The sequence below is a fragment of the Capricornis sumatraensis genome, chromosome 14 (assembly GCF_032405125.1).
Source record: "Capricornis sumatraensis isolate serow.1 chromosome 14, serow.2, whole genome shotgun sequence".
In the NCBI taxonomy this organism is placed as follows: domain Eukaryota; kingdom Metazoa; phylum Chordata; class Mammalia; order Artiodactyla; family Bovidae; genus Capricornis; species Capricornis sumatraensis.
The window spans coordinates 13327266-13393478 of record NC_091082.1 but is presented as its reverse complement, the minus strand read 5'-3'; the positions used below and the strand labels follow the sequence as shown (position 1 = coordinate 13393478).

Here is a 66213-nt window from a genome sequence, read left to right as displayed (position 1 = left end):
CCCTCGATGCTCCTGCTAAATTCCAGCCCCAGGAGGCGCCTGCCTCCTGCAGCCCTCACAGAGAGCTTATGAGAAATGCTCTTCCCACCCTCTCTGTAACAGAGGGGGGATAATAAAACCAGCTATCATGGAGAGCAAGTGAATTTACCCAAGGACCCAGCACAGTTCCTGACCCAGCTCATATGACATATTCTCTCCACCTGCCAGTCACCAGACCGAATTTTTTCCATCTGCTTCATCCCTTCTGGCCAAGCCTTGGCCCCAGAGGACAGGAAGCCACAGAGCTCCCCGCCTCCCAGGGCACTGTAGCTCCCCAGGGGTTCTCCGGGGAGCCGCAGCCCCAGGCCTGTCCAGCAGCCCCATCGATCCGAAAGGAGAAGTTAACGTGTAGGCGGGCAAAGAAAGAGAGGGAGAGAGGGGGAGGACAGGAACCTTCTCCCACTTGGTAGTTCAGCCAGGGATCAGCCTTCCCCAGGGCCCCAGCCCCCAAGACCCTGGGGCAGCATCTCAGGGTGCAGACTGGACGGCCAGGTCTGCGAGCTTTGATCTCTCAGGTTCCAAACACTCACCTCCTCCCTAGCTGTCCTCAGATCCCTAAGACTTGCTCTTAACAACCCAGTGTGACGTTGTTTGGGCCACACATGAGGTGACACTCTTATCTCACACATCCCCACGCTGCCCGGCAGGCCCAGCCACAGGCCAGCTGACCTGTCATCTTCATGGACACCCACACTCACATGCAGGGCACACTCACACTCACAGCCAGGCACCCATGCACTCACACACTCATGACCACACACCCACAACCACACGCTACTCACTTTCACACTCACAACCACACACACACACCACACACAGGCCATATACTACACACTCACACTCACGACCACACACTCACAACCACACACCACACACAATCACAAACCACTCACAACCACACACTCACAACCATACACTACTCACTTTCACACTCACAACCACACACACACACACCACACACAACCACGCACTCACACACTCACGACCACACACTCACAACCACATGCTACTCACTTTCACACTCACAACCACACACACACACAAACCACACACAGCCATATACTACACACTCACACTCACAACCATACAGTCACAACCACACACCACACACAATCACATACCACACACAACCACACACTCACACACTCACAGCCACAATCACACACCACACACGATCACAAACCACACACAACCACACACTCACACACACACACCACACACAGCCATATACTGCACACACACACAACCACACACTCACCACACACTACTCACTTTCACACTCACAACCACACACACACACAGCCATATACTACACACTCACACTCACAGCCAGGCATGCACACACTCACACATGACCACACACTCACAACCACACACTACTCACTTTCACACTCACAACTACACATACATACACACCACACACAGCCATATACTGCACACTCACACTCACAACCACACACTCACAACCACACACCACACACAATCACAAACCACTCACAACCATACACTACTCACTTTCACACTCACAACCACACACACATACCACACACAACCACGCACTCACACACTCACTACCACACACTCACAACCAGACACTACTCACTTTCACACTCACAACCACACATACACACACCACACACAGCCATATACTACACACTCACACTCACAACCACACACTCACAACCACACACCACACACAATCACAAACCACTCACAACCACACACTCACAACCATACACTACTCACTTTCACACTCACAACCACACACACACACTCACACCACACACAGCCATATACTACACACTCACACTCACAACCACACACAATCACATACCACACACAACCATGCACTCACACACTCACAACCATACACTCACAACCACACGCTACTCACTTTCACACTCACAACCACACACACACTCACACCACACACAGCCATATACTACACACTCACACTCACAACCATACACTCACAACCACACACCACACACAATCACATACCACACACAACCACACACTCACACACTCACAGCCACAATCACACACCACACATGATCACAAACCACACACAACCACACACACACACACACACCACACACAGCCATATACTGCACACTCACACTCAGACCACACACTCACCACACACTACTCACTTTCACACTCACAACCACACACACACACAGCCATATACTACACACTCACACTCACAGCCAGGCACGCACACACTCACACACTCATGACCACACACTCACAACCACACACTACTCACTTTCACACTCACAACCACACATACACACACACACCACACACAGACATATACTGCACACTCACACTCACAACCATGCACTCACAACCACACACCACACACAATCACATACCACACACAACCACACACTCACAGCCACAACCACACACCACACACAATCACAAACCACACACAACCACACACATTCACAACCACAAACTCACAACCACATGCTACTCACTTTCACACTCACAACCACACACACACACAGCCATATACTACACACTCACACAGCCAGGCATGCACACACTCACACACTCATGACCATACACTCACAACCACACACTACTCACTTTCACACTCACAACCACACATACACACACACACCACACACAGCCATATACTGCACACTCACACTCACAACCATGCACTCACAACCACACACCACACACAATCACATACCACACACAACCACACACTCACAGCCACAACCACACACCACACACAATCACAAACCACACAAAACCACACACATTCACAACCACAAACTCACAACCACATGCTACTCACTTTCACACTCACAACCACACACACACACCACACAAAGCCATATACTACACACTCACAGTCACAACCATACACTCACAACCACACATGCATACACACATACCGCACACAACTATATACTACACAGTCACACTCACAACCATACACCACACACAACCACATACCATACACAACCACACACTCACACATTCACAGTCACATACTCACAACCATATAGCATACACAATCACATACCACACACAACCACACACTCACACATTCACAACCCCACACTGCTCACTTTCACACTCACAACCACACATACACACAACCACACACACACAGCCACAACCACACACCACAAACAATCACAAACCACACACAACCACATACCACACATGCAAACACTCAGAGCCACTCACTCACAACCACACATCACACACAATCACATACCACACACAACCACACACACACATTCACAACCACAAACTTACAACCACACACTACTCACTTTCACACTCACAACCACACATACATACACACATATCACACACAACCATATACTACACAGTCACACTCACAACCATACACCAAACATAATCACATACCACACACAACTACATACCACATACAACCACACACAACTACATACCACACACTCACACAACCGTACACCACACATAATTGCATATCCCACACAACCACATACCACCCACTCACACATTCACAACCACACACCACACATAATCACATACCACATACAACATACACACTCACAACTACACACCACACATTCACAACCACACATCACACACACAGATACACACACTAACATCACACATAAATCACTCCAGTATCACTCTTTGCTATCACCCAGGCACATATCCCAGTCTCACACCACTCATGCTCATACATCACACCCCTCAGGGTCACACCCATAGTCTCTCACACACACATTTCATTCATTCACTTATTCTCTCTCCCTCCAAGCTATCCCAGGCCTCGAGCCCAGCACATGTCGGAGCCCAGCTGTGCGGCAGCCATGTGATTGGGAGGAGGCCTCCAAGGAGGGAGGCTGACGGGACAGCCTGGACAATCTCCCACTCTAACCCGAGCCTCGCGGCTGCCCTCCACAGTTTGGTCAAGGGTGATTGGAGGAAATCACACGAGCAGCTGCCCGGGGATGCGGGGCCACAGAACCCTGCCGCCCACACTTCCTTTGCACCTGTTGCGAGTCTCACACTCCACTTCCACTGCGGACGTTGTTGTTTGTGTTCTGATGAGCCTGTGACAGACCTGAGGTGTGGGGGCCGGGGGGGTCTGGAGGAACCTCCCAGAAAGGCTTGGGGACAATCTGAGTCCCCTGGGGGCCCAGGAGGTCGCCACACCTGGAGGTGGGGACCGTGGGAACTGAGCTACAGACAGCCTCCAGGGATGAAGCCAAGGAACCCTCTGACCAGAGCCCTTCCAGGTCTCTCATGAGGGGCTCTAAAGACACCCGCACGGCCATGGCTTCTGCAGGGCCTCAGGGACTCCGTGGAAGAGGGGAAGGTGGGCACCACCCCCACTTCATCCACAAGAGGACCGGGGCCCAGGCTAGGAAGCCCCAAGCCAGGACCTTCTGACTGGAGCTTCTGACAGCCCAGGCTTCTGACTGGAGCCCGAAGTTCCTCCCAGAATGCCTCGCAGCTGACAGCCTGAGCACCTGGACCCCTGGGCGCAACCTTGGTGCATCCAGGTCCTGAGGGACTGCTCTGCCAGGCGGCTCTGACACTAGGCGGGCTCGCTATGTGACCTGTCTGCAGGAGAGCAAGCCAGGGATCATCCAGCCCCACCTTCATTTTCTAGATAAAGAAATGGAGGCTCAAAGGAAGGCAGTGAGTTGCTCAAAATCCACATTTAATATTCCTCTATAGTAGGTCTCCCAAAAGAAAGAAAGAAAAGTGTAAGAAAGTGAAGTTGCTCGTTCGTGTCTGACTCTTTGTGACCCTGTGGACTGTAGCCTACCAGGCTCCTCCATCCATGGATTTTTCCAAGCAAGAGTACTGGAGTGGGTTGTCATTTCCTTCTCCAGGGGATCTTCCCGACCCAGGGATCGAACCCAGGCCTCCCACATTGCAGGCTTTACCTTCTGAGCCTACCAGGCTCCTCAGTCCAAGGAATTTTCCAGGCAAGAATACTGGAGTGGGTTGCCATTTCCTTCTCCAGGGGATCTTCCCAACCCAGGGATCGAACCCAGGTCTCCTGCACTGCAGGGAGACGCTTTACCGTCTGAGCCATCGGGGGGACAGGTCTCCCAAAGCATTTATCAAATGTGTTCAAGGGCTACAACCAGCACCTTCTGACTTCAGACCCAAGCTTCTGTCCCTACAGCTGTCCTCAGAGGGAGAAAATTGGCAAGAAGTCCCTTTCATGCTGAAGACAGGCATAAAGCAAATAACTCTGGCTCACATAAACCCCACAAAGCATAGGAGGACCCTCCAAGGCATAGAAATATGAGGCCTGTTAGTTTCTAGCAGTCTTTATTAATAGAAGCTGCCTCGAGGCACTTTGAACCCTGGGGACCCATTCTCACCCAACATAGCATGTTTTCTCAGTTCCTGACTTCCTCTGCGGTTTGCTGGTATCTTCTTTTTCCGTCTAAAACTGGTAAGCAAACAAGATAGGTTGTCATTTCCTCATTTCCAAGCCCCACTCCTCGTGGGGGCCCAGAAATCTCTTTTGAGCATCAGACGGCACAGGGCGGCGCCTGGGTGAGCAGCGGGCCTCTGTCCCCCTCTTCGGGGGCCCTTGGATGGGACCTTGCTCTGGAAGGAGCCATGGATCTGTGGCTTTGGGCGCTTTACTTCCTTCCAGGTAAGTGCTCTGGAGAAACACCTTGGACGCCGTTCGAGGACTGAATTGGTCACATGTAGGGGAGTAGCTGGGTATCTCTGGCTCGGAAGCGTCTAGATGAATTTAGTTGTAAACCAGTACCTGGGGCAGAACAAGGGTGGGTTAATGGGGAGAGGTGGGTAAAAAGCTATTTTGGCATTTTGCAGCTTGCCTCCTTGTCCGCTAAGGTGTTGACTCACAAGGCTGAAGGTGTCCCCTCTCCCAGGTGTCAGCCTGTTAATCTGGCTGTTAAAAGCCTCCAGCATTCTCTCTTCTTACCTCTACATTCTTTCTTTGGTTCTCTTATCTCCTGAATTTTCAAAGTTCCAATCGAAGACTCCCTGGTCCATCTGGTAGGCCTGCTTCCCCAGGTAGCTCAAACGGTAAAGAGTCTGCCTGCAATACGGGAGATCTAAGTTCAATCCCTGGGTCAGGAAGATCCCCTGGAGAAGGAAATGGCAGCTCACTCCAGTATTCTTGCCTGGAGAATCCCGTGGACAGAGAACCCTGATGGGCTGCAGTCCATGGGGTCACAAAGAGTCGGACACGACTGAGTGGCTAACACTTTCAATTCATTTCCAGAGTTTCATATCTTGATTTACAGCCATCTCTCGGGCACCCCCACTTCCACACCTCATCAAGATCAAAAATACAACCGGCCTGACACCAAACCTCGTGTTTCTCACTGGTCATCACCTAAACCAGCTCCTCTGTCTTCACTATCTGTGATATCAGCTGCAAAATGCCAAAATAGCTTTTTACGCACCTCTCCCCATTAACCCCCAACCAGACTTTGACCCAACTGATGGCCAATTCATGTAGTTTCTAGATTCACACTTACCAGGATAGGAAGAAATGGCAGCCTCTGCTAGAGACAGAACAGAGGAGTGAAAAGAAAAGGAACACAGGAGCAGCTTTTAACTACCTCCCTACTCTCTGCAAGCTGACAGCCTGTGGCTCCACATCCACCTCACTTCTTCTTGCCTCTGAGCTTAACATCATCCTTCCCAAAGACCTTCCATGCCTCCTACTACCAACTGAACCAAACTCCTGAAATACCAACTCCTTCCTTGGCCTCCGCTTTTACACGCTGAGCTTATCATTCTCCGCAGGACTTTCCTAACCTCCAGCCAGCACACGTGTGCAGGACTTCCCTGCCGCCACGGCCTTGGTCCTGCTGTTCCTTCTGCCAGGAGCACCCTTCCCCTCACCTCCACCGCTGATGCAGCCCTTCACGCCCGTCTCAACCTCCACCTCCTTCTCTACACTTTCCTTTGGAACCTCAATATTTTATTGATTCGGTGGTAATTTTCTTGGGGGTCAGAGTAGTTGTTTATTCATACTTGCTTTCTTTGTGATGGCTGGAGTTTTGAAGAAAGGCAAATGTTTGAGTCAAATGATGGAAGTCCCTGAAAGCCCAAAGGAATGAAGTTTTAATGAAATAGACTCGGTGACAGGAAGTAGGACATGGGTGAGCACAGTGGACGGTCAACCAAACTTAGGCCTGAGAGGGAAGAGGGATTGGGTGGACGTGGGAGACGTCTAGAAGTGAAGGGCACCCGAATTGCAGTGCAGCAGTCTGTCCAGAGCAATATGACTCTCCTAGCCAGAAGGGTCCTTACTCTGGGCTTTGTCCTTCTCCACTGGTGCCAGTCCCCATGGGGTGAGGAGTTCAAGACCCGAAAGGACATGCTTACCCCAAGCCCACATCCACGCCGCCTCTGCTAGACCTCAAATTCCCTGTCCAAATGACTCTCAATCCACCGCTGACGACTCTGCAACACTACCCCGGGTCTTCTATCCTAGACTTATGTCTTGGCCCTTAAAATGGCTACAGGTGGATGTTTGGGAAGGAGATGGGGTTTATACATGCAAGCTGGGTCATTCACCAAGTATATTCTGGGACTGTTGTGGAGTGGCAGGAGCTAGGGATGAGAACTGAAGGGAGAGGGGCCAGAAGCTGGAGGCAGAAAACTTGAGGCCATTTTCCCCTGCACAACATGTGTGAGAATGGACATCCAAGGAGGGCATAAATTTGTCAAGATGTTGGAGAGTCCCAGGGACAGAGGAGCCTGGCGGGCAACAGTCCATGGGGTTGCAAACAGTCAGACAAGATTGAACAACTTAACAACAACAACAGTTTACTAGCTTGGTGATTACCTCTAAACTATTCAGACTATGATATTTAGGCCTTATTTGTATTCCTGCCCCAGGTCCTGCAAATTTAGGGGTGGCCCTAGTCCCAGAACCCATCGCATGAGGCACAAACTACAGGCCACATCACTTGGGGCCCCAGGTGGAGGTCCACAGGAAAGCAACACAGTAGGATAGGATGTAGGCTTTCAAGCTGTTTTTACCTTGACCTGTAATAGTCAGAATGCACACACTTGATGCTGTGATATAGTACACAAACACACACCTAAAACTTACCTTAATTCTTTAATATGAGAATGACTCTGGGGCTTCAGCACTTGGATGGATGTTGATGATTTTTTCGGAGATAGGAAGAGCTTGTACCGGAACAGGTTTTGGAGGAGGAATCAAGAGGGTGGTTTTTTCTTCCCCCTTTTACCATTGTAAGTGTGAAATATATCTTAGACGTTTGAGTGAAGTCCAAGTGGAGGGATCCAAAAGGCAAGTCTGGAGCTCAGAGGTACAGACAAGGCTGGAGATCCACTCAGTGATGAGATCTAGACAGAGTTGGCACTAAAAGGCATGGGAGCCCATGGGCTCTTGCAGGGAGACCCAGGGGGACAGAGAAGAGGAAAGGCCCAGTGCCAGGCCCTGGGGTGGCCCAAAACTGGTAGAGAAGGAGCCGTACATAAGGAAGGAGGCAAAGAAGTAAGAGAGGAGGAGAAGGAAGTGAACAGATAAGGAGAAGTAAGGAGATGGCAAAGAACAGCCATTGAGAGAGTGACGTCAGGGAAGCCAGGAAAGCATTTCCAGGCAGGAAGGCTCTATCCCACCAAATGCTGCCAAGAGGATGAGAAAAAAAAAAAGAAGGCAAACAAGTGACCAATGTGGCAACAAGGAAAGTTTTGGTGACCTTGATTGGAGCAGTATCAATGGAATATTGGAGACAAAATTCTGACAGACGTAGGTGGAAAAGGAATTAGGAGACGTGGGACTGGATTCAGTGGTTTTGAGAAGGAGAACAGGAGAGGGGCAGCTGCAGCTGGAGGGGAGGGGAGATGTCGACGAGGGGTCTTCCACTGTGCGCATCATCAGGGCATGTGTGTGAGCCGTGTTAATGCTGGAAGAGAGGAACCACCGAGGCAGGCAGAGAAAGGGGGTGATTGCAGGAGAGAGGCTCTGTAGGAGGTGATGGGATGGACTCAGGATCCAGGGCAAAGGACTGGCTTTCGAGAGAAGACAGATACTCCATTCACAGCGACAGGACCAAGGCAGACAGCAGGCCTGGACACACACAAGTCAGAGTGTGCAGAAGTGGGAAGCCACTTGGGATGTTTCTCATCTTTTTTATTTTTTTAAGAGCCCTGCTCCATCTGATAAACATAAAGCTCTCAGGTCAGCTTCCTTCTTCCAGAGATCCTGCTGTGACTGGAGTCGATAGGGTCCTCATCACCTCTCCTGCCTAGAAAATCACCACCCTGCAGAATCCAGGCTATTCCCAGAGCACAGCCACAGCCAAGGCTTTGGGGCCTAAACCTTATTTTGTATTAAAAAACAAGTTTTTTTCCATATTCCAAACATATGCTGTGCTGTACTTAGTCGCTCAGACATGTCTGACTCTTTGCGACCCCATGGACTGTAGCCTGCCAGGCTCCTCTGTCCGTGGGGATTCTCCAGGCAAGAATACTGGAGTGGGCTGAGTGGGTTGCCATGCCCTCCTCCAGGGGATTTTCCCAAACCAGGGATGGAACTCAGGTCTTCCCCATTGCAGGGGGATTCATTACCAGGTGAGCCACCAGGGAAGCCCAAGAATACTGGAGTGGATAGCCTATCGCTTCTCCAGCGGATCTTCCCAACCCAGGAATTGAACCAGCGTCTCCTGCATTGCAGTTGGATTCTTTGCCAGCTGAGCTACCCGGGAAGCCCATTTCAAACGTATATTTATATCCAATTACATGTTGAGGGGGACTTTTTATGCCACATAAATCCCTCTCCCCTACCATCACCACTGAAAATCAAATCACCGAATCAGAGACGAATGACACATGACAGCTTCTCTAAAACATCAGTATTAAACAGGATGATTCCTTTATATCTACTCCTACTCCCCCTTTCTTCCCTGGAATCATTTGGAAATGTAATCATAAGGCTCAAAACTGCAAAAATTCAAGGGCACCGGGGTTGCTTACCTAAAAGTGCAGATTCATCAGCAGATATACTCACCCGTTCAAAGCAGATATAATCACCTGGCTGAAGGGCAGGACCAGGTCATCTGCATCCTAGCAAGTTCCCCCACAGGAGTCTTATATACACTGTGCCTAAGTTCTAAACCTGGAGGTTGTATCTATCTTTTTTTTCTATTTTGGAAGTTTGCTTGTGGTTAGAAGCTATTATGAACTCCAAGGAGAGTAGAATCTGGTCATTTTCACCTTGCACATTAATGCTTCCCTGGGACCAGAGCTCAGTGTACCCAGCAGCTTTCCTTGTGCTTCATCCATCCAAAGTTTGCACACTAAGGATGTCCCAGTCAGTGCTGGTTGCTGTTACAAAGTGTCATAGATCGCGTGGCTTCCATAATAGACATTTATTTCTCACAGTTCAGGAAACTAGAAGTCCTACATCAGGGTGCTGGTTTCTGCAAGGGCCCTCTTCCTGGTTTGCAGAAGGCTACTATCTCCCTCTGTGTTCGTGTGGTCTCCTGTGTAAATAGAGAGAATACGGACACTGATCTCATTTTGAGGGCTGCAGCCTCATAACCTCATCTAACCCTACCTACCTCCAAAGGCCCCACTCTATAATACGGGAGCTTCAACGCACGAGTTTTGGGCAGTACTAATGTACAGTCCATAACGTAGGCTCTGCGCAAGCCAGAGGGTGACCAGCAGTACCCCACTGAATAGAGAGAAGCCACTGGAGGTGTCTGCACGTGTCATGACCCCTCTCTGCTCTATCTTGCCTCTGCCCATTGTACAGCGCCTCACCCTTGAGAAAGCAGCCAGCATGCCCTTTCCTGGCTGAGCTGATCTGAAAACATTTGCATGCTCACTCTCAGGTGCCAGGCTTTGCAAACAGGTGTGTGTGGTCCCTCTGGACCTACGGGGCATTCCGCCAGCCCCTTGGTTGGGTCTTTGCCTTTTGAACAGGTCGCCCTTCCGTTGGCATGTTCCAGTCACAGGGCTGCCTCCCTCGTCTCAGTTTCCATGGTGTTTAAAGCAGAGGTGGGTGATTCGCATGAGGGCTTTCACATCTGCTCACACGTGTCTGGCAGTGCCCTCTGCTTCTCCGTGCTGTGCTAACCAGCTGCACATCCAGGCACTAACGAACCCCTGCGAGCGCTCCCCTCCTAGCCCTTCTCTAGCCTCCTCCACCCTGTCCCAGGCTCTCACGGCTGTTTCCTCCTCTCTCCGGGTATCCCCATCCTTCTCTCCCCCCAGAATGTCCTCCTCAGGGCATCTAAAAGCCTGCAGCCCCACTTCTTCCCCTGACTCCTCGGAGCGATTCTAAATGTGTGCTCTGCAGATGAATTTGGGGAAACTTGTGAACACCCTTCCCCTCCTCATGAACATGCTGGGTCCTCTCTCCTCTCTTAGGCTTTATGGGGCCAATTCTCACTGTCTAGAAAGGTTTCTCCTCCACCCTAGTCCCCCCAGCCTCACCCCAACACACACACTCCATCCTCTGCATCATCTTCCCAGAAATATACGGACCCTTGTTGGACCCACTTAGTTGAAAATCATACCCTCTTCTCCAGCTTAGCCCCGCCTTCTCTCCACCTTGCATAAGCTTATTGATGCCAGCGACTCAGGAGCGACACCTTTCACTGCTCCCTGCTCCACACCAGCCCCAAGGCACAAACAAGATGTGCACACACTCAAACACACTCCTGTTTCCCTCTGTATTCCCTCCTGCGGTGAGGATGACCGGCATTCTCTGAGCCCTCCATACCCAATCCTTGAGGCCACAGCTTACATAGCCCTTCTCCCAGAAAGCCTTTCTCAAATTCCCCTCCGTGGCAGCCTGGATCAGGCCCTCCGCTTGCTGCTTCCAAGGAGCCCTGTGTATCCACACCATGGGATTTATGACACTTTGCTGTAGTGGCCATCGATTTGTATCACTAAATAAGTGACTCATTCTGTGAGGGAGGAATGGCAGCTAGCTTGTCACATGAACGTGATTCAATAGATACCTGTTAATGATTGAATTTAAAAAAAAAAACTGGAGGTGAAAGAGTTCTTTTGGTGGGATGGATCCAAGTGAAACAAAACTAGACAGGAAAACCTGGTGCAGTAAATTTCACCACGCCTCCCGGCAGCACACTGAAATCACTAAGGGGCCACATGCTGGTTGTGGGAGGCGGTTCACCGTGGCATCCCCCCTGGAGCGGGGTGGACATTTTGACTAGATTCTCAGGAGGTTGGTGTCTGGGTCCATAGGGGTTCAGGTGTGACGATAAGGCGGAGGGCTACATGAAGGCTTGGGCTAGGGAGAGACTGAGCCTTGGGACGGACACAGAGCTGGACCAGGGAGGTTAACAGGGTTGAGGATGGAAAGAGGCTGTGGGTGCAGCTAGGGCTAGACATGAGGGAGGCACAGGGCTGCTCATGGGGATGGAGCTGGATGCAGAGATGAGTATGAGGCTGCGCTGGGGCCCAGGTTGGAAACAGGGCTATGTTGGGGACATGGCTGGTGATGGGGCTTCCTCTCACTAACTCTCTCTCCCTGCAGTAGTCGGAGCCCCAAAAGTCCTTCCAGAAGTAAAGATGGAGGGAATGCTGGGAGGATCCATTACCATTGAGTGCCCACTTCCTGAAACGCATGTGAGGATATATCTGTGCCGGACCATTGACGAGTCTGGAAGATGCACCACCGTGGTGTCCAGCAGCAAATTTGTCAGGGAGGAGTTCAAGCACCGAGTCACACTGGAGCAGTATCCGGACAGGAATCTGTTCCTGGTGGAGATGACAGAGCTGACCAAGAGTGACAGTGGGGTCTATGCCTGTGGGGTGGGTCTGAACACAGACCGAGGCAAGACCCAGCAGATTACCCTGACTGTTCACAGCGGTAGGTGCCCCACTCGATGGAGGCTCAGGACACCCAGGAAACGTTGCCCCTTGGGAAGGCGGGGACAAGCATGGGGCCGCAGCGGCCCCCACACCCTAACACTGCTGCCATACCAGCTAGTCCAGTGGAAACTGGGATCCATGGGGCTGTAACCTCATAGAGTCATCGAACTTCATGATCCACCAAATTTTCTACCCAAGCCATGAGAAAGGAACAGGATCGGTGCGCCCCCGGGTGGTACCGTGCCCACTTTTCCCGGGTCACAAGCCAACTGGGGGGTGGGCATGAAACTGAGGAGAGGCTCTGAGACTGGAGGAAACTGGAAGCAAAAGGACATAAACAGCCCCATAACTGTCCTGTCAGAAATATCAGGGATAAATATAAAGGAAAGACAATCATTTTTCAAGCCACAGTTGATGGCCAAATTTGTTGCTTTATACAATCCTTTCCTTATTGCTCCAGATTCCCTCCTTTCTCCCTTCTTTCTCCACTGACTTCCTCAGACATACGCAGTACTCATTCCCAATGGACTCTGATTTTGCAGAGAATGCCCACTGCGTTAGGGAGAAAGAGGATTTTTTCCCAGGGAAGACCACAGCCCAGTTACTTTCCTGCTCCTCTCGTGGGCACCATGTCCTCATCCCTTTATTGCCATCTACCCTGGCTGAGTCAGCCTCAACTCACACCAGCAGTCCGTCCCCGGGCCTCAGGCTGTTGCTGGAGACCACCAATGGACTTCTCTTGCCTTTGGTAGTTTACGAGCCATCCTGGGAAGAAGAGCCGATGCCTGAGCCTCCAGCATGGTTTAATAGATTTCTACAAATGCACGTGCCTCCTTGGTTCCAGATGCCTCCACATGCCAGTTCTTTAGAATTCATGTCCAAAGGTCAGTTCCCCGAAGCTAGGGCCGGGGAAGTGGGGGAAATTCTATGTTGTTGTGAAAGTGGATGAGGGGATATGTGTTCAGTTCATGCAGTGGTTGGCAGAGCAGAGCTGAATCTCACGTGTGTATTTCCCTGTCTTGGAAGAGGGAACCTCCTTGAGCATTCCAAGGCTTTCAAGCCCATCCCTCAGCCACTTGGCACTAGTTGCAGTACTTACACATCACCACCAGGTGGGGCCGCGCACAATGAAGTTTATGCTCCATTCACAAAATCTAGCTCTTCTATGAATGACTAGGAAACCAAGACTGGGCAGACAGTTCCCAGCCAGAAGTCCTCTTGCCTTCTGCTCCCCAAGTGGCTATCTTCCATTTGATGGCATACAGTAATTTAACAGCTCTATTTTGTGACAATAAGATTAATAATAATTATACTAATGATAGTTTTACACTTCTATCACTTTTCTGTCTTGAATGCATTTTGACAATGTTTCCATCATATCCTCCCATGTTCCCTGAGAGGTAGACACATTAATTGAATATTGTTACACTAGCGGACTCTGCTGGCCCTTGAGAGGGGGAGAATGTCACTGAGCTCATTATATACCCAAGGTTGTGACTGACAGGTGTGGAATGGGGGAGAATAGACAAACACATAGATATAATACAAGGCAGGGCGGAAACTGAACTACAGTCGAGGTTTTCTCCATGGTTAAGAGGAGGGAAAGCTCTTCTGCCTGGGAAGTCAGGGAAGACTTTCTGTTGGAAATGGAGTTTGAAGCAAATATAGACAGAAGGGACTAGGTGTAGATGGCCTGTTCAGAAGGCATTTCAGACAATGTGGATTGCAAGAACACAGGCAGTCTACCTAAAAGGAAGGAATGTATTCAGGAAAGAAATGGTTGACCCAAGGCTACCAGAGACTAAAGTGTGGATATGGAAGGTCACTTTGTCCTGCTCTGTCCTGCAGTAACAACACCAGCTCAAAGGACCGAGTCTCCTCAAGCACACCAGGCTTCCCCCAACCCCTCAGTCACCCACCGCCCCCGAGTTTCCAGGGCATCTTCGGTAGCAACTGCTGAGCCCACCGTCTTCCTGCCATCCATCACAACCTCAAAAACCTCAGCTCAGAAGGGGCCTCTCAGGCTCCAGACGGCCAGCTATAACCAGCAAACCAGGCTTCACAGACAGAGGTAAGATGCCTCCACCATCCAGGATGGGCTAAAGCTGGTCAAAGGAGATTAGAGTTAGGAGATCCACCGAAATCTCCCTAAAATGTCTACCAACAGAGACACTTCTTGGCTTTGTCTCTAGAAGTCACTGTGAAATATGGTATAGATATATTTATTATAGCTATACTAATGTTATAGCTGTAACATTAACTCATCAGTCCTATTAACAAGTACGCACATCAGTGCTCCAGGAGGAGATCTTGTAGAGATGAGACAAAGATCTTTCAGTCATTCAACATTTATGCAAATCTGTTTTGACGCTGCTGCTGCTGCTAAGTCACTTCAGTCGTGTCCGACTCTGTGTAACCCCATAGACGGCAGCCCACCAGGCTCCCCCGTCCCTGGAATTCTCCAGGCAAGAACACTGGAGTGGGTTGCCATTTCCTTCTCCAACGCATGAAAGTGAAAAGTGAAAGTGAAGTCGCTCAGTCGTGTCCGACTCTTCGCGACCCCATGGACCACAGCCTACCAGGCTCCTCCGTCCATGGGATTTTCCAGGCAAGAGCACTGGAGTGGGGTGCCATTGCCTTCCAGAGTTACATTATTACACTCATTGATCACAGATCAAACTATACATTTGATCCACTGCTTCAAGTCTAGTCACCATTTCCGTTGAAGGCTCAGTCATATACTTGGTAATACAACAAATAATAATCTTGTGAAACAAGCAAAATACAAATGGTACAGTGAATAACATAGTGGAATTAAAAGTAAATATTTTATCCATGAGCCTCCCACACCAGTTTCGTTTTTTTTAAGATTGTCAAGACTAAGGAATGGGTCACTGAGAGCAGAAATCTGATTTTTCATGTGGTTCAAATGTGCTACATTAAAGGATTTATCAGGTTCAAAAATACAGCATTCAGTTTGAATTAGAGTACAGAGGTCTCCCTGAGATGCTGTAAGGTGTCGAGGGTCTTGCAGTTGTGTGGCACTGCCTTTCTCGTCATAGAGGTCTCAGAATTCAGCAGGTTACTATCATTTAAAGCTTATGAAAGTTGTCAAGGCTTAGATATGGTCAATTACACCCTCCAACCCCACTGAAGGCACACACACACACACACACACACACACACACACACACACACACTGCTAAATGGTCATACCAATAGAATACAGATCTTTGACCCATTGGGATCATACCAATGGTAGATTGGTTGGGGTTACTTGTAATTTGTTAACATGTATGACCTTAAATTCATGGGAATCCCAGGCTACACCTTCGTATCATCCCTGTAGATGTCAAGGCCATAAATTAGTGCCACAAATCTACTGAGTTCCATACCAATCACTCTCTCTAAGGGTTATAACAGGCATAGTTCATAAAGCACCCAGCCTTGTCTCACAGTTACCAGGTTGATCATTTTTGGTATGATTTAACCATTCCCAACATAGAGGAGACTTTAAACTTAAACGACCATCAGTCAGTTCAGTTCAGTCACTCAGTCGTGTCCAACTCTTTGCGACCCCATGAATTGCAGCACGCCAGGCCTCCCTGTCCATCACCAGCTCCCGGAGTTCACTCAGACTCACGTCCATCAAGTCCGTGATGCCATCCAGCCATCTCATCCTCTGTCGTCCCCTTCTCCTCCTGCCCCCAATCCCTCCCAGCATCAAAGTCTTTTCCAGTGAGTCAGCTCTTCCCATGAGGTGGCCAAAGTACTGGAGTTTCAGCTTTAGCATCATTCCTTCCAAAGAAATCCCAGGGCTGATCTCCTTCAGAATGGACTGGTTGGATCTCCTTGCAGTCCAAGGGACTCTCAAGAGTCTTCTCCAACACCACAATTCAAACGCATCAATTCTTAGGCGCTCAGCCTTCTTCACAGTCCAGCTCTCACATCCATACATGACCACTGGAAAAACCATAGCCTTGACTAGATGGACCTTAGTCGGCAAAGTAATGTCTCTGCTTTTGAATATGCTATCTAGGTTGGTCATAACTTTCCTTCCAAGGAGTAAGCGTCTTTTAATTTCATGGCTGCAGTCACCATCTGCAGTGATTTTGGAGCCCTAAAAAATAAAGTCTGACACTGTTTCTACTGTTTCCCCATCTATTTCCCATGAAGTGATGGGACCAGATACCATGATCTTCGTTTTCTGAATGTTGAGCTTTAAGCCAACTTTTTCACTCTCCTCTTTCACTTTCATCAAGAGGCTTTTGAGTTCCTCTTCACTTTCTGCCATAAGGGTGGTGTCATCTGCATATCTGAGGTTATTGATATTTCTCCCGGCAATCTTGATTCCAGCTTGTGTTTCTTCCAGTCCAGCGTTTCTCATGATGTACTCTGCATATAAGTTAGTGTGGTGTTAACCATGTAGAACCTCCCCATAATTGTAGGAGTTTTTCTTTTAATAGATGAGAAGTTAATTTTTTTATTGAGACTTAGCTCATCACTCAGATTGAGTTTAAATGACCCTAAGAGAAAACTTAAATCTATGGCCAGCCTCAGAGCAGGTATTTTTAATTGGCCAGGTGAGAGGATCCCATGTAGAATTACTATGAATAGACAGAACAGGACTGAACACTCATCTAAGACAAATCTCCTAAGGGGTATCCAACAAAAGCCCTAAAGAACAGAAATCCACCAAGGTAACCCAGAAGTAATAGGCACAGGTAATTGGCCACAACCCAACAATTGGATTGTTTTAAACTAGCATAGAATCATGCTATCATAGATGGCTCTGAGAGACTGCTCCTGTTTTGACAGGGAAGAACTAAATGAATATAAAATCAGCTACTAAACCATCAATAATTTAAAAATTACTTTTGCGTGTTTCCTTTTACTTTTTCAACGTGGCTACTAGGAAAGTGCTGCTATCGACCACTAGGAGGCAGCATTAGAACAGATTCCAAAGGAAACCAGTAATACCTGCGAATTATTTTTTGCCAAAGCAAATAGAAGGGGCTTCCCAGGTGGTTCAGTGGTAAAGAATTGGCCAGCCAATGTAGGAGACAGGAGATGCAGGTTCTATTCCTGAGTCAGGAAGATCCCCTGGAGGAGAAAACGGGAACCTGCTCCAGTATTCTTGCCTGGAAAATCCCATGGACAGAGGTGCCTGGTAGGCTACAGTCCGTAGGGCTGCAAAGAGTCAGACTCAACTGAGCAGTTAGGCACACACACAAGCAAAGGCAAACGTGAGCGAAGAAAGGCATTTCTGACACCATTTGGGTCTTACAATTAGGAAATTGAGCCCACGAGAGCAAAGTGGTTACAAACAGAACCAGGACTTCTGATTCCTAGTCTATTAAACCATAACAGCCTACTAGTGGAGAAGAATTCAATTAACTCAACCAACATGTTTTTAAATCCCCACTACATGCCAGGCATTGTGCTATGTCCTGAAGATGTAGAAAAGTTTAAAAACGTGTGATATCTAGGTGTTATTTTACTAATACTAATCTTGACTGTGAGAAGTGTTGTAACTGGTGTGAACTGAGGAAGTGCTGACAGAAAAAGTTGATTCTAGTTCACCACGACTGGCGAAGAAAATGAGGACTTACGTAATGGATAAGGAAAGTAAGATTTCAACATGTAGAGAAAATGGAGGGAAGACCTTCTAGGCAAAGGGAGCACCATCTTCTCTTCCATAGTTATCAGAAACTAACTCATCTAAAATCTGCAATCATCTTGTGAAGAAACTGAGGTGGAGAGAGCTGAAAGTGGAACTGACCTTTGCTGATTGCTGCTTGGGTCAGCTACATTAAGGTCTTTATAGCCCCTCTTTTATTTCATCCTTAAACTGTTCCGTGAAACAGGTTTTACTGTAACCATTTACTGGGAAATGAGGCTCAGAGAAGTTAGGAAACTGATTCAAGATCACACAGCCAGGAAAAAGCTAAACCTGAAATTTAATCCAGGTTTCCTGACTCCATAGACAGGCCCTTTTGTGACAGGGGTGGGGTTGGGGGAGGGGGGGTGGGGTGAGAATTCTGTTATCCAAGGGACAAACCTGTGAACCGCCTTCAAAAGCTGGCCCTTGGGGTGCTGCCTTAAGTCCCCCTCCGTTCCTGACCTCTCCTTCCTCTTCCCGCTCCTCCCCTGCTCAGAGCCTCCAACCAGGACCCGGGTACTGCGTCTAGGATGGAAGACCAAGGTGTCTTCGTCCTGATCCCCACCATCCTGGGTCTCATACTGTTGGCGCTTCTGGGGCTGCTGGCGAAAAGGATCGTTCAAAGACGGAAAGGTGAGTGGGTAGGGCCCAGTGACAGCGCGCCCAGAGCACCCAACTCCCTCTGATCCCCCAGGGACACTCAGGACCTTTGGATGAGCAGACTGAGTTTGGGGGGACTTGGGATGGGGCTCGGCGGTCTGGACATGGGGACGGTGAGGAGCGCGGCCCGAACCTTGAAGTGGAGGGTTCCGAGCCACTTCCGAGCGGAGCACCCTCAGGTCAGACGCTCCCAAACAGCGGGGAGGGGGCCGTCTTTAGTTTTCTGTAAGACTGGGCGAGTGTGGGCCTCTGACACCCTCCTTCCTTTTTCGGTCCCTGCGGCTTGGTTGATAAGCTCTCTCCAGGCGGGTCCGCCGACTGGCCGTGAGGATGCCCACGGTGGACGCCTCCCAGCGGGCCCGGTCCCAGCGGCCGCGCGTGTCCCGGCGGCCACGCACGCCGAGCAACATCTACAGCGCCTGCCCTCGGCGGCCCCGCGGCGTGGACGCGGCTGGTGAGCCTGCGGGCAGGAGGGAGGAGGGCAGGGCTGGGCGTGCGGGCAGGCACTGGGGAGAAGGTCGGCTTGTGCGGGCGCGAGGCGGGTCTGGGGGTGGGGGGGCGAGGGGGGTTGGGGCGGGGTGGAGCTGGAGGAGCGGGGAGGGGTGTGGGGGACGAGGCGAGGTGGGGGGCGGGACTGGAGGGGTGGGGGTCCTGGGGGACGAGGCGGAGGCGGGGGCGGGGCTGGCGCGCGAGCTGGAGCCAAAGAAACTGCCGCTTCATTTTCTAGATAAAGAAATGGAGGTTCAAAGAAAGGCAGTGAATTGCTTATTTGAGTGAATTTGTCCTTTGCTTTATGTTTTATGTCAAAAAGACCTTCTTGGTTTCCTAGTTATTGATAGAAGAGCTAGACTTTGTGAATGGAGCATAAACTTCATTATGCGTGGCAGCGAGGTGGGGTGGGGGGGTGGCAGCGGGGTGGGTTGGGGGAGGAGGGGGCCGGGCCGGGGCCGGCGAGCCAGCTAGAGTTCAGGGGGCTTCCCGCAGAGCTGGGGGGCGGGGCTGGGCCCTGGGCCCCGCCCTCATGCCGCCCTCATGCCGCCCTCCCCGTCTCCTTCAGGTGGAGGGTCGGCACCGCCCCCTGGCCCCGGAGCTCCCGCAGCCTCCGCCCCGCCGCAGGTAAGCCCCGCCCGCCGCAGGTAAGCCCCGCCCGCCGCAGGTAAGCCCCGCCCGCCGCAGGTAAGCCCCGCCCCGCCTCTGATTGGCAGCTGCGGCTCGAAAGGGCGGCCCCAGACCTGGGCGGGGGGGCGTGGCCCCGCGCGCCGTTTGCGGAGCTTCGGCTTCGTGGGAGGGCGCGGGCTTTCCCAGCCGCTGCGGGTCCCTGCGTCGGGAAGTGAGTATCCATTTCCTCCTTGGACGGTGCCCGTAGACGGCTACCCAACAATTGTGGTAGACTTAGTTACCTGGCTTCTGGCCAAGCATTTCTCACGGGATAAATGAGAGCTTAAGTAGAGGATGCTAGATGTCAACTGTACAAATACGAGAAGGGCTTTCCTGTGTAAGAGATTCAGTTTCCAGTAGGTCTTAAGAGGGTAGAAGTTACCCGTTTCATCTGAGGAAGTACTTTCTAGTAAGCCCTCTAAGATGAGAGGAGGTTGTTTACTGGAGGCAATTAAGCCTGGCCTAGGGAGTTGGTGACACGACTGAGTGACCTCACTTTCGCTTTTCACTTTCACGCATTGGAGAAGGAAATGGCAACCCACTCCAGTGTTCTTGCCTGGAGAATCCCAGGGACGGGGGAGCCTGGTGGGCTGCCGTCTATGGGGTCGCACAGAGTTGGACACGACTGAAGCGACTTAGCAGCTGCAGCAGAGACACAGATGGACTTCCCTGGTGGCTCAGCTGGTAAAGAATCTGCCTTCAGTGTGGAAGACCTGGGTTCAGTCCCTCGGCTGGGAGGATCCCCTGGAGAAGGGAAAGGCTACCCACGCCAGTATTCTGGCCTAGAGAATTCCATAGACTGTACAGATAAGATTCAACACTTTGAGTGAGAAAGACTCCTCTTGATATCTAGATGTGGAGTAGGGAAGTCATTTTTTTTTTCTCTCTCTCTCTCTTTCATCTTTCTATTGATGGCCACTGGCAGGTGTATGAAAAAATGTTAAACTATTCATCCTTCTTTGTCTTCCCCAATTAAGAAGAGAACATTTTATTCTCTAAAGCATCCACAGTAGCAGAAACATTATTGCTTCCAGAACCAGGAAAACTAAGTGTGGTAAATGTCCCTGATTTAATTAGGGTGTAGGCTAAGCTGATGCAGCAAACGCTAAACCCCAGAGCTCGCAAGATGGAAGCCTGTTTTCCTCAAAAGTGAAGACAGGGAGCCAGGAGGAGGTGGCCTGAGCCATGGGGTCATCTGGGGCCTCAGAGGCCTTCTGACTGTTGCTCCACCATCCCCTGGAGTCTTGCCTCATCCGTGGTTGATGCTCAATCACTAGTACCATGTATGCATCCCAGCACATGGGAGGGAGAAAGAGAATGTTGCTTTTTTAAGACCAGGAGCCTGAAGTTTCACACTGGGCACAGTTTAATCACATGGTCCCACCTGTGTTCAAGGGAAGCTGAAAACTGTATCCCTGTGCATCTTGCTTAAAAAGGGGAGAGTGATGCCTGGGAACAGGCAACAGCTCTGCCCCCATCAGGCCCAGCTTCTGGAGCTTGCCCTTGCTGAGCCCTGCTGGAGGAGTTCTCAGTAGCATAGGTAGGCCCAGTAGTGCCCATCAACTCTACCCTTTGTTGTTCAGTCACTAAGTCATATCTGACTCTTTGTGACCCTATGGACTGCAGCATGTCACTCTTCCCTGTCCTTCACTATCTCCCGGAGTTTGCTCAAACTCATATCCATTTGAGCTCTTTTCTCTGAAACTGTTCTGTGACCACACATGGCCTCATGTGGGCCTGTCAGTTCAGTTCAGTTCAGTTCAGTCGCTCAGTCGTGCCTGCCTCTTTGCGACGCCATGAATCACAGCACACCAGGCCTCCCTGTCCATCACCAACTCCCGGAGTTCACTCAAACTCACATCCATTGAGTCGGTGATGCCATCCAGCCATCTCAGCCTCTGTCGTCCCCTTCTCCACCTGCCCCCAATCCCTCCCAGAATCAGAGTCTTTTCCAATGAGTCACCTATTCGCATGAGGTGGCCAAAGTACTGGAGTTTCAGCTTTAGCATCAGTCCTTCCAAAGAACACCCAGGACTGATCTCCTTCAGGATGGACTGGTTGAATCTCCTTGCAGTCCAAGGGACTCTCAAGAGTCTCCTCCAACACCACAGTTCAAAAGGATCAATTCTTTGGCGCTCAGCTTTCTTCACAGTCCAACTTTCACATCCATATATGACCACTGGAAAAACCATAGCCTTGACTAGATGGACCTTTGTTGGCAAAGTAATGTCTCTGCTTTTGAATATGCTATCTAGGTGCCTGTACCTTGCTTAAATTTTACCCTTCCTCCATGCTTGAAAGTCACACTCCTGCTATCAGGGATAAAAAATCTTGATGAAACAATTTCACAACAAAGTACCTATGATAAATGACTTGAGTATTTTAAGCCTTCACAGGGAGTGACTTTTTTAAAATGGTTAAGCCAGATCAGTCTCAAATGATGAACCGTAACAGGCAGTGGGAGATACATTTTTGAAGCAAGCTGCTGCCCAATTCCTCTCTGGTAAAGTACAGAAAGGAGCAGGTCCTTTCAGTGAGCGCTTACTCAGTGCCTGCTCTGTTCAGGGGGCTGAACTTCTAATTCTCAGTGGTTGTGTTAAAAATATGTGACTCTCCCTGCTGCAGCCTTCCTGGGTGGATGTCACAATAGTTATGCCATGCTGGGGTCATGGCAGAGCCCTGCCCTCTGAGAACTGATCCATCCCAAAGGCAGATGATCCTGAAGTTTCTTTCCGGGGAAGTGGAGCTCTACACAGCCTGCTACCTTCCTCCCCTTCAACCGCCCACTCCTTCCTGGACTGCACTGTCCCATCACGTCACAGCCTCTCCAGGAAATGAAAGGCCTATGGAGGTGCAGAGGATGATTCATCCTCCTTCTGAATAATTCCCTGAGAAGATGCATATTTATTCCACAAGTCACATCATCTAATCCAGAGGGGAAACTCCTCTGGTGGATGGTTCTCCTCCAGACCCATGCTTAGTCACATGATTTTTGTCTGAGCCCCATTTAAAACACTTCCTGCCGTATTAGATCAAAGTGTTTTCTAGTTATGTAGAGCATGGGGCACCACCCTGAAAATCCCCAGGGCTGAGCCACCTGATGGAGCTCAACCACCTCTGCGTTTTGCCTTCTGGAGGACAGCAACCCCCACCCCACCATTGCCCACTGTGGATACTATAGTCACCCTACCCAAACCCAGGGATGCTTCTTTGGTTGTTTCCAGGTACCTGAAATTCCCTGGCTCCCTGTCCCATCTCTGAAGATCGACTGTGAATATGTAAGCTTCTGCCACCAAACTGCTGCCAAGGTGGAGGACACTGATTCCAATGACTACGTCAATGTTGCCTGCCTGACTCACCTCTCCAGCTGTGCCCCTGGGCCCAGACCTTGGTGTCAATGAGTCTTGTCTGTCTGCTGGTTCCCAACACCCACTCCATCTGTTTCAGAAGCCTCGTTACCTCCCCACCTCAAGTCTCGTCCCTGCCTGTTTGCCCCGAACACTGATCAGTCTCCCCTCCCCCAGCTCTCCTTACACACTTTTGAGCCCCCGGTGGTTTTCACATGGCCTCTGGGAATGCAGAGCATTTGCCCTGTTGCCACCTGCCTCCTCTCCAAACCATGTGACAGGCTATGGTCTTGCAGAGTCTTTTTGATCTCAGGGTCCTTACTCCCCTGGCTCTAGACCACGTGGCCTTGGGCTGGAGTGGAGGCATAGCTGTTGCTTTGAAAGCTTGAGTTCCCCGCCGGCAGAAGGTACCTGGACTGCCCTGTGAAGACACGCTTCAGCCCTGAGCTAGGAAGGGACCCTGGTATGAAATACCCCTGGCAACCTCTTTGCCCCAGTCTTAGGGCTAGCACTTACTAGTGATCTTCTGTTTGTCTGGAGTCCTATGGTGATGGCAGTTTATTTGGATGTGATGAAGGGTTGTAAATTTTCAGAACCATCCTTGTTAGTGACACACGTGGATAACTTCTTTAGGTCTTCCTCCCTTGATCCATGTAAGTACCCCAACTCCAGCATTTTCTCTCTTTGAGAAATAGAATAGCTTTTGTTATCTATTTATCCTTCTTCTATAGCCTAGTACTATCTTAGCCGTGGTCTACTTGACCTATCCAAAGCCATTACAACTGTCTGCTTTCAGAAATACACTCTGTTCCAGTCCGAGTGGCTTATGGCCAGGTGGGAAAGGACAGTGATCTGGGATTCCTGGCGGGCCCATTGTTCTGCAAGAGCACTGACATCATGGAAGAAGAGACAGCCCACATCCTACATGTATTCGACCTCCTAAGTGTTCTGTAGGAGGGCAGAGTTAGGCAGACATTGTATCTTTGGGTTGAAATCAACTACAAAGTTCAGCAAGAGCTGGAGACGAGAGAATGCCCAGTCTTGCTTTTAAGAAGAAGGCCTTTCCCAGACACACAACTCAGCCTCATAGCGCACTGGCCCAGTGCTAGAAAGCAGAGGCTACCAAGGTGCCTGCCTTATGAGCAGGGAGTGCCCTCACAGGTGGGACTGTGCGTCCAGGCATGAGGACAGCAGCCACAATGTCAGCTTGACTCCGGCCCCCCAGGCGGGCGACAAAGGCAGATGAGCAGGATCTGAAAGCGCACCTGAGGGGTGGGGCTGGCGGCAGCGGGCGGGAAGGGCGGACCGAGAGGCAGCGCTAAGGGGGCATCTGCTTTGTGCTGGGCACCGTCTCTGCTCTGTCTTTCCTCATTTACATGTCCAACCAGTGCTCTCACCTCACCCAGCGCTCTGTTCCTGCAGATGTCGTGACCCTGTGATTTCCATGCCCTTAGGCTCAACTCCATATCCCAGCATCCCTCATTGTTCCTCAGCAATTCAAAGACAGGTTTTTAAAAATCCAATTTATTAAGCATTTCCTGAACATTCCCATCCACTAACCCCGCACAGTCACGAGGATTGTGGGGGAAAACAGAGAAACGGGGGCACTGTCCTTGGTGCTCTCATAGAGGTTTTAGTCTGACAAATAAATATGGCATCAGTTAAAACACTGATGGGAATTAAATAGAGTTGTAATAAATATAGGAATCTGCTTTGTAGATTATTCACAGCATCCAAGGGAACCTTCCATGACTGTTGTTGTGGTCACTTAGAGAATGAAGTCGTAAGCTTGGGCCAAGAACAGGACCCATGGTCAAGGGTGTGAAGTGCCCAGAGGACATCACAGGAAGGGACCCTCAACTGAAATGATGCAGAGAAGAAGGAGGGTATCCTGGTCTAGGCCGTCAGAGCTGATTGAATTTCTCCATCCATCTCAAGAGAATGTCCATTTCTCCAAAGGCTTTGGTCACAGCTGCTTCTCTGTTCAACTAAAGGGAAAGGAAAGTTGAAGCCCTGCCATGTTAGCCACGGGAACAGGTTTCCTTCTGACCCCTGAACCTGGTACGACTGTAATCGTGGGCTGTGACCCCTTTAGGATGGCCTCTGACAAAGTCCCCACCCATCACTTCTTCTCTGTGTGTGTTGTCTGCTTGGGAGGCAAGGACAGATGGGTTGGTGAGTGGCCGCAGACAAGGGGCAAGGGAAAAGCATCGTGAGTCCCTGACAATAAGCATCAGAATCCCTGTGCAGGGTGGATTCCATCCACCTGAGACCACTGTGCAGATGAGAAAACTGAGACCTGGGTGGTCCCTTTCCCTAGTATGTTATTGCTCTTCACCAGTTGTTTATAAACTGGTATATCTGTTCCTCAAAAAATGATCAAAATTGGATTGTCTTGGGGAGGGAGCTGGGGATGAAACTGAATTTTTCTTTGTTTTCTTAATTTAGGAAAAGACAACATAATTCCCATAATTCTTTTTCACAAACTCGACCCTTTGACCATCCTGGAAAATACTGCAGATGTGTGTTGGGTTGGGGATTCTCCCTTCTTTCTCCCTCACTTTTGACTCACCAATTGCCCACCTCAGATCCCCATAAAGCTCTCATTTTGGAATGTCCTTGGTAGTGAAATCATCTTCTAGGGAAATAGAATAGCGTTTTAACTTGAAAACTGGCAGAAAAATTGGCCATGTCATTTGCAGTATTTATGCAAAGTATATGGTAACTAATGCAGCTATAGTATGGCTGCGCTCCTGCTAAGTCAGGCGGCTTAGGGGCAAGCTGGATGGAGTCCCCTACATTGAATTCTCCATCAGGTCCCCAAGGCACCCTCGTGCGACAGTTCAGACGGGCAACTCTCAGTTCCCGGCCTTGATTACCTGTTTAAATGCTCGGTAGAACAGCAAAAATCGCCTGCGTGCACTCTCACGGGTAGAAAACATCTTTTCATGCTGGATAACAGAAAAAGAAAATTGTGCCAAGTGTCAGGTAGGAGCAGAGGTGCTTTCTCCCACTCTTTCCTAGTAATGCCAGAGGAACTCCTAAGGCCTAAGAGGGCAGCTCCAAATCTCACATCCCCAAGGGAGCCAATGCTGACCTCCCACCGTGCAGCAGAGACTGCCTCCTTTCATACTCACAGTAGTCTTGCCAGGTAGGGGTGATTATCAGCACTTTATAGATAAGAAAACCAAAGCCCAAAGCGATTGACCACTTTTGGGGTTTTGTTTTGTTTTGTTTTGTTTTGGTCTCCCAATTTCTCTCTCAAAGGCATTTCAAATAAATATGATTGATTATTTGAAAAAAAAAAAAAAAAAGAGAGAGAGAGAGATTGACCACTCTGCAAATGGACACCCAGTCTGTTAGACACAGACCTGGCCTTAAACCAACACTGCCCGTGTCCAGAGCCTGTGCCTTGTTCCATGACACCTGCTGCTCCACATCACGGAATGAAAGCTAGGGCCAGATAAGGGAAGAGGAGTCTTCTGAAAACACAGCATCTCCTGTGGACCTCCATCCCAGCTTTGTTCTACTCACACTGGCTTGCAGTTTTGACACGATGACAAAGAAGTTGTTGGCCAGAGTAGAGAATGACTTCAGGATCCCGTATTCAACAGCCTTGTCATGGTAGTTTTTGAAGACGGTGTTCACGTAGAACCTCAGCAGGGCGTGGAGGAGGTGGCAGCTCTCAGTCTCCTGGTGGGTTGCAGGGTCACTGCCAAGCCCAGGCCTCTGCCCACTCTGACCCCAGTGAACCACCCACATGGCGCACAAGGCAGGATAAGCACAGTGGAGGTAGGGCTCCTCCAGGAGATGGGGCTCTGAAGCGCTGGACCAGAGGACCCAGAGGCCTAGAAAGGAAGGGCTCATCCGGGGTCCCACAGCCAGTCAGTGGCAGGCCCAGGCCTGGCGCCCAAGACTCCTGCCTCCCATGTGGTTAGATTTCTTTCTTCTCCAGCCCGTGGCCTCTCTAATAGCTCTGGGCAGTGATGGGCCTTGAAAAGCACCACCTCTTGGTTAGCTGAGCTTTGGCAGGGAAAAGGTTTAGAAGGAGAAATGAAGAGAGAGAGAACTAGTGTCTGTGAATGTAGGAATTGCACCCTGGGCCCCCGAGGCGCCACAGAGGGGAGCTCGGCATCCCTCAGGGGTCAGAGCTTGGTGGTTTGTGATCACTGCCTAGATGGGTGAGAAGAAAGTGGGGGCATGGAAGAGGCCCAAGCAGATGGCTCTGGGCCAATGAGAGCAGAAGAGAAATCCAGATTGATGGAGACTGGCTAAATGAAAACAGATGTTTACAAGCCTCAGTCCCTGCCCTCTCCTCAGGGCCTGTATTCGCAAACCCTGGATGTTCCTCCTCCGGCTCACCACTCAGCCCTGACCTGTGCAGGCTCAGCCTGGGACAGAAGTGAAGTCTTCTATAAGCCTCCCCACAGCCTCACCCGCAGGAGACCAGCCACCCAGAGGAGACAGCACCCTTCCCCCGCCTCTGATTACCGAGACGTTCTGCAGAACCTCTTTCCGCAGCAGCCGGACACTCGTGATGTTATCCTGAGCTTGCTTGGGGAACAGAAAGGACAGATGTCTCCAGGTTGGAGGTCAGCATAGAAGCCAACCTTGCAAATACATGCTGCTTGCCCAGACCCTTCAGTCTATCTAATCTGTGCAACCTCAGAGGCCACAGAGGGACCCAGGGAGGGCCATGCTGAGCTGGCCCCTGGGGGGGGAGGTACAAAGTTCCAGCTCCAGAAAATCACAAATCCTGGCCTCCCAGGGGCAGATGGAATCCTAGATGTTCTTAAGAGCTTTGATGAAGGACTTGTTTGATTCCTTTGGTCACTTGAAGCATTAAGAAATATGCCCATTTTGTTTAAGAACCACTAGGAGCAAAATGTTACCTCCATCTTCCATGGAGAGTCGGGGAGGCTGTACCTCGAGGCTTCCCCTGCAGCCCGCCACTTCTTGGGTTTCCAGCCAAAGAATCCTTGAGAGAAGGAGCTTTAAAGCTCCTTTGTCCTACCTCCTCATTGTGCAAATAAGGAAACCGACAGGGTAGGAGTCGGGGGAGGCTGCTGTATGGATTGCTTTCAAGGTCAAGATCACACAGAGGTGTCCTGTCCCAGTCCAGCACTCTCCTCTCTCCCCAGACGGCCTTGTCAAGGTCCTTCATTCTGCTTGCATCTGGATTATCCTTTAAGGAGTACGTGTCACAGGATGCATTAACTGTTCTTTCCCAACTCAGAATTAAACATTCTTTCAATCTTGAATCAAGGCCTCAGCAGGTGGGAACAAACTAGGAGGAGCTGGCAAAGCAGTAGGTGAAAACTCTGGTGGGTCTCAAAGGATTCCCCATGACTTCCCATGCGTGAAGGCTTATGTAACCCTGGGATGGAGCTGAAGCCCAAATGAATCAGGCTTCCTTCTTTATTCCTCGTGGGCTGTGTTTCTTTTCCTATGGACTGGCCACATCTTTCTGAGCCTCAGTTTTCTCAAGTGCAGAAGGAAATGTGGACCCACGATATCTCTGACTTCACTAAGCTCCTAGGTAGGAACAAGATTAGCAAGCTGCAAAGGGCTCCATAATCGTCAAATATTTTCCTCTGCCCAGAATCACCTCCCTCCACGGCTGGGTCCAGAACAACACTTCACTCACCACGATGTCCTTCATGGCCCAGAAGGCCTGCCACAGTTTCTGGAGAACTATGCCATCTACCTGGCAGGGCCCAAACTGGAACTCTTGGCCCTGGACCCACGGCCCTGGGCTCCAGAGAAGCAGCATCAGACTGAGGCAGGGAAGAGCAGCCACGTGCGTGGAAGAGCCCATCTGCAGCAAGAAGGTCCAGGAGGATCCTGCTGGGGGAAGGGAGCACCCCTGTGAGGGAGCATCCGGCTGGGGGAAAGGGAGTGCCCCTGTGAGGGAGCATCCTGCTGGGGGAAGGGGAGTGCCCCTGTGAGGGAGCATCCTGCTGGGGGAAGGGGGCACCCCTGTGACGGAGCATCCTGCTGGGGGAAGGGGGCACCCCTGTGACGGAGCATCCTGCTGGGGGAAGGGGGCACCCCTGTGATGGAGCATCCTGCTGGGGGAAGGGAGCACCCCTGTGACTGTGACGGAGCATCCTGCTGGGGGAAGGGGGCACCCCTGTGATGGAGCATCCTGCTGGGGAAGGGGGCACCCCTGTGACGGAGCATCCTGCTGGGGGAAGGGGGCACCCCTGTGACGGAGCATCCTGCTGGGGGAAGGGGGCACCCCTGTGATGGAGCATCCTGCTGGGGGAAGGGGGCACCCCTGTGAGGGAGCATCCTGCTGAGGTAAGGAGGCGCCCCTGTGAGGGAGCATCCTGATGAGGTAAGGAGGTGCCCCTGTGAGGGAGCATCCTGATGAGGTAAGGAGGCACCCCTGTGAGCGAGGCCCTCGGCCCCAGGCGTGGTCCCCTGGACTGAGGCTCCTTGGCTCTGCCGCAGCCAGCCTCAGGGACACACAGAAACCTGAAACCAGGGTGCACTCATGGTGTTAGAACAGTTCAAACGTGTGGCCTTGCCGGGGTGCCCTGGGTGGGGCAACGGTCTTTCAGCCCCAAGGGCCTTTGTGCCCCTCAGTCTTACACCCACTGGTCTGGCTATCCCTGCTACCTCCTTCCTCACCACGCCCCTCTGTGTCACACACACACACACACACACACACACGCACACACACACACTCACGCCCTGCCCCACCTTCTCTGCTCCATTACAGTCCTCTCTAGCCAACATCCCACCAGTCAGAATTTGACCAAGAAAAGTGAAGAAACGGGGAGCTATAATGTGCCAAAGAACACGTACGTACAAGGATCCCAAACTCGGCAGAACACGTTCGCCTGTCTGAGTTCTGCCCTCAAGTCACCGGACACATGTGGGAAGGTCTTTCTTCCCTCCCCCCGGAGAAGGCCACCTCTGGCTCTCATCACCGACCAGAGGAGCTGCGGGTTTAATCCTGGCCCACAGGGATGGGTGAGCTGGTAGGCACACTCACTCTGCCACCTCAGCTGACCGACTCACTCTTGACACTAGGAAGTAACTTTTCAGGTGACTGAGCAAGAGGAGGAATCAGGTTTCCACATGAATCACCTCTAAAGCCTCCCACTGCATGACTGTGTGAAGAGCCGCAAGCTAGAGGCAGGGAACCCCCTTGTCTGTCTGTCATAACTGTATGCAGAGATTGCTTCTCCATGACTCCTTGGCCCTTTGCTTCTCTTCCTTTCTTCTTTCCTCAGAGCTCGGTCCCTCCCTTTCTTACTCCAGGCCTTGATCTCACACCTGAGGACGCTCAGTCTTCCACCCCTCAGCTGAGCGGGAAGCCCCGAGAAGGTCTGTCTCCCCAGTGCCTGCCAACTTGTGAGCCAGAGGAGCGGGCCTGGGGCCAGCACACGTTGTCCTGTCATGCAGCTCTGAGCTCCAGCCTCTCCCTCAGAGTCTTCCTGGTCCCTTCTTTCCAAAGCCACAGGCTCTTCAGTCTCTTGCAAATTCACCTGTGGGCTTCATAATCCCCCTAGCCTTCCTCTCCTCCAGCCTAAACTCTTCTGATGTTAAACCCAAGAGAGCAGCTCCTCCTCATGTATCTCTCGCTTTACATAAACGCTGACAAAGTTGGCCTCTATGTCCCCCCAGCCCCTATGCTCAATCGGGCAGCAGTCGGTCTAAAGCTCCAAAGCCAAGTACTCGGGAATCTCCCATCACTCACCTCAGGCCCTGGAAGTGATGCTTGAGGGCTTGCTGGTTGGTGGTGCCTGGTTCCTGTCGTAGAGGAAGAAGGTTGGGCAGGCGTCCACACACACACACCATGCACCAACCAGGGGTGTAACGGTGGATGGAAGGCTCTTGTTCCAGCTGCGGAAGTTGTTTCCAAAGTAAAGGTGTGCAGGCAAGCCAGGCTTTGTGGAGCTTCATATACACGGGGGCCGTGGGGGAGGGGCGGGGGAGGCAGAGGGAGGTGGAGAAAGGGAAACTGGTCATGCTTTCCCAGAGAATGACGTCACTGCTAGTCAACCTTCACTCTAGATGGTGGGGCCGTGGGGGAAACAGCCCCTGGGTGCAGTGAGCGCTGGGTCTGAGTTTCAGCTCTGCCATTGGCAACATGACGGGGGCAGGTCATCTAGCTACCTCGAACCTCAGTTTCTACATCCATAAAGTAAAAACAAGCAAGCAGGCAAACAAAAGCTCTATCCCATCACCACGGAAGCATCAGTGCCATCAAGAGACCTGGCCGTGTGTGCTCCTAGCAGGACGCTCAGCCTTCAGGTGTAGGGTGTAGGTGAGGGGCAGACTGGAGCAGTGTTTCCAATGCATGTTCCCCAGAATCTGGTCCTGAGGGATGCTTATCTGCAAGACTCTCTGTGCACTAAGGATTTCACTGTCAGTAAATTAGAGAAGGCTGGCACATGCTTGATCCCTCTTGGAAACCTATAGTGCCCTGTAGGAGCCGGAAGCCTGGTGTGGGCTTAACACTCCTTAACCCAGTCTTTCCCACAAGTATTAGACCATGACTCTGGGAAACACTGGACTCTGAATGAGGAACTGGCCAACTACTGGCAGAGAATAAGCTGAGAATGGCTCAGCCTGGTGACTGAAGATAGTTCTTTTATTTTTTAATGATTGAAAAAAATTAAAAGAACAGCATTTTGGGACACATGAATGTGAGTGAATTAAAATTTTAATGTCCGCAAATAAATCTTTACTGGGACGCAGTCACACCCATTTGTTCACATGTGGTTTGCTGCTTCTGTGTTACGGGGATAAGTAGCTGTGACTGAGGCCATGTGGCCCACAAAGTCACAAATATTTACTACTAATATCTGACCCTTTGCAGAGAGGGCTTTCTGAGCCCTGTTCTGAATTACCTTCTTGTGTGAACATTCTAAGAGTTTCTTTAAACCTGGATCCAGGCAAAGTCATGGGAATAGAAATGTGATGTGAGGGGCAGGATGACTTTCTCTAGTTCTCCTTGGAGAAAAAAGAACAGGGGACACTAGGAGGAGCTGCTGCTGCTGCTGCTGTTTAATCACTAAATTGTGTCCAACTCTTTGCAGCCCCGTGGACTGCAGCCTTCCAGGCTCCTTTGTCCATGGGATTCTCCAGGCAAGAATACTGGAGTGGGTAGCCATTTCCTTCTCCAAGGGATCTTCCCCACCCAGGGATCGAACCCATGTCTTCTGCTTGGCAGGTGGATTCTTTACCACTGAGCAGCCCTTTCCAGTCTCTCCACTTGGCGGACCCTTAACTTCTCATCTCTCTATCACAGACACAGTGCTGTTCTGTTTTCTTTAGTAAGTCAAATACGTGCGGCAATCCCCAGCCAGCAGGCTGGCCAGCTGCCACTGCTGTATTAAGGACCATGCTTGAGGCCTTTGCTCCCAGAAGGCTGGAGTCTTGTCCTCTAGGCCTAGGCAGGGGCCCACATCACAACCCCCTTTTCCTTTCAGGATCTAGGTCACTACTAGTAATCCCTAACTACCATGAGAAGAAGATGCCAAGAGGCTTTGATGAGACAGAGAAGACAAACTAAGAATATTGGGACAATAGATGAGGGGGAGGGCAAACAGGACTGGAGAGTCTAGACAGCCAAAGCTGGAAGCTGAGAGGAAAAGTGAGCCCCAGGGCATCTGCAATCCTAGACAACTGTCTACGGATACACAGGAGACCAGGAGGGATGAGGTGTTAGCAGGGCAAGCCAGGACAGAGGCATGAGGTCATGGAGACAGCGAGGCAGGCTCCCGAATAGCCACCTGGGGTCATGAGCAGCTCTTTCTGTCTAAGGAAGGAGTAACGTAACACAGGGATTCCAGGCAAACACGTGCCTGAGTCTCTGGATTGGCTGAGCTTATCCCCGGGAGGGCACGATTCCCTGGGAAGGGAGGGCATGGAGAGAACTCAAGGACCTTGGCCCCAGGTCAACTGAGATCGCTGGTTATGAGTTCATGCCATGTCTGCAGACAGACCTGGGTCCAAAACATGATGAGCCCAGGAGCCCTCTGAGTTTCAGCTTCCTCACCTGTAAAACCGAATCCCCACAGGCCCCAATAACAGTGACACAAAGCCTTGCTGCCCAAAGTGTGGTCTGTGCTCAGCAATATCTAGGAGTTCCTTAGAAATGCAAGACCTCGGACCCTTCCCCCGAAACTACTGAACCACAAAGTGCACTTTAAAAACTCCCAAGATGATTCTTAAGTACGTTAAAATTTGAGAAGTGTTTACATAAAACACAGAAGTATCTGGTATCTTCCACATGGTAAATGCTTAACAAACAGGAGCTACAAGTGAAGCAGAAGAAATTAGAGCAGCTGTTCTCCACGGGGCAATTTTGACCCAGGGGGATAGTTAACAATGTCTCGAGACATTGTAGGTTGTCATAACGGGGAATGGGGGGTGGGAAGAGGGATGCTACTGACGGGTAGTGGCATGGGGCAAGGGATGCTGCCAAACATCCTACAGTGTATGGGAGAGCCCCTCCCCACAAACAACCAGGTTACAGCCCCCCTAAATGCCCACAGTGCTGAGGCCCAGAAATCCTGGACTAAGGGAGAGCAGTGTCTGCAGGGGAAAGAGCTGACATAGACCTAGAGAAGGGTCAGAAGCGTACCCTTCGGGGGAGAAGGGCTGTGGTGAGAGAAGCATTGGACTGTTGAGACGGTCAGGAGAGGGGAAGGAAAATAAGGCGGCAACTCGGCAGATGGCCCGAGGGCAGAGGGCGAGGCCTGGCGCACTGGCTCACCGCCACCCCGCCTCCCCCTGCTCCCAGGGAAGCTCCAAGTCTCAGACTTGGAGAAACTGGAGAAAGTGGGGCTGGTCTCTTGGTGCAGAGCCGTGTGTTTTTATCCCATGCTAGGCGAGACGAAGACCAGAAGCTCTCCTAATATCTCTCATCTCCTTACTCTCTGGAAACTTGGAAAATTTCCTTCATGATAATACTGGGTGGGAGAAAAGGTCCTCTGTGGATAAACTTTGATTTACAAGGCCATCTCCCCACTAGATACCCTTTATTAGATTGAAGGTGTTTATTCTGTGATCCTCAGGCCACTCCCGTCACACACGCATGTATGCTTGTCGTGTATGTCATATCGTGTCTGCAGTCGGAATTTTCCACTTAACTCTACTCCCACCCCACCTCCCCTACAGATTCTCGCTCAGACGGTAAAGCACGTCTGCCTACAAAGCGGGAGACCTGGGTTCGATCGGGAAATGGCAACCCACTCCAGTATTCTCGCCTGGAAAATCCCATGGACAGGGGAACCTGGTAGGCTATAGTCCATGGGGTCGCAAAGAGTCGGACACGACTGAGCGATATTTACTTTATTTACTTTACTATAGAGAGAGGAAAGAGCTGAACCAGGTGGAGAAGGGTCCCTTCTCCACTCCCCAGGTGAGGCAGTAAAGATCTCACTCTAAACCTGAATATTCCCCCTTTGTGACTGACAGAAATGCCCTGCAGGAAAGAAGTGATGAGAATATGAAGTAGGGTTTCCTGAGCACCAGAGATAAAGGAAAATTGCATCACCATTTTTCTTCCAGTGAACTGATTTAATCTGCACTCTAAGATAGATCGGCATCTCGCTGTTTGGCTGGGAACACGTGCACTGACAGATGTGAGATTTCTGGGCTTTTGTCAGCTCTTCTCCCTGCTTCAGCCGCTGTCATTCTAGGAGTGGAGATGAGAGGTCTGTGTCCACCGGTTGGCCCCCCTAGACTGGCAGTTTGCCATTCTATCTTGTCCTCTATCACTGATATAATTAATAATTTATTATTACAGGCATTTCAAAGCATAGGAGTGAGAACAGACACAGATCAGTCTTACAGCTCTACAGCATGCTCAGATGTACAAAATACTAAGTGACATCTCTCATTTGCTACTCACTATAACAAAAATGTTAGAAGGAGGACAGATATTGTTAACTGTCCTTTGCAGATTAGAAAACTGAGATTCAGAAAGATCAAATAATTTTCCCTACATCACATAAATAAATGACCGAGTCATAACCAGAGTACAGGTCTCCTGGCTCTCAGTCAGTGTTCTTTCGTCTGTTCCACCCTTCATCAGCTTCTCAGTCTTGCATGTCTTCACACACTTACTGAATAAGCTCCTCCTAAGCACCTACTGAGCGTCAGAAAAGGCTATACAAAAATGAATGACTATGACAACATTTACACAAGTGTCCAGAAAAGACACGTTATAGAGACAGAAAATAGAGTACTGGCTGCCTAGGGCTTAGAGTTGGGAATTTGGTGGATGGAAGGAATTGGCAGTGACTGAAGATGAATACAAAGTTTCTATGGGGAGTAAAGAAAATATTCTAAAATTAGATTATAGTGATGCACTCTGTGAGTATACTAAAACCCATTGAAGTGTACACTTTAAGCAGTGAACTCTGTGGTGTGTGAATTATATCTCATTAAAGCTGCTTTAAAAAATAATTAATACTCAGTTATTGTTCTCAGTTCTAATGAGTCAATAGAGGGAATACACTTGCAAACAGATAAATTGCAACACCAAGTCATGGGAATGTGTTGACACCAGGAACAGAAGGATGGAGCCAATGAAAACATCAAGATGAGGTCTTAATAAGATGTGTCTCGGATGTTGCTGGAAGGGTTGAGAAGCTTCCTAGTGACATTTGATCTGAGGCTTGAAGCCTGAGTAAGAATTTGCCAGCAAAAATAAAGGAGGACATCTTCTGGAGGCTTCTGTGACCTCCACTAATTCTATGGCCATATAACTGCTATAGGGAACCAAGGAGAAGAAGGTTCTAGAAGTTGCTGGAAGAACAAGGATCCTTGATTGCTGTTTTGCTTGATGATTAATGGAAATCCGTGGGAAAGAGCAGTTTAAATATAGTTGTAGGATATGTAAGGGAACCTAAGGTGCTACTGAGCCCCACGAGCTATAGACAGGAAGGGAGAAGTTGGGTGAAGGACTTGGGTCTCAGTTTTCTAAGCAAAGGCTTTAGCCAATCACAAGAAAGAGAACCATAAGAGACATCCAACTCTGAAAACTGCAATTGCGTCCCAGAAGTCAGGTTCCTGTACCTTCTCACAGCCTGCAGAGCACCAACTTTGAGTCTCAAGGACATGAATGTTTTAAATAAACATATACCAGTAAACAGGGTGGGAGAAAATGACAGTTACAGAGTCTCCTGAGTAGATTCAGGTTAAGAATTGTGGTCCATTTCCCCTGTGTCACCGTGTCTCTCGTATATCCAAAGGTGCTTTTTCGAACAGATATATATTTTGTAGGGTAAGGAAGGAAGGCAAGTAAGGAGGGAGGGACTGAGGGGAGGGGGAAGGAAAGAAGGAAAGAAAAAGAAAGAAAGAGAAAGGAGGAGAAGGAGGAAGAGAGGGAAAAGACTTTGGTTGAAATGAGATATCTTTCATACTCAGCAGTTTATCAGCATCAATATTCCTGAAATAGCCCCCCTATCTTCCTCCTATTCAAATTCATTCTCTAGACTTACAAGGAACTTTTTAGAGTCCTAGACAGCAGCAATCACTCTTCTCCTGTGCTCATCTTTGATGGCACCTATGTAATCCTTCCTTGTGCCCTGGTGGTCTTGTCCACCAGGCTGTGAACTCCCTAGGCACCAGCACTGACTTTCTTTCATCTCAGAAGGGCCCTCAGAGCCTGGCACATGGTGGGTGCTCAGTAAGCGTTTGTTGAATAAGTGCATTTCATATGACTGATCCCCAATCTAACTGCTTACAGGACACAGTAGCCTCCCAGACTGTGTAGACATAAAGTGAAAGTCAAAGTCACTCAGTCGTGTCTGACTCTGCAACCCCATGGACTATACAGTCCAAGGAATTCTCCAGGCCAGAATACTGGAGTGGGTAGCCATTCCCTTCTCCAGGGGATCTTCCCAACCCAGGGACTGAATCCAGGTCTCCCACATTGCAGGTGGATTCTTTACCAGCTGAGCCACAAGGGAAGCCCAATACATAAAGTCTTTGCCAAATGGTCACCAATTTGTTCAGGCGACAATCACCGGGCTATGAGACACTGCTTTGCGTCCCATGGCCTGATTAAATATCTGGGCCAGCTTTGCACGTGCCCCTAGTATGAGAGTAAGAACTCGTGAAATGATACTATAACCACTTACCTGCTTATAGAATCCCAGGGAAACAGAATTGGTGCTTAGGCCAGCACAGGAGAGAGTCCTGGGTCTGTGAATAAGAAACTCAGTCCCATCCTCGAGCTTCCAAACTGCTGCCTTAAATATGCTTTCTCTGTGCCCCCTGTCCCATTCTGCCAAAGAGGGAAATGGTCTGTATTTCATCTGTCTTACAGACTCTCTCTCAGTCTCATCCCTCTTTAAACAGAATGCCCACTGCTTCCTAAGATCCTTCTAAATGCACAACTCTGATCATACTACTCCTTACCTTGAAAATTATCTTTGATTTCTCGCAGCCCGTTGCTCTTTTTTTCCATTTCTGTATCCATCAGTATCTAGCACAGAGCCTTCAGCATTTTAGTTTGTTCTTGACTCAATTCTTAATTTCAACACCAGATAATGGAATACATTTAAGGGGGAGGATAAACTAAATTGATTTTTATACTCCTCAACTGATGCTATGCTATGCATGAATCGACGTAATAGAGAATGCCATTCAACCACCAAATGTAATTTGTCTTTACATCCGTTAAAAAAAAAAAACTCTTTTATAACAGTTTAGACTTAAAAACCAAGTTACAGATGAAATATGCATATGGTCCCATTTTTGTAAAAACAAAATTAAATGAGCATATGTACATGCTGAAAATGATCTAGAAATATAAATACCAAAATGTTAACAGGATTACATTTGAGTAGTGAGATAATGGGTATTTTCCTTTTCTAGAGCTTATCTGTGTTTTCCAAGGTTATACAAGTCTAATTCAAGTGTAAGTTTTTTTTTTAACTTATTTAAAATTTAAATAAATCACTAGTTTCACCATTGCCCATAGGAAATCACTGAAATTCCTGGCATGGAAGTGCCCATTCTCTGACATCAGGCTACTCACCTTTCCAACTTTATCTCTTCCCACACCTCTGCTCACCATGCTCCAGCCAAACTGGGCTACTCACCTCCATTTTCTGCCTCTGCCCCACTGTTCATGGAATCTGGGATTTCCTTATCATGTGCCAAACACTAACCAACAATCTATTGCTTCGACATAAAAAGATGCAGTGATATGTCACTGACTGTCAAAGACAAGTTGCATATATATGTATACATATGTTTACATATGTGCATATACATATTATAAAATGTGTGTGCATGCACACACACACACATATCCTGCTAAACATATTTATTTTGAAGCAGTACAATTGCAGGCTGGATAGAGTTTTATTTTCATCTTTAAAGGATTTTGTATAATTGGTGTAAAAAGAACTCAACAAACACCTACCATTTGAGAGACAGAGATTTGCATTAAAATTTTCTTTCAAGGTCTCCTTCTTGAAGCTATTCTAAAAGCTGCAAGGAATTTTTGCCTCCCTTGAACACCACAGGGATTTGAATTTCTTTTGTGGCACTGACTCTTGTCCTTTGCCTTCCCTTGTCCCCATCCCTTGTTCCCCTGCCCTCCTGCTTCCTCTCCCTCTCCCCCTCTGTATACCCACCCCCAGCTTCCTCAATCTAGGGCCTTGGGAGGACAGAGGAACTGATGTGTTCTCCTCCCCATGCTGCCCAGCACAGAAGAGTAGGTTACTGAAAACAATAAGCATGTAGTGAGTAAGATGCTTGATAGGAAAAGTATTCAGAATGATATGGAGTCTGCATTTTGGTGGGTTAATCTCATCACAAGAATAGAGAATTGGAAAAAGGTAAAAGGAGTAAAAGATGCTTACTCCTTGGAAGAAAAGTTATAACCAACCTAGACAGCATATTAAAAAGCAGAGACATTACTTTGCCAACAAAGGTCTGTCTAGTCAAAGCTATGGTTTTTTGAGTAATCATGTACGGATGTGAGAGAAAGCTGAGCACTGAAGAATTGATGCTTTTGTACTGTGGTGTTGGAGAAGACTCTTGAGAAGACTCCTTGGACTGCAAGGAGATCCAACCAGTCCATCCTAAAGGAAATCAGTCCTGAATATTCATTGGAAGGACTGATGCTGAAGCTGGAACTCCAATTCTTTGGCCACCTGATGCAAAGAACTGACTCCTTGGAAAAGACCCTGATGCTGGGAAAGATTGAAGGCAGGAGGAGAAGGGGACGACAGAGGATGAGATGGTTGGATGGCATCACCAACTCAATGGAGATGAGTTTGAGTAAACTCCGGGAGTTGGTGATGGAGAGGGAGGCCTGGCGTGCTGCAGTCCATGGGGTCGCAAAGAGTCGGACACGACTGAGCGACTGAACTGAACTGAACTGATTCTAGGTGGGAAGCCCACTGGGAAGTATGGGAGACATTGCAGCTGTAGTTCCCCTCTTCCTAGAAGACAGGAAAACTGCCCTTCCCCTCCCCATGGAAGCTTGGCATGGCCATTGGACTATTTTGACCAGTGAAATATAAGTGAAAGAATCAAGTGTCTTTTCAGGTGGAAGCATTTAAAGCTCAGGGCACAGTTCTCCATGCAAGCTCCTACCTCGCTTCTGTCAGGACGGCAGCGTTATGGGATGGAAGTGTTTCCTCCACCTGGGTTCCTGAATAGCCATGGTGAGTAGTTGGCCACGCAAATATGTATCACACATGTATTATAACTGAGAAATAAGTTTTGTCATAACAAGCCACTGAAAGACTAAGGTACTGTCTGCTGCTACAGCATAATGTAGCCTCACCTAATATAGAAGGAATGTTAGAGGGGAGAGGGATTTAAACACATTTCAAGTCCCTTTCCGCCCTCAGAAAATGAATGTAGACTCTGCTATAGACAAAACTGCTATTCTACATGCTATTTAGACACCTCATTATAAGTCACAGAGAGTCTCAAAATTCTTCTTTGTTGGAAAGTACTGCTTTCTCCTTGCACACAATATAAACTATGCATTCAGTGGGATAAGGTCATGTTACAGCATGAGGCTGACCACTTTGGGATCCAGGAATTGGCGGCCCAGTCATTCAGGAGTCACACAAGGGGCCACAGCTCTGGAATGGAGCAGGGACGGAAGTCTGAGAGCCTGTCTGACAGAGAGAGCCCTGTGCCCTGGGCAGGGGTGATAGAGGGACTCTGCTATTCAAAGCTGCCAGTAAAAAGCTTTGAACAAGCTAACAGACACACACGCGCGCACACACACACACACACACACACACACACACATCACACATACTCACTTACTACCTAGATTTTAAAACTGGCAAAGAAAGGCAGGCTAAGGCCCAGCAGGTCTAAACTTGTCCCAGAATGTGAGAAAGTAGAGATCGTGTCCCTGAAAAGCCTTACATAAGGTACTGGAAATGCAAAATGACTTGGGCTCTTAAACCGAAATAAATTGGTTTTTGGTTCCTTATCTCCTTTGCCCAGATGTCAAGGGTCAAATCCAGGGAATCATCCAAAGTGGTGAAGAGTAGAAGCTGCTTCCAGCAACAGTGAGTGGGGCTCTCTCTATTCAGACTCTGACTTTAACTTCCAAACAGTGTCCTCTCAGAAAATACATTTCTCATGAAATGAAGGACCAATTCACTAGCTCCCTCTGTAGACTAATCTCTGCCTCGAAAAGTTACCACCTGTCTTCCCAGACCAGAGATAGCTCCACAAGAAAGTAGAACTAATAGGTCTAATCACTTAATTCTGATTGAGTGAATTCTGCCTTCCCACAATAAAATGAGAATAAAAATAACCTGGAATATTAGAGTCTGAATGTCCACATTTCATTAACCTGGGAAGAAAAATTAGGAAGTAAAAATCTCAAAGTGTGTGGTCCCCAGTGCTGATACAAAGCTAGCTGGCTCTTGCAGAGCTCCAGTCTCTAGTGTGTTTTGAGAAGTTCTAAAGGGATGTATCTCATAGCTTTGTCCATGAGCCATCCCTGTCATCAGGGCTGGCTGAGCCAATGACAGCCAGCTCCAAGTGCTGCCCCAGGGACAGTGAGAATGGGATTTTCCTCGCCAGGTTTTCAGGCCAATTCCCTCCAGTCAAAAAACGTTGCAAGGTCACATTCACCCCTAATAAGGCGTCTGAGTCCAAAGTATTACAGAGTTCAGCAGAGAAACTTTTGCAATTTATGCCCAGAGACTTTCTTGGCTTTAGGATGCCCACATACCTCAAGAGTGGTTGATTTGAGCAGCTTCAGTATCATGGGCCTGGAACTCATCATTTCTTAGGGGTGGGAGAGGGGCTGCTAATGGTTAGGTCTCAGCGCTAGTCCAATAAGCCAGCATATGGCATAGTACTTTACTAAATACTTCCACAATTTGATATTCACAAAAGCCCTGTGAGATAAAACATACATCATTATCTCCATTTTAACAACTAGGAAACCAAGGCAAAGAGGAAAACTACGCTAAACAATGATTTGCTTAAGCTCATAGAGCTAGAAAGTGGAACTACCTAGACTGGACCCCCAGGTCTCTGACTTCAAGCCAGGTGTACCAGAGGCAGTGCTGTGCACTGGAAAGCATGCTACCGTGAAGTCACACTTCCTGTGGACCCTTGGCTCTGAGACTTAGTAGCTGTGCGATCATGGGTGAGTTACTTAATTCTTATACGCTTCAGTTCCCTCATCAGTAGAGTAAGAATAGCAATACAAATCATCTCATAGGTATTTGTGAGGATTAAATGAGAAAAATACATGCAAAGTACGTAGAAGTCAGCCTGCCCCATCAGGAAGCAAGAGAAAGAGTTAACTATTATTAAAACATTACTAATATTATTTTTATATATTACCATGACACACAATGCTTTTTCATTATTGAAAAGAGCCTGATATGGCTACAAACAATTTTCACTCTGTAACTATAGTAACTTCTGTTTAGGAAAATCTTTCAAGTGCTCATAAGAGTACCCGACATGGAAACAGTATACCACAATATACTACAGCCAGTCCCCCGTTTTTATCAGTCTGTTAAGGGAATCTGTGAAGTTGTTTGGAAATGATAGTAGAAGGATGGAAGGACTAGATGAAGGGGATTATGAGGTACAAACTTCCAGTTATAAAATACTACTAAGTCATGGGGATGTAATGTACAGAAGAGGGACTATAATCAACAATATTGTAATAACTTCATATGGTGATGGAACGTGACCAGACTTACCGTGGGGATCATTTTGTGATGTGTATGAAATCTGAATCACTGTGTCATACACCTGAATCTATTATGATAGTGTATCTCAATTATACTTCAATTAAAAGGAAAAAAATTAGAAACCTTAAAAAAAAAAATAGTCCAGCCCCAAGAGAAGTCATATGAGAAAATGATACGAAAGCTTCGGGACCAGAATTCATTGAGTGGGCTCTTTTTTGATTGATGGTGTAATGAAGTAACGAGAACCAAATCATTTCCTAACCAGCCCTATCCTTTTGCACTAAAATCATTATATTATAGCTATTTCTACTTTTGGCCAAAATTTGTTGATTTGAAATGTTTTTATTTCATCTTCATTTTCAAACTAATAGCTTTATTGAAATGTAATTCACCTTTTTAAACTGTACAATTCAGTGGGTTTTGGTATATTCACAGAATTGTGCAACTGGCACCATTATCTAATTTCTAAACTTTTTCATTACCCCAAAAAGAAACCTCATATCCATTGGCATCACACCCTACTCCACTCCCCCTTAGTCCCTAGAAACAGCTGTGTTTTCTGTCCCTGCGATTTTACCTATTCTGAGTGTTTCCAGACATTATATTTGAAATGTTATAAAGATAATTTGAAGTTTAGGATATTAGCATCCTCTGAGAAGTATTTATATTTGCTTCTGGAAGGGGATTGGCAATTCCACATTAACTTAATCCGATCATAGAATGAAGTGATTCAAAGTTGATTTTCTGCCCCTGTTAAGGGATTACCATGGGTTACCATGACCCCTAGAGGGTAGCACTTGGGGGTCTCAGCTGGAAGCTTGGCCAGGAGGTTCTAGGGGGCCTCCTTCATCAGCAGACTAGGAGCATGTCCTGGAGTTCCCCCTCATCCTGTAAATTTGTGGCAAGTTGAGCACATCTGTCTCCCAATCTTCCATCAACTTTTTTTATAATTGGAGTTTAGTGGCTTTACAACGTTGTGTTAGTTTCTGCTGTACAGCAAAGTGAATCAGCCATACATATACATAGATTCCCTCTGTCACCACAGAGCATTGAGCAGAGCTCTGTGCTATACAGTAGGTTCTCTTTAGTTACCTGTTTTATACATAGCAGTGTATATATGTCGACCCCAGTCTCCAAGTTTATCCCACCCATTTCCCCGCTTGGGGTCCATATGTTTGTTCTCTATGTCTCTATCTCTATTTCCACTTTGCAAATGGGTTCATCTGTACCTCATCAACTTTTCTAAAGTTAGATGACCTTCACCAAGGAAAGGGCTTCCCTCATAGCTCAGTCGATAAAGAAGCTGCCTGCAGTGCAGGAGACCCAGGTTCTATTCCTGGGTTAGGAAGATCCCTTGGAGAAGGAAATGGCAACCCACTCCAGTATTGTTGCCCAGAGAATCCCATGGACAGAGGAGCCTGGTGGGCTACAGTCCATGGGGTCACAAGAGTCGGACATGCCTGAGTGACTGAACCACTACCACCATCAGGGAAAAGCAGTCCCCAGTGCTGAGCTCATTTTGTTGGATCTCCCTCTCCCAAATCTTGGCCCTGGAATTTTGCCTGTCTTGTTATCTCTTCAAAACCTTCAGTTTGGGGGAGAGGGGGTGGTGGTGGTTTTTTTTTAAGTTTCCTGATTTTTGCAACTTTTCTTGAATTCTTCTCATTGTGTTAGTCATTCAGTCATGCCCAACTCTTTGCAACCCCATGAACTGCAGCCCATCAGGCTCCTCTGTTCATGAGATTTTCCAGGCAAGGATACTGGAGTGAGTTGTCATTTCCTTCTCCAGGGGATCTTCCTAACCCAGGGATCAAACCCAGGTCTCCTGCATTGCAGGCAGATTCTTTACCAACTGAGCCACAAGGGAAGCCACACGTCTAAAAGCCAGTAGCAATTTTCTCCTTCAGGCAGAACAGGCAAAGAGGAAGATTCTTCCACATATTCACCAGCTCCTCAACAGCTTCAGAAAAACCACCGTCTTCTGCCACTGGCAGGAGAGACACACCTACTAGGCATGTCTGTGAAGATCGAAAAAGATAACCCAGGCAAAGTGCTTAGTGAATTTTGTAGTAATCACGTTGCCCGCTTTGTTCCAGCCTCGGTAAAGCTCAGAGCTGAATTTTGATCCTTCTAGCGAGTTATGACTCAGAACCTCATGACATGTCCTTTGCAGAATAATCTTAGCTCAGCATCACGGTATTATCTGTGTTCTGTTTCGTCTAGCGTCCTTAAATCTTGTTGCATTACATGTATTCTCATAAGTCACTCTCGATCACTTTGATAGAAAGTGGGACATAAATAAGTAAATAACATACATTAAATAAGAGTGTTTTGAACTGCTATATGCTATACGTGTGACAGAACATTGATATTAGCACAGGCGGAACCACTTCCCTGGGGTACCAGGACTTCAAGGTCCTTTGTCTTTTTAGGCTACTTGTTGACATCCCCGCTAATCCTTCACAGTCTAACTCAAGGATGCCTCCTTCAGAAAGCCTTCCCTCATCTTTCTACATGGAGATCTTTCCTTGTCATTAAGTCTTATATTCCTGGCAATGACTTGTCCTCACAATCTCACTCTCTTTAAATGCCTCTAACCTGCACAATAGCTTCCCTGGTACTTCAGTGGTAATGAATCCTCCTGCCAACATTCAATCCCTGATCTGGACCGATCTGGAGAAGGAAATGGCAACCCACCCCAGTATTCTTGCCTGGGAAAGTCCATGGACGGAGGAGCCTGGTGGGCTACATACAGTCCATGGGGGACTTAGTGACTAAACAGCAACAGCAATCTCCAGAAGGCCTAGAAAGAGACATTACCTCGAATTGAACTGTTTTTGAAGAATTTTACTGATACACAATTGGCATGCAATAAACTGCACATATTTAAAATGTACAGTTTGATAAGTTTGGGCATATGTATACAACTGGAAATCATCACCAAGATGATGAACATATTCATCATAGTTTAACCATTCACTTGCTGGTAGACATTTAGTTGTTTCAAATTTGGGGCTAATAAAAATAAACCTTTCATAAAATGTTTATGTGCAAGTCTTTTCATGAACGTATGTTTTCTTTTCTCTTAGATAAATACCTAGGAATGGAATAACTGGGTCATATGGCAGCTGTTTCTTCAGTTTTTTGAGAAATTGCCAAACTATTTTCAAAGTGGTTGTATCATTTTACATTCCCAACAGACCATATGAGTTTGAGTTTCTCCACACCTTCCTCTAGCACCTGATATGGTCAATTTTTCTTTTAGCCATTCTAATAAGTATGATGTGGTATCTCACTGTGGTTTTAATTTGTATTTACTTAATGAAATACAATGTTAAGCATCTTTTCATGTGCTTCTTTTTTACATATATTTATCTTCTTTCATGACATGTCTGTTCAAATTTTGTGCTCAGTTTTTAATTGGGTTCCTTCCTTATAATTGAGTTTTGAGTATTCTCTATATTTTTTGGTCACACATTATTATATACAGGGATTTGCAAATATTCACTCCCAGACTATGGGCTGTCTTTTCATTTTCTTCAGTTCAGTTCAGATAAGTCGCTCAGTCGTGTCCGACTCTTCACGACCCCATGAATCAAAGCACGCCAGGCCTCCCTGTCCATCACCATCTCCCGGAGTTCACTCAGACTCACGTCCATTGAGTCCATGATGCCATCCAGCCATCTCATCTTGGGTCGTCCCCTTCTCCTCCTGCCCTCAATCTCTCCCAGCATCAGAGTCTTTTCCGATGAGTCAACTCTTCGCATGAGGTGGCCAAAGTACTGGAGCTTCAGCTTTAGCATCATTCCTTCCAAAGAAATCCCAGGGTTGATCTCCTTCAGAATGGACTGGTTGGATCTCCTTGCAGTCCAAGGGACCCTCAAGAGTCTTCTCCAACACCACAGTTCAAAAGCATCAATTCTTCGGCACTCAGCCTTCTTCACAGTCCAACTCTCACATCCATACATGACCACAGGAAAAACCATAGCCTTGACTAGACGGACCTTGGTCGGCAAAGTAATGTCTCTGCTTTTGAATATACTAAAGGGCAGACGTGTTTAATGAAGTCTAACCTGCCAATTTGGCTTTTTATAGATTCTGCTTTTGTATCTAGGAAATCTTTGGCTAACTCAAAGTTATGAAGGTTTTTCCCTCAGGTTTTCTCTGAGAAGTTTTATAATTGTAGATTGTACATTTAGATTGATGATCCATTTTGAGTTAACTTGTATATGTAAAGTACAGGTCCAAGTTGATTTTTTTCTATACAATATCCAATTAGTTTAACATCATTTCTTGCAAGATCATTCTACCCCCACTAAACTGCCTCTGCACTATTGCTGACAATCAGATGTGTAGGTCTCTTTCTGGACTTTCCATTCTACACTCTAGTCATCTATCTTCACACCAGAACCACACTCTCTTGATTGCCATAGCTTTATGTGTCTTCAAATCCAATAATATTAATCCTCCAATTTTGTTCTTTTTCATTTATTTTGTTTTGTTTATTGCATTTTAATATGATTTTAAAGTGAACTTGTCAGTTTCTACCTTTACAAAAAGGCCACTGAAATTTTTATACTGATTGCATTGAATATATAGATCAATTTGGGGAGAATTAGCATCTTAATAATTATCAAGGCCTAAGAATATGGTATATCTCTCCATTATTTATTTTTAAATTTTAAAATATTTCTGTATTTGCTTGTGCCAGGTCTCTTAGTTGTGGCACAGGGAATCTTCGATCTTCCTTGCAGCATGTGGGGTCCAGTGATCCATCCCAGGTATCCTGCACTGGGTGTGTGGACCATCAGGGAAATTCCTCCATTATTTAGATAATCTTTCATTTCGCCAGCAATGATTTACAGTTTTCAGCATAGAGCTCTTTTACATCTTCTTTTTTTTCCCCAGAAATCAAAGGTTTTTATTGTTCTACAAACACTTATGAAAAGAGACCTGACTGAGAAAATATACAAAACATTTAACAGTTTCATCTCCAGAGAGCACTGAAGTCTTGACAGGAGAAATGGGAGCCCTCCTCTTCAGGGCTCAGGACTGGAAATGGTTAATATGTGAAATGACCAGTAAAAATATGCAAAAGTGAGAGGGAAAAGGAAAATAATGCTGCATTGCCCAAAGCAGAGGGGGACAGAATTTTAGAACAAAGAGGAGGCTGGGTGCACAAGTACCAGATAGCTCTTCCTCTCCTTCCCCCAGGTATCTTCCAAAACAGCCCTGAGCTGGAAAGCAGGGAGCCCCAGCCCCTCAGCAGGACCTACACCCCGCTCCCTTCTCACTGTTCATCTCGCCCAGCTGCCAGTAGACAGGATGAAAAGAGAACTGCTCCACCCCAGTTCCTCTGTGACTGTGGCTTCAGGGATCTTCCTTGAGCTCCTGCCCTTCCTGCCCCGACTCCTTCCTTCTTTGGTTCCACTGGGAAATTGATTGTGTTTGACAGACTCATCCCACCCCCCCAAACTCAGGCTCCCTCTGGTGGCTGAAGGCACTGTCATGAGTCCTGGAGAGATCCCCAGGACAACCACCGTCCCTGGGCTCTGGATGAGAGGGTGGGGGGGGCGCCATTTCTGGTCACATTCCCTCCCTCCATCCTCAGCTCAGGCCTGGGAGTCAGCACTGACGAGGAAGTGTTTGGCAAGGAGCCTTTCAGGACTCTCCCAGCTGTGCAGACATCCCTGAACCCACAGCCCCTCCCTACCCCAACACCCGGCCATGCCTGGTCCTTCCGGCCAATCCTTCTCCTTTGGCTGCCAGTCAGGACCCCGGTCACGTGACCTCATGAGGGTCACAGAAACCATCTTGGGGCGCCCCACCCACCCCCCAAGGTCTGAGAGGTCGGCAGAGATGGTGGCCTTGAGATATCACAGCTGCGGCACTGGGAGGTAAGCAGGGCTGGAGAGAAACAGGGACACACGTCCCATCTAGGGAAAGGTGTCCAAAGCACGAGCTAAGTGAGGGGAAGGAGAGCCAGGGAGCGGCCTCCAGAGAAAATGAGAGAGGGTCGGGGCGAGCCTGGAGGCCGGGGCGGGTTTCACACTACCCTCACCCTGGCGTTTCCGCACCCAAGAGCTCTCAAAATGGCGGGTGGCCGTTGCTGTTGTTGGCCCCCGTTTGTACTTCCGCTTCCGGGTGACCCGGCACCACTGCCGGTAGGTGTCTTTCCCGCTGCAAACAGGTGGGAGGCGAAGGAGGCTGAGGCCTCTTGTCGCTGACGTGCTCCGTGACCACCATCTCCTCCGGGGTGATGTGTGTCTGTGGGAGGTAGGTGCCCCTCTGCACGTCCTCACCAGGAACTCCCAGAAGTTGCAAGGGGGCAGCAGGTTGCTGGTGTTGAACAATGAAGTGGCTCCTGTCTAGGGAGAAAGTCATGATAGACAGTGAGCCCTTGCTGGAATCGTGGAGGATGTCCCCAAACCAAGGCACAAGCACGTTGATGCCCCCGCGGTTCCTCTCCTCCAGTTAGATCTTCCGTCCTCCTCCAGCTCCATGCGAGTGCGGACCTGGGAGGACAGGGAGGCCTCCTAGAAGACCCCACAGGGGAAGAAATTGCCTCGGGCCAGCTGAATGAGAAAGAAGGATCTGTAGATGTGGACGGAAGCGAACACCAGGCCCATGAGCGGCAGGTCCATGCCCAAGGACAGAGCCCCCGCGTCTTGTAGGGATGGTGAGGGGCCCCTCCTCCCAAGGGCTTCTCCTCAGCCAGGGTCAGCAGGATCTCAGCGCCCGGGGCGGGCACCGGGGCGGAGACCAAGGCCGAAGCCTTGTCAGTCTTCCCGGCCTTAATGAGGGCCACCACGGGTTGGAAGCGGATCTTCACCACAGCTGCGTGGGCCTTGCGTCCGCCCTGCGCCCTCTGTTGGCAGCCACTCTCCTCTCAGCCCCTATCTGTACCACAGCTCTCTGCAGGCAGGGGAAGTTTGGTCCCCTTCTACATCTTTTGTTCTTGATTTATCCTCAAGGATTTCCTACTTTTTGATGCTATTGTAAATAGTATTTTTTTTAATTCAAGTTCCAATTGATTGTTGCTGGTATATGGAAATACAACTGATCTTACCTTGTATCCTGCTATCAAACAAAACTTTCTTATTCTACCAGCTTGTTGTAAGTCCATTGGATATTTCTCCCTAGATGGGCCTGTCATCTATGCATAAAGGCTGACTTCATTTCCAGTCTGGGTTATTTTTTTTTCTTCTTTAACTGAATTGAGATGTAGTGGTCCTGGAAGTACAGGGACCTGAGCTTTAATGTCAACTCTGCCGTAACTCTCTGTGTAACCTTAGGCAAGTCACTTTCCTCTCTGAACCCCGGCTACCCTGTAAAGTGATCTGTAAGTCCTCTCCCATCTCTAATGTTCAAAGAATGTACTCTGAAAGGTATTAGCACTCTGGTTGTAATCCACAGCTTTCTGCCTCCAGGCCTCTGAGTCCTGCCGTCTTCCTGTTAAGCAACTGACTCATTGTGCTCCTGACAGCTGGGCTGAGCCAGAGTGTCACCTGCTCTCCCAATCTTCCAGTGAATCAGGAGTGGCTCTATTATTTCATTCTTTTACCAATTGTTGTTCTGCTGCCTCCTGTTGGCAAGGCCCAATCTGCAGTGTGGGTTATCTATTTTCTAGCAAAAGCCAAAGCTGTTAATTCATGAAAAAATTGACTGAGGGCCACAAACATAGAAAAAGCAGTTTCTCTCTTTTTTTTTTTTTTTTTGACTTTTAAAGACACATTCCATTCGCCTGCTTTTGAATTTAGTCCTCATCAATAATGTAATTTTGTACTGTGCTGAGATAAGGTAGGCTTTTTTAACATAGTCCTGTCCTGCAGGAACTTAACAGTCCTGCAGGGGAATGGTCCATTCATTCTCCATCTGTATGGAAGAGAAACAGTCAGACAAAGTTACACTGGACCATGTTGGAGAAGACCTGAGTCCTTGAAAATAAGAAGTTGGGGCAATCCCAGGGCATGGTAGAAATGAAACGTTCAGCAGACTTTTTTATTCTTTGAGTTACCCTGCAGCTGGATCTCATTCCTAGCTTAAGAAGATGCTCTGCCTTCTGAGCCAACCCCTCCATCAGAGGGAAGCCTTGTCCAGTTTCACTGACATCACCTGGATATTTCCAATCGATAGGTTCACCTCAAATTCTGAATCCAAAGCTGGTGACACAGGAACCATACAAACCCCTTCCAATCATGAAGGCGGCAGCAGCTAGATCTGATCTTCTGAGCCAGATTTAGCACATCCAGTTTCTAGAATTCAGAATCGTCTGTCCCAACTCTTTCATTTAATTTTGCAGTGTGGAGTAAATGAAGACCAACCAAAAGAGAACAAGCAAAGCTATTTATTCAGAGCTTATTTTAGAAAGAGAGTCAGCCACCATGACATGTTTCAGCAGAGACTCTAAGAGTTGGACACAGCTGAGCAACTGAACAACAAAAGCCTGCAGAAGTGGGAAATCGTTACAGGAGAAAACAAGGAACTTGTCAGGTATGCCTTGACTAAAGGTTGTTGACAGGAGGGGCCATCAGTAGGCTAACTAGAAGCAGAACATCCTATGTGATTGATTAAGGACACATTATTTGGCTTTTTCTGGTTCATGCTAGGTTAGAAACAGGGACAAAAATTGAGGAAGTTGCCAGTTTTTAATCAAGTCCTGTTTGGATCCAATGGCTACAAGAGTTATAGTCTGCCTTCATGGGCTGGTTGCTAGAGATTGTGGTCTGAGTTCATATCAATCTAACTTATAGATAGCAGACCAGCTCTGTAGGCTGCTTACTGCAGATAATGGGTTGGTTTCCTGGGCTGGGTGTTGCAGACTGTGGATCAGAGGTCTACTTTTATACATAGTCTAGCCATTGCCCATCTTTATATGCACGCTCTCAGAGGAAACTGAGGCCCAGAGAAGTAGAGTGGTTCTAAGACTCTTAATCCAAGGTCTAAGAGCTTAAAGTAATCAGAGCTGACAGGTCAATCCTATGATTTCCAAAGGAACTTATTCTGCTTATTGAGGAGACAAGGTTCAGATGCCTAGAAAAATGAGGTTCAATAAAGATGTTATAGAGGTAAGTGGCACCAGGAAGTTAATAGCTTGGAAGGAAGGCTCGTCACTTTCCTCTCCAGGCAGAACCACTGCTACAGCCAGAACCTCTACTGACCAAGAGCTCTCTATGTACTGGGCATTCCAACCAGCTAGCAAAGCAAAGTGGTTAAATGCATGGTTCTCTAGGCTGCTGACTGTCTTCATAGTTTGCCTTCAGAAATATTTGCTGTGAATTTGAACAACTTGAACAAGAGATTTTATCTTTCTGGTCTTTAGTTTCCTCATCCATAAAATGGGAATAACAGCAGCTCCTATCTCATCATGCTCTTGTGTGAATTAAATGAATGGACGCCTGTAACACACTTAGAACAGTACCTGGTACTTAAGATGTGCTTGTACAAGTTAGATATGACAGTCTTGTTTATTCTTCACATCAACCCAGCATGATAAGTGGTATAATTGTACTTTTCAGATAAAGAAACTAAGGATAATACTAAGGGTAGCTATGTCACTTGTCCAAGACAGTGAATTTCTGAGTCAGTATTTTCACTCATATCTCTATGAAGCCCAAACTTATTATTCTTCACTACTGAGCTTCTGAACACAAGATGCCACTGTTGGGAAAGAAGTGGTATATAGAATGGGAAGCCATATAGGGCTGTGGTATCAGGGTGTCTGTGTTCAACTCTTTGTTCTGCCCTTACACATATTACTTATCACCTTTGAACATGTTTTCACTTGCAAACTGGTAATAATAACCTATCTCACAGGTTTAAGGATTAAATAAGACAGTGTTTTAAGGATTAAATAAGATAATGTATGTGAAGTTTCCAGTACAGTGACTGGCACATAAGTACTTAATAAATGACAGCAATGATTTTAATTGTTAAATTTTAATTTAATGAATTGAAAGCGACAATTGCAAACTATTCTTTAGAGTCTGTCCCTTAAAAGCCCACCTTCATGTCCCCAAACTGACTTGACTCTCCACTGCTGTATTCCCCGTTGTTGGCACTGTGATAGGTCAAGCGGAGACCAGAAAAATAACTTAGAGGAGGAAATGGGTCCTGCAGGGGAGAGGAATAGACAGGTAAGGAGTGGTCACATGGTAACATGGAATTCCAAAAGACCAAGGCTTCCCACGGCCCAGACTTTCAGAAGAATCAGAAATGCTTCTCAGGAAACAATTGGAGGAACTTCATCCTCAGCTCTGTAGGTCAACCTGAGACATGCCCATCTGAAAGACTCAAACTTGGCAGATAAAACTAGCCTCCTCTTTGCCATCAGGGATCTCTTGGAGGTAGTAGTGTTAGTCACTCAGCTTTGTCCAACTGTTTGGAGCCCACCAGGCTCCTCCATCCATGGGATTCTCCAGGCAGGAATACTGGACTGGTTTGCAGTTTCCTTCTCCAAGGGATCTTCCTGACCCAGGAATTGAACCTGGGTCTCCAACACTGCAGGCAGACTCTACCATCTGAGCTACCAGGGAAGCCCTCTCTTGGAGATATTGGTTCTCATTTTACACTGAGTTCAGTGAAGTCTCCTTCTCAACTATTCCTTGACAGCCAAAACTGAGTTGTTTGTCAGACTAGTCAGGGAAACCAGGGGAGGGGCAACAAGAAATTCTGATAGCAGAAGGGTGATCACAATGAGGAATATAAAAGCAGAAAATGCCCCGTTTTAAAGGAATGTAAAGAACCATTTCTTCCATCACCCTGAAACATTGATGTTATCAACTTGTTTTCCAGAAGAAGAAATTAAATTCCGAGAAGGTTAAGTTTTACAGCCCAAACCACTCAGATACTGAAAAGTGAATCATGATTTGAATCTGATAAAAAAAGATGTAGAAAAAACATACCTAAATATTTCAGACTTATTATCTGTGGGTGATAAGATTATGAGTGATTTTAATTTTCTTTTCTATACTTCTTTGTATTTTCCTAATTTTCTCCACTGGGTAGTTGTCACTTAATAATGAGAAAAAATAAAGTTCTTTAAGTTTCATCAGGGCCTGGGATAAGGACTGAGAGCAGAGACAGCAAAGAAAGCTCACTACAGAAGCATTAGTCTGCTATTTCTGAAACTGGGCAAGGTAAACTGCTAAGCTGAGATGCAGCTCAGAATGAGCTGGAGAGGGAGGAGGCAAGCAGCCCAGGCCAGAGTTTTGGCTCCTTCGAGCCCAGGGAAGTTCAGCATAAAAGGGGCCTGAACCGAGAACACCAACTTAGTACTTGGTTCCAAACACAAAGACTTGATCCAAGAACAACCTAGACCGTGGGGCTGGCCAGAATCCAAAATGGAAGGGCCTTCAAAGAGGGCGCACGCAGCTCCCTAGGCAGGACACTTTGCACCTATGTGTTCTTAACCCTTATAATAGAACCTCCTGCCTATTATAATTTGTGTTGCAATTAAGACCTCTGACACAAAAGTATGAGAGCCTGAAATGAGGGAGAAAGCAGGGGCACAGAGAAGACTGCTCAGTGCCAGGGAGGAAGAAGCAGGGAGGGCTGATGCCCCTCATCCCCACACAGCCCCTTCGTGTGGAGGAATCAGAGCTATGGGTGAATTAGGAGACAGAATTGGGGGTGCATTTGGCAGCGGAGAGAAGGCCTAGGTTCCCACCGGCAACTTCCTGCCCCAAAGGAGTAAAAGGTCCCTAGGTCATATGAGACTCAAACTCATCCCTTTAGAAACCCATCCCACTCAAGCTCAATCCCAGTGGAAACCACTGTTTCCACTCCTGAAGCATTCTCAAACTCCAAGCAGATATTATACAAAGAAAACTTTATTTGTAAAAAATATCCTGGCCACATAGGTTTCCATAGCTGGAAGAGACACAAGTCTGGGGTCTAGGAGTTGAATGGAGTGGTCAGTAATTGTAACACAAGCCTGTAATTTTACATCAAAATTCCTTCTTCCACAACCCACACTTAGTAGCCATTAGTTCAGTTTTAAATATCTCACGGAACACTGGTGGTCAGTATACATGTCCTTATTAAATAAAATTGTAGCCACTCCTCTAGAATTTAGAGAGTTTGTTCACTCTATGAAAAACCTGCTCTAGTCAGCTTATAAATATAATCTCTGAATTGTTTTTAAAAAGTCTCATTTTCAAATATAAAAATAAATAAGTTAAATAGAAAAAATAAATACATTAATAAATACAACCAACAGTAGAAAAGATCTTACTAAAATCTTGTAAAACCATGATCCAGATTAAGAATTCAGTTCTGTTTAGTCACTCTGACTAAACAGTCCCGTCCGACCCTCTGCGAGCCCATGGACTGCAGCACGCCAGGCTTCCCTGCCCATCATCAACTCCCTGAGCTTGCTCAAACTCATGTCCATCAAGCCAGTGATGCCATCCAGCCATCTCATTCTCTGCCGTCCCCTTCTCCTTCCTGCCTTCAATCTTTCCCAGCATCAGGATCTTTTCCAATGAGTCAGTTCTTCCCATCAGGTGGCCAAAGTACTGGAGTTTCAGCTTCAGGATCAGTCCTTCCAGTGAGTATTCAGAACTGATTTATTCCTATATATTCCTTATCTATTCCTTTGGAATGGACTGGTTGCATCTCCTTGCAGTCCGAAGGACTTTCAAAAGTCTTCTCCAACACCACGGTTCAAAAGCATCAATTCTTCAGTGCTCAGCTTCTTAATAGTCCAACTCTCACATCCATACATGACTACTGGAAAAGCCATAGCTTTGACTATGTAGACCTTTGTTGGCAAAGTAATGTCTCTGCTTTTTAATATGCTGTCTAGGTTGGTCATAGCTTTTCTTCCAAGAAGTAAGTGTCTTTTAATTTCAAGGCTGCAGTCACCATCTGCAGTGATTTTGCTAAGTCGCTTCAGTCGTGTCTGACTCTGTGCAACCCCATAGACGGCAGCCCACCAGGCTCTGCCATCCCTGGGATTCTGCAGGCAAGAACACTGGAGTGGGTTGCCATTTCCTTCTCCAGTGCATGAAAGTGAAAAGTGAGAGTGAAGTCGCTCGGTCGTGTCCCACTCTTAGCGACCCCATGGACAGCAGCCCACCAGGCTTCTCCATCCTTGGGATTTTCCAGGCAAGGGTACTGGAGCGGGGTGCCATTGCAGTGATTTTGGAGCCCCAGAACTAAAGTCTCTTGCTGTTTCCATTGTTTCCCATCTATTTGCCATGAAGTGATGGCACTGGATGCCGTGATCTTAGTTTTCTGAATGTTGAATTTTAAGCCAATGTTTTCACTCACTTCTTTCACTTTCATCAAGAGGCCCTTTAGTTCTTCTTCACTTTCTGCCATAAGAGTGGTGTCATCTGCATATCTGAGGTTATTGATATTTCTCCCAGCAATCTTGATTTCAGCTTGTGGTTCAGCCAGCCTGGCATTTCACATGATAAACTCTGCAAATAAGTTAAATAAACAGGATGACAATATACAACCTTGACATACTTCTTTCCTATTTGGAACCAGTCTGTTGTTCCATGTCCAGTGCTAACTGTTGCTTCTTGGCCTGCATACAGATTTCTCAGGAGGCAGGTAAGGTGGTCTGGTATTCCCATCTCTTTAAGAATTTTCCACAGTTTGTTGTGATCCACAGGGTCAAAGGCTTTAGCGTAGTCAATAAAGCAGAAGTAGATGTTTCTCTGAAACTCTTTTGCTTTTTCGATGATCCAGAGGATGTTGACAATTTGATATATGGTTCCTCTGCCTTTACTAAATCCAGCTTGAACATCTGGAAGTTCTTGGTTCATGTACTGTTGAAGACTGGCTTGGAGAATTTTGAGCATTACTTTGCTAACATGTGAGATGAGTGCAACTGTGCAGTAGTTTGAACATTCTTTGGCATTGTGTTTCTTTAATTAAGAGTAGAAACACTAATAGCCACAATAAGGAAACAAATCATAAATAAATACTGGACATGGTGACCAGCACTAAATTACACAACAAACAGACAGCGGTTCGGGGTCATACTTCCATGGGTCCTGAGGGCTGAGCCCAGAATACTCTCAGCAGCATCACTTTCATCCTAGTCTGCCTCTTCCATCCATCGCAAAAGAATGTCTAGCTCCCCCAAAGCCTTCACCACCGCTGCCGGAGGTGGAAGCTGAAAGACACAAAGTAAAGAGGTGAGCAACTCATAAAGAGACAATGTGGGCTCCAAGTTTAATCCTCTCCTTTCACTGGTAGGTCTGTCAGGGATTATAAATGGAGCATATTTTCAAAATGAAGAGCTTGAAAGACATTATGGAACCTCAAGATCTCACAAGAGGGAAAATCAGGGAGTCTAGTCACACTAGCAGAGAAGGCAATGGCAACCCATTCCAGTACCCTTGCCTGGAAAATGCCATGGACGGCAGAGCCTGGTGGGCTGCCGTCTATGGGGGTCGCTAAAAGTCGGACACGACTGAAGCAACTTAGCAGCAGCAGCAGCAGTCACACTAGTCTTACATAGGAAAACTAAGGCCCAGAAGAGTAGCAGAATTGGGGCTACAACCCAAGCTTCTTGAAACACAGAGAGTAAAGCTGCTTTTAAAAGAAAGATATGTGCTTCTGTGTGTGTGTGTGTTTGTGTGTTTAGGGATTGCCTACTGTGCATCCTCTCATTGAACAAATATTTACTGTGCTAAGCACTGGACTGGCTAGGGATTCAGGAATAAATGACACCATCACTACCCACAGGGAATTTACAGTCATGTAAAGGAGACAAGCAGAAGCAGGCAATTAAAATGCCATGTGGTGAATAACTGCCGGGGTCCCCTCAGGATGACAGAGAGGCACTTAAGCCTCAGAGAAGTAGCCAGTGCCTTCCCGGAAGTGATGCCTAGGCTGCGTCTTAAAGGATGAGCAGAGTGTGCAGCAAGCAAACTCCAGTCTTCCTGACAGAGGTCCGAAGGCTTTGAGGTGAGAAAGAGCATGGCAAAGGCGTGTGTGAAATGGCGAATGCCTGTTTTTGAAGGTATGTATATGTGTGTGAAGGCTTCCCTGGTGGCCCAGCAGTAAAGATTCTGCCTGCAATGCAGGAGACACAGGAGATGAGGGTTCCATCCCTGGGTCAGGAAGACCCCCTGGAGGAGGGCTTGGCAACCCACTCAGGTATTCTTGCCTGGAGAATCCCATGGACAGAGGAGCCTGGTGGGCTGCAGTCCACAGGGTTGCAAAGAGTCGGACACGACTGAAGCAACTTAGCATGCACACATATGTGTGTGAATGTGGAAAACTAATGCCTCTTATCTGTGCAACTGAAAGGTCCAGGTGTCTCAGGTGACTTGATGGAATCACAGCTATTCCTTCTTGATTCCCAGAGTGTCTTCCAGAGACAGCACCCTTCTAAAGCCTGCAGATGAATAGTCTACATGCCCTCAGAGGGCCACTAACCTGAGGGCTATAGGATTTCTTTGAGTAGGACTATCCATCCCACCCATCTATGATCTCAGTTCTAAAAACACGCTCATCCCAACCAAGGCCAAAATTGCATATACCTCTTCGAAATGACTCAGAATCTGGCTGTATTTCTCCTTTGCTTCTTCCCCACAAGGGCATGACATATGGGCATGCTGAAAAGAATACCAAAGAATGAGAGATGTTATTAAAGATTGCAATTTTCTGCCATTGACATGAAGTAGGTAGGAGTTCTGCTCTTTCCACCTATAGAAATCTTTTCATATCTCTTTATTTGGGATCACTAAAGTGTACATCAGCTAGAAAAGGAAGCCAGCATTTTAGGCTCAAATATAGAGCTCATTGCTTCTGTTCAGAAACAGGCAGCGTTGAAGGAGTTTGTGAGCGCCATATCCCTTCCAGCCTGCACCCCTGTTCTAATCTAGTTCCCTCCCAGAGAGCATCATGGGAAGAGCAAATTGGATTCTGAGGTCCTATCTTGAGATTGAATCTGGTGGTCTGCTAATTAGCTGCCTGGACTCAGGATGCCCTGAAACATCATAGGATAACTCACAGAAGAATCATAATTTCATTCACATATAGTGATGATTATCAGTGACATCAAAGAACCAGCACTTTATAGTTCTTTAGACATTTTGCATAGAACATGTATCCAAAAGTCAATATAACTGAGTTCTTATTACCTAGTCACATAGCTCAACACAGATTATTTTAGAACTCTCGAACTCTGTTTTTCCATCCATTAAATGGGTCTAAGATGAGCCTGATTGCTAAGTTATGTGCTGAGGTGGATCCTTTTACCCAAGACCCATACTCACACAGAGCCGGAGGTCCTTCTTGATGGTGAGAAGAGAGTTGGCAAGACGGCTGACCTTCCGAAAGATATGGTGGTCAGGGGGTTGATAGTTTTTGAATACCCTGTCCAGGTAAAGTCTCAGTGTATGATGGAGGAGGCAGCACTGATCTGCAGGCTACAAAGAGAAGACTGGTGTGTTGGTAAGGGCAGGGTGTCCAGGGACAAGGTCAATGAAGATGTCCCCAACTCATAATCCTCCCAGAATTCATATGGACCAAATACATACCTTTGTGCCTTGCAAAAACTGAGTCTTCCTCAAGATTCTGATGTCAATGATTTCATCTTTGGCTTGCTAAACAGAAAAGGGCAAGGTAAGAAAGTACAAGTCAGTGACTCCCGCCAGGATCCTAGACATCAAGATCTCCCATCCACTCCATGCCATGGCCCAGTGGGCAGAGTCCCTCTCCAAAAACACTCTTACATTATGAACTATAGATATTTCCTGGGAACATATCCTCCTGGTAAGGAGCCCCCAACCTGCTTCTTTTTGTGACCACCCTGCTGGAGGAAAGATAAAAACAAGTAGAAAAGTGGGGAGGCATTCACAAGATGAAGGGTAGGGTGCCTCCCTCACATACCACACTGTCCCGAATCTCTGAAAATCCACTTCGAATTCCCTGAAGATTAGTGGTGATCACACAGCTTCCCAAATGCAGTGTTTTCAGCCCAGCAGAAGGTGTCCAGAAGAGATAAGACACAGAAAGAAGACAGAGGGGAAGACCAGAACCTCTCATCTTGTGCCAGAATCTGGAGACCACAGGAGCTAAGAATTCAAAGGGAAGAGCGTGACTTACCGATTTCCCCATCCCATCCCTTAATAAGCCAATGCCACCACTGAGGACTTCTGTCTCCCATTCCCCCATGCCCCTTGAGAAACTGAATAGCTTCATCTGACTTCAGATGGTCTGGCCCATTCATTCAACTTACTAAGACTGTGAGCCTCCCAGAAGAGACGCCTTCAGGTGCCTGTTCAGAGCCTGCTTATGGGTTGGTGCTACAGGTCCTGGTTCCTTTATTTTGTTCCCCTCCCAGCCCCATCGTCATCGCCCAGCAGGTAAAGCCTGGGGCAGCAGGCACTTGCAGTGAGTAGACATAGGATGACATCTCAGGGATAATGTCAAAACTTGTTTTGGCGAATTGACGTATGTAGTCTTCATTTCCAGAATGCCAGTGTAACTCACCCTTCTCCTCCCCTTAGATCTACAGAGGAACTGGGGGAAAACAACCACATAGAAGCTGTTGCTGAGCCACCAAAAGCATCTGAGGGAAATTGTCTGGATTGTTATGGCTGTCCTCAGGGCAGAGGAATTTAGCTCCACTGGACATTGTCTGAGATCAAGTTGATTGTTTGGGGATGGTAGATTTATTTCAGCCTAGAAGCCAGGTAGAAAGTCAATGATTTCATAATAATCCCGCCAGGGAAAGACAAGTTCTGATGGGCAATCAGCCTAATTCCACCCAACACATCTCCGCCCTCCCAGGGTGGCTGGACTCCACCGTGGCCTCTGCAGGAAGACTGTAGTCAGGCACACCTGGGGCTAATCCAAGAGTATAAGCTTTCCTAACCTTGTAACTCAGGTTCAAGATCAAGAAAGCGTTCCCAAGAGAAAGGGAAAAGGCGGCAAGGAACTCATTTCTTCTTGGGGTGAAGCTTGCTCTGGGCATTTTAGAGTACTTGCTGAGTGTTAAGATAAAATAATAATGGGCTGAGATTAGGAAGAGGAGAGTGAAGCACTCATCTCAGGCACAAAACTTGAGGGGGCAAAAGTCTCTTTAATCAAGATAAAGAATGTTTTAATGCAGTAGCAAAATTAATGAAAAAAAATCCATGGTGAACAAAGATCGACAATTTAAATAAAGACAGAATCTGACAGTGCCATGCCGAGCCATGTTGGAATCCAGGACAACAGGGAAAATGAGTACTAATACCTGTCTGTGCCGTGCTTCGTCTCAGGCACGTCTGACTCTTTGCAACCCGATGGACTGTAGCTCACTAGGCTCCTCTGTCCATGGGGATTCTCCAGGCAAGAATACTGGAGTGGGTTGCCATGCCCTCCTCCAGGGCATCTTTCCAACCCAGGGATCAAACCGAGGCCTCCTGCATCACAGGCAGATTCTTTACTGACGGAGCCACCAGTGAAGCTCAAGAATACTGGAGGAGGTATAGCCTACCCCATCTCCAGGGGATCTTCCCGACCCAGGAATTGAACTGGGGTCTCCTGCATTGCAGACGAATTCTTTACCAGCTGAGCTAAACAGGGAAGCACTCATATCTATTTATATATGATCTATCGGGCCATTTATATATGTTTATCATCCATCTATATCTATCTATGTATCTATATCTGTAAATATGTTTCTGTGTATCAATGGTGATTAATTTTTCCCAGAAATATATGATGAAAATATCAGTGATGAGTTTCTTCCCTTAAAATCAGAAAAGTAAAATTATAATAAATTGTGTTTGGGACATAAATAACATATTTAAGCTTAAAAATAATGTGAGTTGTAATACAATTACTTTCAAATTTTCAATAATTTTCCACTACCTTAATATCTTGAAAAAATAACATACACAAAATAATAAAAGCATATGTATAGGGGTGTACATCTTTCCCCTTTACCTTAGGCTCCAGTGTGGCTTGGCACAGCACTAATAATCATTACTGCTTACTGATATTCTCCTGTGTGCCAAGCAATAGGCTTGGTATAATTTACTTCACGTTCACTTGGGATACTGCCACATGCAGGAAAAGGGGATAAACTAAACCCCAAAGTGTCAACGAGAAGCCTGGGTTAGAAACAGTCCAAAGGTGTGCTCTACAAATCTCCATCGATGTAGGTTATCCCAGTTTTCCCAAGACTGAGGGGGGTCCAGGGCATCGGGCTTTCACTGGAAATGTCACAGGTAAATCTGGGAGTTACTCACTCTCCATCTATGTGACCTTGGACTAGTTAACTCACCTCTTTGAGTTTTCTTTTCTTAGCCCCCAAATAGTGATAATTCAGTTTACCTCAGAAATTTGTTTAGACATTTAAACAAATGATGCATGATTTGTGGACATTGCACCTAGTGAGTGATCAATTCTTTTCAAAAAGATTTGAATCAAATCATTCAAATAGAGAATGATGTTGGTTGCCTTGAACATAGTAGGTGTGTGGTAAATATATAATCAATTCAACAATTTGATCAGCATGTATTAAGTACCCACTATCTTGAATGTCATACTAGATACTGGAGTGCAAAGATAAACGTGACAACTCTCTATCCTCCAGGATATTTTGTCCTAATGAAAAGGACTCCTTTAGACATGGCCCTGGACACACCTGGGTAGATGATTGGGAGAACTGGACTTACCTCCGGAACCATGTGAATTGTGTAGAGAGAGGGCGCTCTCTTACCTGAGTTCAGGAAGGGCTGCTGTCTGCAATCTCCTAGGAGTCTGTCTCAAGCTAAGAGGCTTCCAATTATGTATCTATAAGTCACATGAAGGAAGTCAGCTCCAGCAGGTGAGGGCTAAAACTCCCTTGGAATTTCGCTGGTGACACTGTACTTCCTCCCAGCCGGAGGCAGTTTAATTGCAGGCTGGATTACCTCAACACCTTCCTCCACCAAGAAGCATTTCTTGGGGATTACTTGTTATAGTTATTAGTTAAAGGATACCTCTTTCTTTCTGGCTCCCTCCCAGAAGGAAGGTAAAATGGTAATCAGGACAGAAAAGATCCCTGAATTACAGAACTGAAAGAGAATTCCAAGAGGTGCTTTCCCCTCCTCTACACCCAGGGGTCCTAACCAGGTTGCTCCCTAACCCAAACACTGGAGACTCACTCCCCCTATTTTCTGTTGCCCTTGCTTTCCCCACCATTTCTCTTCAAAAATGGCTACCCTATTTTCCCTCCATTCATCACTGAAGAGTGGACCCCAATGCTTTATTCCTAAACTACTTTGGCCCAAAGCAATCTCTCTCTTCTCTGATTTCCAATAGCAGATTTTTCTCTGGCGTGTGAGAATCTAATGTTGCCCTCTGTGACAAGGACTAATCCGTCAGGCAGGACCACACCTCTAGGCAAAATTAAATTAAGGCACCTGAGATTAACCTTCCAACAATGCTTTGAAAACTCTCAAAATGGTAGAAAGTATAATGTATTCCTTTGCAACTTTTTTTCCTATTCAATATCTAAGACTCTGAAGTACTGTATTTAAGTCCAGAGATTCCACAGTTAACAGGAAGACTTTGGCATGTTGTTTTGTTTTTCTGGATTTCAGTTTGTAAAAATGGGAGCAATAGAATAGATAATGTATAAGACCTTTTCCAGTTCTGACATTCAATGTCACTATGATGCTTGGCTCATCTATCTTTGATCAGAACACTCCTTTTAATGTCTTCCTAAAGTCCTTTGAAAATGGAGACTATAACTTTTCATTGTAAGGCTTGATAAATGTTGAAAACATGTGTGAATATCTAAATATCTCTTGAGTTTATGCCTGTTTTTCCATCCTTGTTGCTAAGTAAACAATCTCTCATCCATAACTGCGATTGAAGTAAAACTGAGAAGCATGGTCTAACAAGACATTCAGTAAATATAAGCTGTACTCCCGTCAGTCAATTCCTTTTCATTAACCATGAAGAACCCAATTGTTTTGTTCTAAGTTACCTGTAATGATTAAGTCAACTTAATTATTCACGTGCAATCTCAACTGACTTTAATAATGAAGTCTGTCCTTTTCCTATATCAGAATACGTTATTCTTTTAAAAATCTAATGAATAGATCCCATTCTGCACTCTGCACAAACACCAATTCAATTTACCTGCTATTAAAAAAAAACTTCCTCTGCCTCACCCTAACCTTTTTCTCTCTCTACACCACCACTTACCAAGGCAAAATGTATCCCTTCTTCCCACCTGTGGAGCTTACCTTTGTTTTGTATAGCTCTTTTGTAGTTAGCACAGTGAATTCACTTTTTTGGTTATATATTTGTATCTCCCACTAGCTTGAGAGCACCTTGTTCAACTTCATGGTCCCAATACCCAGTGGTTCCTGGAAAGTGCTCAGCAAAGGTGCCTATTGTATAGCCCAAGGAACTTGATGACTATTGAATTAACACTTTGATTTCAAGTTTTTCCTTCTTTATTCTGTAGCCTAAAACCACAGGATCTCAGGCTTAGCTGAACCTGAAAATGGAGACTTACAAATTAACCAGTAATTACCAAAGAGCCTAAAATTAGACTGAGAGAGGAAGGTGGGGACACGAGAATGAAAAATAAGCTAGTTGGACGGTAGAAGCAAAATTAGTTATGTGAAGGAGTTGGGACTTTATCCAAAAGCAAGGTGTTACGAGGGCTTTCAGCAAGGAGCAATTCAATTAGAGAGACACAAGAAAATCGACTTCAGGGAGGAACTGGAGACAAGGAATGCAGCCATTGAAGTGCTCCCAGAGAGATTTCAGTGTGGCTTCAACCAGTAGCAGCAGCAGAGAGAGAGATGTGGATGGACTTGAGGGAATTTGAATACATTTTTTTTTTAATTTGGAGGCTGATTAAATGTATAGTTTAGGGCACGGGGGAGTCAAGGATAGTAAAAATTGGGCTAGGCTGAATCATATGCAATTTCCATCTGTGTAGGTCAAGATGGTCTGATATTACAAATGAACTTATCTATGAAACTGAAACAGACTCACCGAGAGTCTGGTTGTCAAGGGGGGGAAGAGGGAATATACTGAATCGCTTTGCTGTATACCAGAAACCAACACAACGCTGTGAACCAACTATACGGCAATTTTAAAAAATTAAAAATAAAAAAGACTAGTCTGATATGGGCCTTGTCATATGATTTGATCAAATAATTATTATTATAATGATAATATATATAAAGTATCCTAAGCCTAGTACCTGGACTGACATATTAAATACTGTAGACATTATAATCATAATATATAATATGTAGTATGTATAAACTAATACATGTAAACTGATTCTCGTGTAATTCTCATAAAATTCCACTAAAAGAAATATAAGCTTTTTGAGGGTAAGAATTTTGTCTGCCTTGTCGACTGCTGTATTACAAATGCCTAGAATAGGGCCCAGTTCATAGTAAGCATTTAATAAATGTGGGTTGAATAAATTATTATCTCTTTGAGGTAGGTCTTATAACTCAACTTTCTGAGGAAGAAACTTAAGCTTAGAAGTTAAATGGTTTTCCCAAGTTCCCCCAGCCAGTAAATGGCAGGACTTACTCAAAAAGCATCTTTTTCTACTGTTATTACTGATGTGAGGATACTAAGGCCCAGGGAGTCAACATGGAGATGAAGGAGACAGTTGGTGACAGGATGGAGACATTGACCTAACTGGAATTTATTACTCTTTGCATTAAATTGTGTGTTCTTAGGGACAAGGGGCTCCAGAAAAGTGGTGGGAACGTGCCAGGGGACAGGATCCCCAGTCCTACTTCTGGCCCCGTGTACAAGGGAGAGACCTGACACGATGTCCAGTTGGAAGAACAGACCACCCATCTTATCTGTCTGAGAACAATCCATAAAAACAATTTTCCTCACTCCAGTACTCTTGCCTGGAAAATCCCATGGACAGAGGAGCCTGGTAAGGCTGCAGTCTGTGGGGTCACTAAGAGTCTGACACGACTGAGCGACTTCACTTTCACTTTTCACTTTCATGCATTGGAGAAGGAAATGGCAGCCCACTCCAGTGTTCTTGCCTGGAGAATCCCAGGGACAGTGGAGCTTGATGGGCTGCCGCTTCTGGGGTCGCACAGAGTCGGACACGACTGAAGCGACTTAGCAGCAGCAGCAGCAGCACTCCCCATCATCCCTCCCAGGACTCCTGAATCACTGGGATAATTCCATTCTATCATAGGCAATGCCAGCTGCTTAAGGACCCATTTCATAGGCAATAAACAGGATGGGTGTCATTACTGAGTTTGTGAAGCAAGCAAGGAACTGTTGCAACTCACTCTCAAGTCCTGAAATCAGAAGGTTTTCAAACTTCCCAATATAATGAAACTCA

At 47.2% G+C, this 66213-nt stretch overlaps 3 protein-coding genes and 1 pseudogene across 3 annotated transcripts; 1 reads left to right on the top strand and 3 right to left on the bottom strand.

The window, feature by feature from the left end:
• The first annotated feature begins 5649 nt into the window (after nucleotides 1–5649).
• Nucleotides 5650–25049, top strand: FCMR (Fc mu receptor). The gene is made up of 10 exons (XM_068986398.1): nucleotides 5650–5686; nucleotides 12563–12898; nucleotides 13653–13784; nucleotides 14749–14971; nucleotides 19059–19195; nucleotides 19518–19676; nucleotides 20280–20338; nucleotides 23605–23749; nucleotides 24542–24677; nucleotides 24953–25049. The coding sequence occupies exons 1-10, from the start codon at nucleotides 5650–5652 to the stop codon at nucleotides 25047–25049; spliced, it is 1461 nt and encodes a 486-aa protein (XP_068842499.1).
• A 582-nt stretch (nucleotides 25050–25631) lies between these two features.
• IL24 (interleukin 24) lies at nucleotides 25632–38170 on the bottom strand. Its single transcript, XM_068986397.1, has 6 exons — nucleotides 38122–38170; nucleotides 29375–29571; nucleotides 28219–28281; nucleotides 27262–27420; nucleotides 26607–26678; nucleotides 25632–25715 (listed from the first exon to the last, which is right to left on the bottom strand). Exons 1-6 carry the CDS (start codon nucleotides 38168–38170, stop codon nucleotides 25632–25634), a joined length of 624 nt encoding a protein of 207 aa, XP_068842498.1.
• A 10617-nt stretch (nucleotides 38171–48787) lies between these two features.
• On the bottom strand, nucleotides 48788–52922 carry LOC138090697 (integral membrane protein 2C pseudogene; annotated as a pseudogene).
• A 4042-nt stretch (nucleotides 52923–56964) lies between these two features.
• On the bottom strand, nucleotides 56965–59927 carry IL20 (interleukin 20). Its single transcript, XM_068986522.1, has 5 exons — nucleotides 59772–59927; nucleotides 59420–59485; nucleotides 59156–59308; nucleotides 58418–58492; nucleotides 56965–57042 (listed from the first exon to the last, which is right to left on the bottom strand). Exons 1-5 carry the CDS (start codon nucleotides 59925–59927, stop codon nucleotides 56965–56967), a joined length of 528 nt encoding a protein of 175 aa, XP_068842623.1.
• Nucleotides 59928–66213: the final 6286 nt, after the last annotated feature.

What these genes read in the sequence shown, in the direction of transcription:
- FCMR (XM_068986398.1), top strand. Translation starts at nt 5,650, where the DNA reads ATGGATCTGTGGCTTTGGGCGCTTTACTTCCTTCCAG. An exon ending in CCGCGGCGTGGACGCGGCTG is followed by an intron (nt 19,677 to 20,279) that starts GTGAGCCTGCGG and finishes CGTCTCCTTCAG; the next exon opens with GTGGAGGGTCGGCACCGCCC. An exon ending in CCTGACTCACCTCTCCAGCT is followed by an intron (nt 23,750 to 24,541) that starts GTGCCCCTGGGC and finishes ACTCTGTTCCAG; the next exon opens with TCCGAGTGGCTTATGGCCAG.
- IL20 (XM_068986522.1), bottom strand. Translation starts at nt 59,927, where the DNA reads ATGAGAGGTTCTGGTCTTCCCCTCTGTCTTCTTTCTGTGTCTTATCTC. An exon ending in AGTTTTTGCAAGGCACAAAG is followed by an intron (nt 59,309 to 59,419) that starts GTATGTATTTGG and finishes TTCTCTTTGTAG; the next exon opens with CCTGCAGATCAGTGCTGCCT. An exon ending in TTCTGAGTCATTTCGAAGAG is followed by an intron (nt 57,043 to 58,417) that starts GTATATGCAATT and finishes TGTGTCTTTCAG; the next exon opens with CTTCCACCTCCGGCAGCGGT.
- IL24 (XM_068986397.1), bottom strand. Translation starts at nt 38,170, where the DNA reads ATGGAAAAAAAGAGCAACGGGCTGCGAGAAATCAAAGATAATTTTCAA. An exon ending in GGGCCATGAAGGACATCGTG is followed by an intron (nt 28,282 to 29,374) that starts GTGAGTGAAGTG and finishes CTGTTCCCCAAG; the next exon opens with CAAGCTCAGGATAACATCAC. An exon ending in AGGTTCTGCAGAACGTCTCG is followed by an intron (nt 27,421 to 28,218) that starts GTAATCAGAGGC and finishes GCAACCCACCAG; the next exon opens with GAGACTGAGAGCTGCCACCT.